The following is a 72,089-nucleotide window of genomic DNA, read 5'->3' on the forward strand; positions in this document are numbered from 1 at the left end:
GTCATTGAGCGAAGAAAAGAAAATATGTTTCATTTCCACGGCTTTAAGATATTTTTCAATTAGTTAAAAAAATTCTTTAATTTTTATAATTGGATATTTTTTGGGTGAAAAAAGAGCCATATATCTAAATGACTCTTGATAACATCGATATCAGGGAAAGATTCTCTGTTGAAGCGAGTCAAAGAAAAATTTGATAGTCCAATGACTGGTCAGTATGGTGGAAGTGATAAATCACGAGTGGCCAACATCAGGCCCTTGAAGTGATTTCGTGCGTCCCTCGACAAGGTAACAGCACAGCGTATTAAATTATATTTGTGATCATTATTTGAGCTATCGGTCCCAACAGCGGGTTTTATGATAAACAAACTGCTTACAAACTACTTATTTCCAGTAACGAAAGCAATTTAATAATTAATTAAAATAATTGTGAGGCTTATACGCCGAAGTGGTACCAATGGTGTGGCCCGTGACGTTGCATGTATTGGATATTTCTTTTTGAAAAAAAAGAGCCATATATCTAAATGACTCTTGATAACATCGATATCAGGGAAAGATTCTCTGTTGAAGCGAGTCAAAGAAAAATTTGATAGTCCAATGACTGGTCAGTATGGTGGAAGTGATAAATCACGAGTGGCCAACATCAGGCCCTTGAAGTGATTTCGTGCGTCCCTCGACAAGGTAACAGCACAGCGTATTAAATTATATTTGTGATCATTATTTGAGCTATCGGTCCCAACAGCGGGTTTTATGATAAACAAACTGCTTACAAACTACTTATTTCCAGTAACGAAAGCAATTTAATAATTAATTAAAATAATTGTGAGGCTTATACGCCGAAGTGGTACCAATGGTGTGGCCCGTGACGTTGCAGCCGACCATTACGCTGGCACACGAACGAAAAGTTGTCCACCCCTGTGATAAACCATCCATGTCTACCTTATGGAGAATTTTCTGTTTTTTTTCCTCCACTACAGCATAATAGAGCTTTAAAAATGGATTCCAAAAAAATCACATGCCACACACTGTATACCGATCAATACATAGTTTTTCTCTAAATGAATTCACGAAATGTTCGTAAACGGTGCTTTTAGAAATTTTTAAAAATCTCTACTATGTTCCTAAAGAAGTACCTCCTATAAACTGACCACCATACCACTTATAAGCAGCTACATTGAACACACTAAAAATATCCAAAGTACCCCGATTATGATGAAAGTAAGTAGATTTTTATCTGCTAGAAAATAGTCATTTTAATTATGATAGAATACATCAGCAGCTAAAAATACAGGCGCTTACTAAAAAAACAAAAATTTCGGAATAACATAATAATATACGTGAAGCCTTGATCATAGTTTTATTTTTATTTTTCATCTATGGTTCGCGCAAAATAAAAATCAATAATTTTTTCTGGCAATTAGAGAGAAATTATGTGAGAAATTGCCTTTGATCATTGGAGGACTATTTGTTACCGAATGATGAACACGTATTTTCCCTTTGTGCGTGAAAAAGTTGAAAGAATATTATCTGCGGATAGAATAAATTAGTATTTGTCAGCTGCAATAACCACTGGTGAGCCAAGAGTCCACGGCAAATTTCAAAAATTTATATGAAATCAACCATTGCCATATATGAGACTGCAATTTGAATAAAACTCTTGTCATGGTAGATGATTTTTAATCGTTTTTGCTGAAATTGAAGTAATAATTGAGCTCCTTTGTATGTTAGCATATATGTGGAAAAAAATTGAATAGCGTATATATCAGAGTTTTCCAAACAGCCTTTGTAAAACCTCACCGCACCATTCTTAAGCCAATCAATATCATAGGATCCCGTAATGTATTTGTTGCTTCTGCAACCTTCCACCCGGTTCGTTCCAGATCCTTCCAGGACCAATATAACTTGGAAAAAACACTAATTTAGATGCAGTTCCAGCAACAAAAATTCCGTGCGTTAAAATGTGGTAGTGGAATGTAAAAATGCTACTATATTTTATGATAGGGTAACCAACTGTTTTATTTTTACAGACAGCAATGCCTAAATGAGAAATTAAACCTAGCATTTTACTACCATCAAACCACACATAGAACAAGACCTAATTTCTGCATGGGCCCCCACTAATTTGTGGCTCCAAATTTAAAAAAATTATCCCTGTTGAAAAACCATTTTTTTTCCAAAGTTGAGGTCTTCTAATGTGTGTTTTTCCCTACCCCGGGCGTGTGTGTTTTTCCCTCAAAGTGGACCCTGTGTTCGAAATCACCTTGTAGTTAGTATGTGAAAGATTACCTTCATGAAATACTGATAAAGAATTAAAATTCTAAAACTAAATTCCATCTGTATGTAAAATTGATGGGCAGTAGTTCTGTTGTGAAGAAAAGCTAACTATTCTAATAGTTGCTCTGATAAGTCTAATTAAAAATTACTAGTATAAATAAAAGTGTACCAATACATTTTAACACAATAAGTTAAGTAATAAAAGCTCTAAAAAAGTAAAAAATTTCAATTTTTTTTTTCTTCTTCAATCTATAAATTTTCTTAATATTAAAATTTTAATTCATATGTTAATAAATGTTATATTACTTTAAATTTATACGATTTTCATAATACTAACATTAAAACTGATAGCACTTTTCTTAAGTCGTCACTCCGCTTAAGCCGTCATAATTTTTCGATAACGTGAGGCGACGGCTTATCGAGGTTTTACTGTACATAGAGCCCCAGGGAACTCCCGGCAGGAACAAGGTGCAATAGAGTCTCGATGATCCAAGGTGAACGTGACCGAGGTCACCTGGGATTACGGAGAACTTGGATTATACAAAATTTCAATGGAGGTTCAGAGGTTCTCAAATTTTTTCCACCCGTGGCTCCCATTGCATTATCATCATTTATCCGCGTCTTCCCAAAATAGTCTTGAAAAGAATCTCTTCAAAGCACCGAACAGTCACAAGTTACTACATCATTCGTCTTCAACGCATGGCCCCGAAAGATACTTGTGGCGCTCCGAGCTCTTTGATAACATATGTGTAGTATCGCTTAGTGACACCCGCAAGCCTAGCTAAAACGTCAAATGTAGCCCACGAAATGTCTCTGATTAATAACCCCTGCTCTACCCCAACTACTCGCGACCGACGCCCCTGACTGAGGTTAGAAACGCACGCTTTGAGAACCCTTGACTTACTTCATTAATCCTTTAAGCGGCCATTAGAAATCATTAAACAGCCCTTAAAAATTCCATATATTTTTTAATGAAGAAGCAGGCTTTCTTCCGATTTTTAGCAGGGGAAAACTAAAAGGGTGTAAGGAAATGTTAATGTTGAAATAAGAAGCTTTTATGGAGGCGAGATATCTCGTCATTGCCGCTTAAAGGGTTAAGATTAGATCTTTTAAGACCCATTTCTTCTTTATAAGTGAGGTTTACAGGGGATCTCATATACCTGGATCCATATGAATTTTTTTTTTATACTATTAATTTACTATAGAAGGGCCTGTAGAAGGTTTGAGGTTTCCACCGAAGACCCCAGTCAATGGAGGTCAAAGACTAAAACTGAAATTACTCGCATTCGTGGAAGAATCAAACAAAGGAAATTACGTAAAGTGCTTTGAGTAAAGCAATTTTTCAAAATTCCACCACTTTGGATCATAAAGAAACTCGCTTTCTAGACTCAAACTCTATCGAGACTTCACTGTATTTTATTCATTCTTATAGTGTACTAGTTTAATTTTTTTTCTCCATTTACGTAATTAATTTCTCCCCGTAAATTTTTATCTCTATCCTCGTCGTAAAAGTTTGAATATTATATTAGCGTCATATCTTGTAGGGCACGATCAGTGTCAAGAATTGATTGATAAAAATCCGGAAGAATTCGTCGAAATTCATTGAATATGCGCGGATATCTAAATTTTTTTTTTAAATATTTCATGGAATGAAGTTTTCTCACATTATCACTTTTTCAGTTTCCCTCGTTTTTTTTATCAGAATATATTCTCTCAGAGTTTTTCTTCATTAACTCTTAAAAAACTTCTTAATTTTTATTTCTTAACTTTTAAGAATCTTTCAATTTCTATTTTTGTGAGCCTTAATTTTTGTTTTATAATTAACAATTTACACTTTTGCAGCTCATTCCGCATTCAGTCTTTACTAATTTCAGTAAAAAAAAAGTATATTTATTTTTTAAAATTAAGTAAGAAATTTGAACGCTTAACTGAGAGAGAGAGAAAATTGTTCACCAACCCCTTTTTTTAATACGGCGTGGATATAGATTCTTAGAAAATTTCCCCCCCAAATTTTCTTGTTATAAAAGATTTTTTCACTATATTAACAAAATAACGAAGAATTTTGTGTCCTAAAAATTCTTCTCAGAATTTTCCACACAAACCAGCTTCAGGGAAAAATCACTGACACGTTCGCATAGCCGTATTACCTGCTAGTACATACATTACTATTTTACTCATTCAATGCATTCAATATATACAGGGTGATTATAGAAAAACTATCCCGACATATGGGCCCCTAACTATCATACCATTCACAGAAACTGAATGAAATTTTGGCATAAGGTATTTTGATGTATGCGCTCAAGAATGATATGGAAAACAACAGTGTCGCTCTAACAGTTACGGTTACATGAGAAAATTTCGAAAATATCAAATGGCAACACCAAGTTTTTTGTATTGGAATGTGATCTCCATTGTGAAAAACCCTAAATAGCGTTCGAACGGCAACTGCAGCATGAAAATCACCGGCGGTAGATAGGCTAAAAGTGAGGACAACCAATAAGGACAGAGAAGCAGCATAAAATAAAGCATTTTATTGTGCTTCACAAATTTTCCACATGACCTTGTGGAGGACTAATCAGGATGGGATCTCAGCCGAAGAAACGGTGTGACGAATGAAACGAACATTAATGCTCTGGTGCACGGCAAAGTCCTTTTTACTTTTTCCTTGCCTAGCTCCGGGGATTTTCATGCTACGGGTGCCATTCCAACGCTATTTAGTGTTTTTCAGTATGGAGATCGCATTCCAATACAAAAAAACTTGGTGTTGCCATTTGATATTTTCGAAATTTTCTCACTGTAACCGTAACTGTTAGAGTGACACTGTTGTTTTCCATATCATTCTTGAGCGCATACCTCAAAATACCTTATGCCAAAATTTCATTCAGTTTCTGTGAATGGTATGATAGTTAGGGACCCATGTGTCGGGATAGTTTTTTTATAATCACCCCGTATTTTACAATGCACCGCGTAAAGTTTTATAATTTCACGATGAGCGTCAGTTTTCATCCTCATCCCTCAATATCTTTATGGAAAAAAAAAAAATCACATCTACAGCAGCATAAAATTTTAGAATCATTATTTTTTTGTTACTTTATTATATTCTTTCATATAAATTCGGAAGAGATATCAGCACTAAAATGCCATCTATAATTGAAAGAAGACAATATAATTTCATTTCAAACAATATATATGTACATAATTGTATTATAATATGTATAATCATGAATTTTTTTTCTTGTTTGGAAAATCCATCCGTGAGATAGTGATGATACTACTTATAATACATACATAATAATTGTTCGTAAAATGACCATTTAAAAAAAAAAATTGTCCATTAGCGATATCCAGATAGGAATCACAGTCGCTAACTGTCTCTCCGTGGTGGCACACGCGCACACAATATAGGCGAAAATGGGAAATTAAAGTGTCATTGATCATGTAATTTTGTTTACATAGAAACTCCATGGCATTATTGATGTCTTTGAGAAGAAGAGGAGTATATCCATAATATTTTGTGAGAATTCTTATGAAATCCTTGCGATTCAAATTCGAACGAAGCAAACAAACTCTCGCTTATCTCTCGATAAGACGTCACTGATATATTTATGTGGAGTAAGAAGTATCCCAAAAGCGCTGCAGGAGCCATTTTTGTATATTATTATCAACGATATTACCAAGTTCTTCCTTGCAGTTGTAAATAGGATGGACACATCGCCGCGTTGGTGACTGCGCTGAGGTCCAGGTTGCCGGCGGCCACGGCCTGGCCGTATCCTCCCATGCCGTTGAGGGCCCCCTGAAGGGCAGCGGCCGCGGCCATGGATCCTCCGCCGCCCGCGGCCGCCACCGAGCAGGGCGATTGTTGCGAGGCCAGGGCGTGGACCCGGATCGCCGAGCTCTGGGCGCACGAATCCGCCAGGCAGCTACTCCGGTGGCCCGGGTTGTGCGGCTGCTGCGGGTGGTGCGAGAGCGGCCCGCCGGATCCACCCGGCATCAGGTCGTTGGATCCGCTGCTGCCGCCCGACGCGCCGTCGTCGTCGGCGGATCCCGTCGAGCACGGTTTGCCATCCTTGACGATGATCGGGACGGCCACTTTGCGTGGACTGTGGGACTGCTGCTGTTGTTCTGCCATGGCTTTCTCTTTGGCCTGTCTCTTACATTTGTACCGATGGTTCTGGAACCAGATTTTCACCTGCGAAAGAAAAACAAACAACAGAGTTATGTATAGCGAAAAATAATAAATTTTAAAATATTACACATACGAAATTTTCACTTTTTTTTTGAAAATTCAATTAACTCTAAATTTTGTAACTTTACGACGAGTTGTACTTCTTTAAGCAATGCGTGTACTATCCTTCGAATAAAACTAATAAAGCAATATACAGTAGGCCTATATGCGTATAGTAACAGATAACCTAATTAAAACCATTATTTGTAATGTAATTATTAATTCCTAAACACACGCACACACACGCACGCACGCAGAATTCACTTGAAAATTCACTTATATCAGTGTTTCCCAACCTATGGTCTGGTCCTCGAAGATGACAAAGGTGGTCCGCAGGCAGACATGATATTTTACTTCCAAATATCAGTTGCAAAATTGGTCAATCGGTATAATTGATACTACAGTCGAATCCTGTTTTAAAGAATACCGTTATAGCGAAAATCTATAACGAACACTTTTCTAACCCCCCTAGATACGTTTACATAGAAATAATGCTAAAATTCATGATTCCTTTATAACGATTTCGCTATAACGAAGTGATTTCTCCGGTCTATTGGAGTTCGTTACAACGGAGTCCGTTATATGAATATGAACTCAAATTAAAATAAAACTTCAAACTAACCATATCTCTAAGAGGAAAATTCAAGAAATTTCGACGGGTTTTATATTTTAGCCAAAAAAAAATGCAATTTACGACAAATTTGCTAATTTTTTTTAACACAAACTATTTTTCGGGTGCCGAATCCAGCCGTAGTAAACAACGATGTATTTAAAAAAAAAAAACATTTGTTATGACTTGATGACCATACTTCATTAAATAAAATGCGGGTCTTAAACACGGCAAAATACGGGACATCGTCAGTTGTAACCAAAAACATTGCCATAAGTCAGCCACATCAAGAACTGGTTAAAAATCACCGAAAAATTTCGAATCCTTAGAAAATAAAGGACTGAAGAAAATCGCCATGAATTGAAATGTAGCCATAATTAACACAAGAAGCTATAAAAATGTAAGCAATAAAAATCATCATCATTCACGAGCTTAATTCAAATAATCTACATTGCAAAAAAAGAAAAGAAAAGGGTCTTTAAAAGTCTATAAAATAGTCGGAACAGCTTGAAATCTGGCTGTTCCGACGGTCCCGTAAAATACGGGGCACCATCATGCTGTAAGTTTGTGGTCCGTCGAATTGTTTCACACATTTTAGTGGTCCCTACATTCAGAAAGTGTTGGCAAACGCTGACTTAGATAACCACAGAGCGAAATAGGGAGCTGGACAAGTTAGTTCTAAAGCCTTAAGGTTAATTGTACAGCACGGAGAAATGAAACGAAGAAAGAAAAGTGTTATCTTGATTCATTGCAATAACAATGCTCGTATAAAATATCAATGGGACGTCATACAGTATGTGCAGGCAGTAATGTTTCGATTACAAGAAATTGATTACAGTGTAGTCAGTCGCGTGAATTAATGACAGTAACCGTCGGTTTGATGAAAGCGAGCAAGAAGCTTCTGTGAGCCTATTGACCATTTTTAAGCTCGTCTTTTGCTCGCTTGTTGAAGCATTTTTCGGCCAATATTTTCGCTGGTAATTCAAGGATTCAAGGAAACACTGTTTTTTTGAAATATCAGAATCGATTTTGATGTATTTTCATTCGTAAGACCGATCATTGAGAAAATTATTTCCAAATCAAATATTTTTTGTAGGAGTGAAAGAAATCAGATATAACATGTAAATTAAACTGCATCGCGAGTGAAAACTGTGACGCTCATACTACAGCTAAGCCTACTAATTTTTCTCACTGTGCAGTGCATGCTTATGCATAGCAGTTTATTTAGAGAGATATATACGGTAAATAGGTAGGCCTACTGAAAAAAATTACAAATACAATGAGAAAATATTAGCAGAAATTTCATGGAATAGAATTTAGGAAGTTTCAGTTTCATTCACTTGAATTTAGATAGAAACGTATGTGGATTTTTTAGGAATGCACCTCATTATAAATGTGATACAAATTTAATGTTGTGTAATATTAAAACATTTTAAAAAATGAGATAAATATCTTGGAAAAAAACCGTGTTTTTTAAAAAATACCAAAATACTTTACATTGTTGTTTCCTATAAAGTACGGTAGTACCTCGACTGTGTGTGTGGCAGGCCTACATATTCACTGTACTAGAGAGCAGCCTACAGTGCATTTCTTGAGAGTAAATTAAAGTAACGAAAAAATTATTTCTACAATAAACTTCCGAGCAGTTATCTATCTAACGAGCATGAAATGTACGAAAATGACAGCTAATTCAACCTACAAAAGAGCAGGGGTTTGATGATTGTGTGGATTTTATTTATCTTATAAGCTTTTTTGCGCATCCATAAAATACACTATAGGCCTACTGAAGGGTATATACTGAACAATTTCAAACGAGTACTGACATTTGTGCATTATAAAGAATCAACAGCTTATATATTATACGTGATTGAACATGGATGTAAAATTATCAGGAAAAACACATAGACCAGGATTATATGCATATTCATATTTTGGCTTTTTTTTTCAGCATTAATGCATATAAATTCATGAAATCAAAGAATTTTCAGAATAAGTGCATATTTTTGAAGGTTTATTAAAGTTCAATCATTTTTTTAAATATAATTTTCGAATGAATATTGCTCATAACATAGGCTTTTTTTCCGCAGGTGGGATTTAGTGAGTTATTATGGAGGCCTCTCTATCCATCATATAATATATATTGTGGATAGAGAGATCTTTTGTAATATTTTCCAGACATCAATTGTTTTATTATAAAGCTATTTTTAGAGATAGCGTTAAAAATTTTCAATTTTATTTTTAGAAATAGCGTAGAAATAACTATTTTGACGCTATTTCTAGAGAATAGCTTTTGTTACTGGTATGGCGTTACTGAGCACTCACAGCTACGACTAACTAGAAATAAAAAATGGCTGAACGAAAAATATGTACAAGTTATTTGCATATGCTTATATGCATATATATGTGCGGGGATATTTTTCCAAATAAATACGTACTAAGAAATAGAAAAATATGTAATTAAAAAATATTAATTATTTATTTATATATAATAGGTAATTATTTTTGAATTTTCAACTTCTCAAAACTTTTTAGCGCATACTTTGTGTTTTTAATGCGTATTTTGGAATTTTTAAGTACATATTTTTAAGAGCATATATCACTACATTTTTAGTGCATATATAATCCGGGCTCCACACATAACCAAGAACGCACCTGAGTCGGTGTTAAGTGTATCAATCCAGCAAGGTGCTCCCTTTCGGGTGCCGATAAGTACTTCTGCTGTTTGAATCTCCTCTCGAGCTCGTATACCTGGGCCTGAGTGAACAGTACGCGACGTTTCCGCCTCTGAGTCAATGGGAACTGTACTCCTCCCGTGCCGACTTTTTGGTCAGCCGCTGCTGCAGCTGCTACACTGCATGCGCTGAGGGTCGGCATGTTCATGTTGGACATGGACATGCCAGTCGAAGAACCCATAAGACGAGATACTGGAAAAAATAAAAAAAATCATTAATAATTTAATTAATTCATTAAAATTCCTTAATTACTCCAATCAATCATCAGTTTTATACCTACAAATCAGAACCAAATTTTCCGATTTGTTATAAATTGCAATTAGAGCCCTCCGCATACCATAAAAGAGGCGCTTAGGCCTAAAAAAGGTAGAATATTTCCTGGTAAATGTCTACGCATTCGTGACATTTCCGAATCGACGGCACCTTTATAAAAAGGAATATGATCTGTAATAACAAAATCATACTAGATATTACATGATACTGTGTGAAGGAAAAGTATAAGAAGTATAAACAGTATCTTTCTTTTGTGGTACTTACTGTAAGAGAAAAATAGGAAAAAGTTTTCATCGTAAGTTTGTGTGAGAAGCACATCTATATATTCCTTTGTATATATGTGGTAGAGCAATCGATTTGACCCTGTAGTCAAATATCGATTTCCAATTTCTCCATAAAAACTACAAAAATAAATATTTTTCTTTCTTGGAATTAAATCCTCTGATATTTATCTAGGGAAAGAAATTTATTTATTACCGTATCATTCTCTTTAGAACATTGTGGATTTGTGGGAGGATTTCCGCCATAGCTAATAATTATTTCAAGGCATTTATTATGGAAAAATATATCTATATAATGAATTATATCACGGAATTGTCTAAAATATATGCAAGTTTGAACTTTTTTTCCCTTGACGTTTCGCAACTTTCCAAAAACATACATCGTCCGTCTTGAGATAATGTCAGAATTCAAGACGCGATAGTATCAATCGTAGGATTCGGAGAAATTTCGAGAATTGTTTCAAATAGTCATATCACACGAATGTTATATTTCAGAAAGAATGGTTAAACACTGTTACCCGTTGGAAAGCATCATTTAGCAATGTCCCAATATTGATTACACTGAATAAACACTACCCATAGAAAGGCTTTCAAACAAAAATTGCTGCCCGTTGGAATGTGATCTCGGACAATGATTCACGTTGCAAAATGTTTTTGAACAATAATTTGAATAGAAAAGTGTGTTTGGACAATAATGTGAATAGAAAAGTGTGTTTGGACAATAATGTGAATAGAAAAGTGTGTTTGGACAATAATGTGAATAGAAAAGTGTGTTTGGACAATAACTATTGTTCAAATACACTTTTACACTTAAATTATTGTTCAAAAGCAATAATTTAGGTATTCATTTGCCATTCATTCTTCCATTAGTAGCAAAATTGATAAAATAAAGATTGGCTGATTGATTATCCAAGCATTAGGCATTTTATACTTTAATTGTGATTAAGTAGAAAATGATCAGATAATGCTTCACGTTGCAGAGGGTTTGTTAATAACAATTGAAGTAGAAAAGTGTTTTCACACAAAAATTTGAGTAGAAAAGTGTTTCGGAACAATAATTAAAGTATAAAAGTGTTTCCGTACACTAATAAAAGTAGAAATGTTTTCGAACAATAATTCTATACCATAGAGTAGTGGTTCTCAACCTTCGTCTAATTCATGCTTCATCTGTGGCTCCCCAGAATAACTTGGCATATTTTCCGGATAAAAGAACTATTTCAAAGCATGAATAGACACACAATATCAATATCTCCAGCTTGTCGTGACTCCCCTGACAAGGTTGGTGACGCCCCTAGAAGTCGCGATTCACACTTTGAGAAACACTGCCTTGGAGCCAAAGGTACGTGAGTTCAAAAAAACCTATGCACAAATAGCCACAAAAAATACTTAGGCATGGAGCTCAATCGGAGTTACTATAGCTTACTCTTTTCTGTAGCAAGAAAATACAGTCGAACCCGCTCATAACAAAGTCGGAAAAAGTAGCGAAGCTGTGCGTTACACGCGAACATCGTTATATCCGTACCGGTTCCAGAAATTATGCGTTTCTGCATATTTTACATGCGCGAGACACACATTTTTTCAATAATCTGCGCATTCTTAAAATGAATAGACATTAAATTAATCAAAAGAGGCCGAAGATTTTATCAAAGTCTTACGTAATAAAATACATGAATGAAAATGTTAGTGGTTTTTTTTTTTCCATGATACGATTGTGGACGTTAAACGTTTTGGGTTAAAATCATTTTTGCTTAATAAACATGCAACACATATAACGTTTTTCCTTCTACCAAGAGCCTAGTTACTGGAACTTTTTTCGTTCCGTATTTTCAAAACATTAAAAAAGAGCTCCTTCTTAGAATCTCTCCTCGTAGATTTTCAGTTCACGAACCGAAAACTTTTCGATTCAATTCCTCTTTGATCTTCAAAATCGTGGATAGCAAATTTCGAGGAATCCCGAATCGCTTTGATACCTCTTTTTTTTTTCATTTTTGACTTTCAAACAACATTTTAGAGCTTCAATGTTTGAAACAACGAACAGCGTTTTTTTTTTGCTTGAAATAAGCAAAAATCAACTTGTCACAAGCAACGACCGAATCTAGCAAAAGAGATTGGTAAATGCGCACTAAAGGTGTTTTAGGGGTTAGCTTTCTGGGGGGAATACAACCCCGATCTTTACTTTCTGATAACGTTTTCCGACGAACAAAACCGGATTCACGAAGATTTTCAACAGCTGGCTGATGCGAGGATGAATTTTAGGAAAGAGAGAAGATTCACAACTGCCCTTGCGGAGAATCGATTCGAACCCACTTCCTCTCACTGGCCGGCTGAGCGCACTAGACTACAAAGGCAACGATTCTCAATCTTTTCTTATGCGTAGCTCGTGTGCGCTATGTTGAAAAGTTTTCAGAATACTTTCACAAACAGTCCTTCAAGTTAAAGAAATATCCCAATATTTTGCAAGTTCAGACGGTTTTAAGAAAACAATTCAAGTCGCATATTAATTTTTAAACAATGATTCAAAAGTCACAAATAGTTTGTAAAAAATACTTCAACCCACAAAGTGTTTCATATACGACACTTGACGTTTCAAAGCATGTTTTCACGATGTTCCAAGTTATAATGTGTGTTCAAACAATGTTCCAAGTTATAACGTGTGTTCAAACAATGCGCTAAGTTATAAAGAGTGTTCAAACAATGCGCTAAGTTATAAAGAGTGTTCAAACAATGCGCCAAGTTATAAAGTGTGTTCAATGTGCCAAGTTATAACGTGTGTTCAAACAATGTTCCAAGTTATAGCGTGGGTTCGAACAATGTGCCAAGTTATAAAGTGTGTTCAAACAATGTGTCAAGTCATAAAGTGTGTTCAAACAATGTGTCAAGTTATAAAGTGTGTTCAAACAATGTTTCAAGTTGTGTGTGTGTGTGAGATAAGTGGTTTCAAGAAATATTCAGAATTGAGGCATTTTTGAACAATGATTTCAGTCACAAATTACGTTTTGATAACGCTCCAAGTTGCAAACAGCTTCTAAACAACACTGCTTGCAGTACAGCAATTTGAGGTATAAAGCGTTCTCAACCAATATTACAGGTAGAAAAGTGTCGTTACTGACGTTTATAAAGAAAATGGGCATGCATATCATACTGAATGTGATGAAAGACAGTATAAACTTTATAAAAAATAATTTACAAACATTTCCATAGACTGGTGCCGTCATTTTATTTTTAATGGTAATGATATCAGATCTATATATTGTCACGAAGGGTAGAAATTTGAAAAGGATTAATAACGCATGTAAGGTACGTGTGGCATGCTATTGTTCGGAGAGAAGAGCGAGATTTTATGGAATCGGACAGAAGAATTCGAAGATAGAAGACATATATACGAATAATGACTGCTGTAGTTTAGCAGGACTTCTAGTTAAATCTGTAACTAAAACTGTAAATAAAACTGTTTCTTCGTTCTCAAATCCTCCTTCTTGTGGTGGTGGTCTTCACTCATCTGAAGTCCCGGCGAAGAACCCGAGAGATCCGCTCGACGAAAAAATATATAAAATTGATTTTCAGTCTGTCTGTTCGTGTATGCTGTATATAAATTGATCTAGAATTATACCTATAATTCTAGATCAATCGTTGCGAAAATTTGTATGCACCAAACAGGATTTAACTTGAACGATAAAAAGTTCGTCAGCTCTGGGCAAATGCCAGAAATGGGATAAAAAACTGTCGGACAGCAATGGCCCTTGGGCCTCAACGATGACTTTCGAAATGTTCACTAGGTTACCGTTGTTGCCAAACAATGCTTTTCAGACATGTTTATTACTTTACAATGGTTTGTCACTTCTCTTGTGGTCCCAGTATATGGGCAAAACCCGGACAGAGCCAGGTAGTATAGCTAGTACTGTTATCAACAAAGAAACTGATAAATTTCTATGCAATTTTTGATATCAATAGCATTTTATACTTGTAGATGTGCCACATTCCCATTCTTTCAGAGAGCTTTGTCTGAAGTTAGAACCAAAAAGACAACTAAAATTTATTTTTGAACTAAAACCTAAAATCAGGAATTATATATAGAACTGCATTCTCATAAAGGACGAGATTGTAAGGATGAAGTACGGCACTGATATGATCGGAAAATTGAATAAAAATCTTCACGCTATGGATCAATACCCAAAATTATCAATATCTATAACCTGGATCTAGAATAATGTCGCATGACAGCCATTGACATCTTGCTAGTAAGTTTGAAAGAGAAGAGAGAAACAGAAATAAAGAAGAAGGACAAGAAATTAAGGAGGAAGATGTAATATAAGAGAGGGGGGAAAAATACAAAAGGGGGGCTACTGGGCACCCCCTCGCCTTCCTCACCGCATTAAGACACAAGAGTAGCTGAGGCGAGCAACCAATCGTATTAGCCGTTTCATTAGAGAGGCTAGGCCCCCTATAGTTAATTTGGTTATAGAGTCTCCTGGAGACATTTCCCATCCTCTCTACCCATCATTGCCGAACATTTGTCTGACGGAAGTATGGTGGGGGGGGGGGGGAGGGATGAGAGCGAATACCGCAATGATGGTCGGGAAGGATGGAACAATAACGCCCTCAATCAAGCAATGTACCACAGGAGCAATGTACCATCATCACCGAGGGCTTAGTTTTTGGAGGGGGGGGGGGTTCTCGGCTCCCCCTCTACCCACAACTCCTCAAATAGCACTTGAAAAATTTTCACGGGCTTTGCAGAACAATAGCCAGAGGAAACTCTCTCTCAGATGAAAAGCAAAGGGAGAGAGAGAAATATTTTTATTATTATCATCATCAATTTTTTCGCTTCCAAAGGAATTGTGTCTTAGAATTTTCTTGGAATTTTCAGTTGAAAAGCATGTGGTTTAGAAGTCCGTGGAAGTTTTATTAAAGTGATATTTTATTATGAGGAAAATTGTTATGTGTGTGTGTGTGTTGTTTAACTGTAAAGAAGGGTTCAGGTGTTGTATTTTGTGGAAGTTTGTGGATTTTTAAGGAAAACTTTTGAGAGAAAGAGTTTACGCGTGTGTTTACGTCGTGAAACAAACTTTTCTTTTGGAGGAGGTGAGAATCGAGTTACGCACCTGAGTAATTACTGTGAGCGTTTGTTTAAAATTGATGAATTTTCCGGTGTTTTGTGTGTTTTTCGTAGGGGGTTTCGGGGGAAACAACTTGCGCAAAGAATTTCGAGAGTTTCTTTCGAGGGAAAACTTGAAAACCGAAATTTATGTATTTGTTGAAGATGTCGACGTTGGTTTCTTCTCGAGGGAAATTTAATTTCTTCGATGAATAGGCTTCGTTGAACGTGTTTCGCATATTTTCGGGATTTATATAGATAAGCGAATAATTCTGCAAGGTAAAAACATAATTGGAAGTACGGTGAAGAAAATAATGTATTGATTAAAAAATATTTATGACATTCATTAACATTGTACAACATTGTTCTACCTAAGTTCGAACCCTCTCCAGTTGAAAAATTAAATGTCAAAAAATTAGTTCAACTTTTTCTTAGATGACCAACAATATGTTTCGCACAATATATTGCTAGTTATAATTTGAGAAAGATTCTCGCTAGCAATCGTTCTTTCAACAAGATTTTGACAACAATCGTTCTTTTAACGAGCTCTTGACAACGATCGTTCTTTCAACAACTCTTGGCAACAACTGTTTCTCCATTAAGCTCAGGGTAACATTCGTTCTTTCAATACGCTCCTAATAATAATAATCATTCTTTCATCAAGCTTCTGCTGACAATTGTTCTTTAAGAAAGCTCCAGGTAGCAATCGTGTTTTCAACAAGCTACCAAGAACACCCATTTAACTAGCTCCCGCTAACAATCGTTCTTCCAGCAATGCAACAAAGTCAAGTTAACAGTTGTTTTTTCACTAAGATTCTAATAGCAATAGTTTTTCTTACTAGCTCTTTCATCAAACTCTTGCAAACATTCATTCTTCAAAAAAAACCCTGCTAACAATCATTCTTTCAACAAGCTCCTGCTAATTGCTAACAATCGTTCTTTCAACAAGCTCCTGCTAATTGCTAACAATCGTTCTTTCAACAAGCTCCTGCTAATTGCTAACAATCGTTCTTTCAATAAGCTCCTAGTAACAATGGTTCGTTCAACAAGCTTTCAAAACGAATCAATCATGCTTTTACAACGATTTTCTAACAATCTTTCCTTCCAACAATGAATAATTTTGTAAACTTGCATTAAAACACAACTGCACTGGAAAACAATGAATAACCTTTGTTACCCAAAATTTGGCTCTTCGATGCATCTATGAGTCATCGAATAGACTGGGCCAGATTAATCAAGTGAATCACCAATACAAATATAGTATATTAAAACGTGCTCACAACAGGCGAATTACTCAACGATTAGCGATTGTAATAATAATAAATATTTACATATAAATATATCGAAACAATTTGCATAAATGCACGCATTATCTAATTCCAACATTGTCTAATTTTGCAGCATAATCAAAACCGGCATATATTGCTTGAAATAGAAAAGTTTTGCGCCAAGACTTTTGCTGCCATCTATCAAATAAAAGCAAGACTATCTGCTATAATTCTTAAAATAAAATGGTTGTTGGTTTCAAACCTGTACAACATAAAAATGAACAACAAGTAGTATAAAACGTTTAACTTTTTATATTCATGCTGCATACCGGTGTGAATTTTATGCGCCAAAATCCCCACATCCTGGTATCTTTGGCGGTCCCATCTACAGTGAATTTATTGCTTGAAAAAACAAAAAAATGATGAAAAAATCGTCCCGAGCCACAGGACTGGAGCCCTATCAGCTCCACATAACATGCCCCCCCCCCACCATGGCCATGTTTAGTGCCAATAGGGTAATTTTATCCATTGCCTTGTAATTCGACACCATAATGCGCTCTGAAACTTTTTTTTTCAAGATGTCCCGGTTTTTATCAGGATTTGTCAAGGTTTCTCAGTTGCATGATCTAGCCACCCTGGCCCGCCCAAGTCCGATCCCGTACCGCAAATCGGCAAAGATTCTACAAACGAAGTAAATTTTAACTTGGTGACCTGGTTTTCCGACACAAACAGCACGAAAATTGCCATTAGCGGTTTGACTAATTTTAGATTTTTGTAATTGGTGACCATATTCCTCTTGCATTTCGTATTTCTTTCAAAAAATTTCGATTCAATAAAAAAAAAATTATATCACTTTGGATATTTTTTATGTTTTTGGATATTTTTTAATAAATTAATATACTCAATAATCAATTAGTTTTCGGGCATGGAAAAATATTGATTCGGGTATCTCTGTGTTATTTCAAGTTACATGCCCAACTGGGCATGTGAATTTTTGGTGATATGTCCAGCCCTGCCAGAGCCCTACATCACACCATGGCGTTCAACCTTTAGGAGAGTAAAGGCACTTCATTGGTTCGGAAACGTGCCGCGGACCAGTCCAGTGATCTCAAACAGCGTCGCAGGTAACTTACATGCTCTGGAACTGTGCTGCACGTCGCTTGAGCGATCTGTAAAATGTGTCACCGGCCCCTTAAGTGATCTATTAATGTGCCACGGGTCACTTAAGTGATCTGTAAATTTGCCTCTTTGTGCATCTTTACAAAATTAGATTGGAGGTCGCGTGGGCTACATTAGATGACTCCGAGGGCAACATTTGTCCCGCGCGGCATGGGTTGAGTACATGAACGCATTATAATCATTGATATCGTTGGCTGCTTCAAATATACATATATATATATATATATATATATTTTTTTTTTTGCATGGTGGTAAGCAGCACTTGCATCTTGTACGGATCCTCATTCACAGTTTTGAACGATAAGTACAGGAACTTAGTAACGCCCATTCTGATGGAGGTGTTTTGATGAAACTTGGTATATAGGATATATGGACCATGGGGGTAAAAGAAAGATTCAGTAAAATAAAAAGTACGATTGTTGACCACCAGGTGAAAAAGTGACGCTTTTTTATCACGTCTCTCGATGGTCCGAATAACGTACACCAAGTATCAATGAAATGCGTCCACCACAACTGGCGCTGCATTGGTCGGAGTAGTGTCGGTATAATTAAACTGTGGCGATCAAAAAAATTGAACTATATTTTTTTATTGAATCTTTCTTTTCCCCATAGTCCATACATCCTATATAGCAGTGCTTTAGCTCTCCATTATACTCTTTTTTTAGCCCATGGTCCCCCTTTGGACCATGTTTTTTTGTCCTATCCAGGGTCCTACCCTCAGCCAGGAGAGGAAATTCTTACTATAAAATGAACTAACTTAATAGAATGAGCTTAGTTTAAACTAAATTCGTAATGAACAATTTTTTATGAATTGCAATCATTTATGAATTGCAATCATTTATGAATTATTGTCATTATTTATAAACTAAACTTACAATGAATAATTTTAAAATCAAGATCAATCTCTGTAACCCCGAGCCAGGAAAGGATCCAGAAGAGAGAGGGGGGGAGGGGGTGATCATTCTTCCCATGAGACGAATTGTAAGGATAAAATAGGTCTGTGTTAAATACAGGATGATTCAACAAACCTATACAATGAATTGCCCCTCCCGACATATCGTTATGGGTTCACGCTTACCCTGGGCTAGAGTGAGCTTTCTTATTGCCGGGGTTCTATGCATAACCGTCATAAACCATGATTGCTCGGGAAAAGTGATGTTCTGGGGGTCTCATACTTAGCTGGAAGTTAAGTAACAGCTTACATATTTACATACTCACACTTAAAAGCATAGTACCAGATCATGAGCAAGGACCGCAACTACGGGAGGGCTGGGAGTTTCGTGCACAGGGCGTTGTACCAGGAAGGGCACTCGGTTCACTTGGGCGCCAAAATGAATACGGGCGCCGAGGTTTTAGTTTCTGGTTGAAGCTCTGAATATGAGCCCACGGGGGAACATGAGTAAAGATTCCACGGCTGGATTCTGAAAGTATGCACATTTATGTATACAGATTACGCATACATTTCACTTGAAAGTTTAATTTCTTCCCCGCTCTCTCTCTTAGTGAACACTCCCCCCCCCCCCCCATCAGATTTTCACTCATGGCCCCTTAATATATCCCAGTACCCCCAAGGGGGTCCCGGTTGAGAACCCCTGCTATATACCAAAAAAGTTTCATCAAAACATTTCCATCAGAATGGGCGCTACATACGTCTTAGTAGAGTGTCAGTTTATTTACAACCACCCTGTATCATTACATATACACACATTATAAAAAATTAAACATAATTGATATTTCATATGGGAAATAATCAAGATGAAAAAGATCACAAATTAGAAGAAAGAACGGAAAAGGTTAAAATCCAAATATATAAGAGAAGAAATAGTTATGTATGATGATGGCGATCATCATCATAAGAAATAGCCTTTGGCAAATGATGTAAAAAAAACATTATGAATATTAATGAGACAGCTCTAACATTACTCTCTCTACAACTATTAACGATCTCATATTCGCTAGTTAAATCAAATAATTCAAATTAAAAAAAAAGAAATTATAATTATAATTTTTTTTTAAAAGAAAAAAAATTCCCACGGCCATGGGTTTTTCTTTACATTTCTCAGAAATAATTGGGATATGTCTTAGTAAATAATAAAAATAATAATTTTTTTTGAATAATTTTTTTTTTTCACTCTCAATGTAAAGATAATGACAGTGGAAAAAGATTAAATAAATAAAAATAATGATAAGTATTTGTTTCGAATAAAGCACGCGTTGAAAAACTAATTAGTCAGGGTTTTTCTTCCCCCCCCCCTCCTTCTTCATAATGATTTTTTTTTTTTTGTAATTAATGTCTTAATAATTTTGTTTTCATGAGAAAAAGACAAAAAAAAAATCATTAAGGGGAATATAATGAAAAAAAAAAAATGTCTCATGTTTTTTTCTTTGATTTCTCTCCAATTAAAGCAGAATAATGAATGGTTTTTTATGTATACAAAAAAAAAGATAATTATTTTTATTTTCGTTTTCGAATTCATTAAAAAAATTAATATATATTTTTTTTAATGAGAAGAAAAAGTGACAAATAACATTAATGAAGGGCGTTTTTCTACTGTTTTTTTTGTATATATTCCTAGATTAAGACGAAAAAATGATAATTATTCAAAAAAAAAATATATATATATTTTTTTTACAGTAAATGATGATTTCTAGGGCTAGTACTTTGATACCGAGTGACAAGTAAGGATTATTTCAAGTTTTTTTTTTTTGTTGAAATTTAAAATATTATAGTACCAGTACCTTGTCAAGAAAGCTAAGAGTCAACAAAAATGATAATATACACGTTTGCTGACTAAGTAAATATGTTTTTTTTTTTACGCGGATAAGAAATATATTTCACTTTTAAGTGTTCTCTTGTTTTTAGTAATTTAAAAAAAATATATTTTTTAATTATCAGTTACTGATATTTTTTGTAATAAGATGTACGTACTTAAGTATATAAGATTAGATCGGGGAAAAAAAATTATATTAAGCTGATATTGCGATTAGTATTTGCGTAAAAAATGGATTTATGGAGTGTTGTCTCGGTCTGTACAGTATTTACAGTAGGTAATACTGTACGTGTAAAAAATATTTTGTTTGATCGTAATGCGCATATCATCATAAAGTTTTTATTTATCGTCATTCCAAATTCAGATTAGAAAAAAAAATTGAAGCACACACACACACAAAAAAAGACAAAACAAGTAAAAATATAATGAAAAAGGAATATAAAATAAACGAATAAAAATGGACAATACTTGGACAATGGACAACTAATTAATACTGGTCTAATTTTTCTCAGTGTTGATTCAACGCCGATAATATTTTGAGAGTGTTTGCGATATATCACTGGTCAAACTCGGTTTTTACGACAATAAGAATTTATTCTAGCAGATTCCGACAGAAAATAATGCCAGCCGACCTGTCGCTTTTAACGTCAAATGGAAATTGAGCTCAGTGTGTGCAAATACGGACAGTATCAGTTGTGGATATTCTTAATTGCAGATCTATTTAGATACGTTTTTCCTTCATACAGAATTAAAAACTAGAAGTTTGGGCCCCGAACGCTATAGAAACAAAAGCAAAAGTGGCAAAAGACTATCGTTATATCTGAGTTATAGGTCAAAGTTGTTATAGGCCAAAGCTGATTAACATTATTCTCTAAGTAATCGCCGGTTGTTGACGTTATAACCGAGTTTGCATTTTCCAAGTACATAAGTGTGCTTAAATCATTTAACTTTTTTTTTTTCAAACTCTTTTCTTTCATTTCCTAAAAAATTATCGATATTAAATCTATTTGTTGTGCTGTACTTTTTCAATTTTATATGAATACAAGTCTATTATGTTATAAATATTTTTAGGAAAGAAAAATGTATCACAGAAGACGTGAGAGAGTAATTTTGTTCGTAAGTGCAACCAAATTTGATGTGTTCGCATCTGCTTCAATCTCTTTGAGCTCAGCGCATTGGCGAAATGTTAGCCTGCTTTTTCTACCGGTAACTGACAGAAACACGATTAGTACCACAATTGCCGATCATTATTCGGTTATAATTCATTCTACAAAGGAATAAAATATTGTCAGATTTCTGGAAGCCTCGGATCTCTATTGATATACGTATTTTTAGCATCCATAGCAATCTTTCAGGAGCTCTCCAGGGGATCGGGAATATTGGAAAGTGTTCAAATAGAAAACGCATGTCCTGCAAATTAGGTAATTATATAGAACAGAAATGTCAAATATATATTTCATCGATAAGCAGAAGCATTTTAACGGGCGATTCATGGTCTTCTTGTAAACCAGGCAAGGTGACTACCATAATACACCCCACTGGAAACACGACTCTGCCTTCCTTATTTCACGCACTGTGTGGCATTCCAGTTGTGTAGGCTATATGATAGCGCACGTACCCGATTTGCAAGAGGACCTGAGTTCAAAAATTCCCGGCGGAGACTAGATAACTTTACTTCCCGAGTTCACTTCGGCATAAAATCCAGAAAAGGTCAATTTTCGTGAATGTATTGGGCTAAGAAAAATCCCCCCATCTCACTCTTTTATTAAAGTCATTAAATGCATTACTTATATATGGTCGATCTTATTTGGTTATATTTCATTCTACATAGGAATAAAATATTGTCAGATTTCTAGAAACCTCAGATCCCTATTGATATACGTATTTTTAGCATCCATAGCAAGCTATCAAGAACTCACTTATGCACTATATATCTGCATTTGTTATTAATTTTTTTCCTTCTCTTCTACATTTAACTTAGTTTAAGTATTGGAAATTCGAATTATATAGTGTCAAAATAGTTAGAACACCTTTTACAGAAGCTGGAAACGACCCCAAAAGTGTTAATGCTCCGCTACTACAACCTCGTTTAGACGACCCTGTGGATAAATGGAACTAGTCTTAATGGAAAAATATAAATCTTATTAGATTTATCCTTCCATGACTTGTTCAGCAGTTATCTTCAGTAAAGAGTGGCCTTAAAGAGAGCAGCCATACCAGCAAAGATATGGCCCAAAATTGCTTTCTCCCACACTATTCTCACTCCATAATCAGCGATCTAGGCTTCTGTCCGAAAACTCAACAACACATCTCTCTTAATAATACACCATCAGGCAAATTACCACCAAGCCGATATTTACCCAAAAATAGCGCTTTCCCCCCCCCCCCCAGAGAATATCATATTAAACTAATGTAACCTAATTAAAATTGCAAGAGCAAACCTACAGACGTGTTTATCAACTCCTTTTACTGTTTGCCTTCCATATTCTCTCACACACACAAACGCGCGCTCAACCTAGATAATGAAGATGATATCTAAGACAGCAAAGATTGCATTGAGATGCATCAACGCCTCCAGGCGGTCAGACCTCATATGTGCCGGCGCGTTAACGCGTTCCAACGGCAAAAGGGAGCCAGACATTCAAAAATCAAAGCGAGAGGTAAAAGTAAAAAAAAATAAAAATAAAATAAATATCCATATAATAAAATAAATAAACTATGTACATTAATGATGAGAGAAGAGTCGTAATCGGAAGAAATAAGGAGAAGAAAAATCTCTCATAAGAGAGAGAGAGAAAGAGAGGAGTTCGGAGAAACGCGACAAAACCTTTATGTACGAAAATCCTTGTTTCCATTGAAAAGCGATTGAAAATCTGAAGAGGGTTTCTTCGGAAGGCACCGAAAACGCGATTTTACTCGCCCTGGCTCCATCTCTTTCTCTCTCATTCCTCTCCATCCACCATCTCTCCTCAATCTCCAGAAGTTGCCCTCCACCATCCAACCATCCATCGGATCCAAGCTACCATACCTAACGTATATACCAAGCAAGCAAGCAAGCACTTGCCCACTCGAAAACCGGGGAGGTATTTTGAACGACCACTTCATCACGTATACCTTACGATCCAATGTGAGCTATGATAGAACTATAGAAGAGAGAGAGAGAGAGAGAGAACATCGAAAGGGCGCTAGGGCGCTAGAGAGAGAGAGATAGAGAGTTGGTGAATGGGGGGAGGGGGAGTGAGCGACGTGCGTCGGGCATCCAACCAGAGCAAATAAAAGCCCCGGGCAATGCAGTAATTAATACCATATTACATTGCTTTAGATTAACCGTGTTACTCCCTTCAGACTCATCTTACGCCGGACGACCCTCTCTCCCCCCAACCCGAGCCAGAACCTTTTCCTACAGACCCCTTCCCCCCGTACGCCATTTCTCCCCCCCCCCTAGGCCCCTAAGACCTACACACGGTCACGAACACGCACGCGTCACTCAAAATCAAAGCAGTGTGTTGTTACACATATACACCCCCACCCCCCCACACACACAATTCTACTTCACTGTTGGGATACCGTCAGTACTGACAACACTACTAGCTAGCCCTTAGGGGGGGAAGATATCAATCAACAATCCAAAAAAAAAAAAAAAAAATAACAATCATAATAAAAGACAATAATTGAAAAATGATAATAATAATAAATTTTAAACAATGTTTCTCTCGGTAATTTTTTTTTGCTTTTAAAGGGAAATTTTTTTTTTCATTGAAATTTTCAAGAATGTAAATTAATTTTCTTTTCCCATTTTTTTTTTTTTCACTCCAGGAAACAATGAATCCTGTTCCAGGAAATGAGGAAACATCAGCGATGTTTGCACAGTAATTAAAAATCCACCAGACGGAATTTTAAATGTAATTTTTTCTCTCTCTCTCTCTCTCTCTCTTCAGTTTTGTTATTTATTTAATTATTATTTTTTTCTGGATCTTATGTCTTCAGGGGAAATGGGTCTTTCTTCAAAGTATTATTATTATTACAATCATTGCCTTCAAGGTACAATATGAAGGGGGGTCGCGGGAGGTAAGACGAACGGGGAAAAGAAATAAGATTGAAGATCGTCTCTCCTCTGTATTTTCTTAAGCTATGTAATACATTGAAATTTCCACTCGAAGGGACTAATTCTTTGTTAAAATTCGCAATTAGAAATATTATTATTATTTTAATTTTGTTTCGTGGTGGCACGACTGGTTCTTCATTAGTTTTCTACTTTTTTTAGGTAAATATAAGAAGAAGAATAATTATTAAAAATGATATTTTTATGATGAGTTTCCTAAATGAGATACTGCCCATGTGTAATTAACTCCGTCCTCGTCCTTTTCGGTAAATGTCAAGGCAATTGGGAGAGTTAAATATTGTTATTTGATTCTTTTATTCGAGCGCGGAGGAAAAAAAAAATGGTAATGATCATCACTGATAATTGTTACAGAATTTATAGTGGTATTATGGGATTATATGGGGGGGGGGGGGATTGGGCTGAATATAAGGTGTGTTCAATATTTATTTTAAGCTTAGATGAGATAGATGATTTGAACACCAAGAGATAGATGATCACATTTTTTTTGTTAATTAAAGAGTACAGTTTAAATCGGTTATAACGATCTTGTTTGTAACGATACCCCGATTATAACGTCAATAATTGGGGGAGGGGGTTCCGGCTGATTCCCATAGAGAATAATGCTGATGAATCTTGCTAATATAGGTAAATATATGAAAAATAATAATTATTATAAAAAGTAATATTTTTATGATGGTAAACTTTAAGGGCAAACTCTGTATTAAAACATATTGGTGACACGTTAATGATACTAACTTTGGTGATGAGGTAAGTCCCCTAAGGTTTCAATGGGGAATCACGTACAATGCCCAGGAGATGGGCCAACAATAAATGATGAGTTACTAAATGAGATATTGGCCATGTGTAACTAACTCAGTCCTCGTCTTTTTCGGTAACGTCGAGGCAATTGGAAGCGTTAAATATTATTCTTTTATTCGATCGGCATTGACAACGCAAAGACCTCTGATATAACGACACATTTTTGCCGTTATTCCGTATTATTTATCATAATTAGGGGACTATGACACGCGGGTAATATCACACGTATACGGAACCTTTCATAATTTTGTCCTTCTATAATTTTTCATGTGAAAAATGTCCCGTCTTTTCAACGAAACTTGTTTTAATTTACGAATTGGGATAAATATAATTTGTGTGCATAATCTAAACAAGGTGATTCTGAATTCGTGGGACAAACTTTAAGGGCTGATAAACAAGCATTTTTCGTCATAGGATATGAGGTCGAATATGAAAGGTTGAAGGGCAAACTCTGTAAAAAAACTTTGGTGATGAGGTAGGTCCCCAAAGATTTCAATGTGTAATCGCGTATACAATGCCCAAGAGATGGGCCAACAATAAAAAATCGAAAGAGAAAAGAGTGAGATCGTGAGAGACGAGTGACGTGGTTGTGGGCTGGCCGTATCTAATCCGTTATAGCAGAAATGTAGTGTTTGAGCAATTTTAGGGTTTGCCTGCGATTATGTTGGAACCACATCCTCCTTCCGATATGATTGGATTTTGGTTTTTATTGGCATAAGGACCTTCAAGGTTACGCTGCGCCAAACAGTGACAAGCGGTACAATGACTTATGGTAGATTTCGCTTTACCCAAGTTGAACTACGAGGAGGCTCAGAGAAGCCCCGCGAGAGGTGCGGTCGCACAGGGCCCCCGCATTTACGGTAAAAATAATTTCTTTCATAAATTCTGAATTTTTATCAATTCTGGAAAGTTGTCTCTGTGTGTGTGTTCTCTATACAAATCCGCAATTTTTTACAAATCACCACCAAATGTTGCATATATGTACTAAACAGGGGCCCCGACCTGAACGATAGGCTACTTTAAAAGTTCGTCAAAGCTGGGCAAATAAACGAAATGGGCAAAAAGAACTGTCGGACGACACTGGTTCGTTAGGCCTCAAGAATGACTTTTTGAATATTCACTTTAATTGCCGTGGTTCTCAAACAATGTGTTTCAGACATGTTTACTTCTTTACAATGGTTCGTCACTTCTTCAATGCTTCCAATATATTGAGAAAACCCGTTGCGCACCAGGTATTAGCTAGTATGTCAATAATATTACCGTAATTATGGTTAAAAATATAAAAATTAATCTGATATGTTTGCCGTGTTCAATTTTCGTCCCGCGAAATGCATTTAAAATCCCCGCAGACTTACTGCATTTCTCGCCAAGAGTTATTTATAAGGGACTAGCAAAAATACCCGGAGCTGCCCGGGTTTTCTTCGATTGCTGGGAGGATTGAAAAAACGACAAACCATTATAAAGGCATATACTGTTGGTAGATAATACTGGCTGCATTAGAGAAGTGTCAAACCATTGTAAAGGCATATGCATGTCTGAAACGCATTGTTAGGGAACCACGACGACCAAAGTAAACATTCCTAAAGTGACTGTTGGGCTGCCGGAACAATTGTTGTGGGACGGTTTTTCTCCCATTTTGGGCATTTGCTCAGCTCTTGGGAACTTTTAAAGTGGCCTATGGTTCAATCCCGGTACTGTTTTGTATATACTGTATATGCAAAATTTGGCGACGATCGGTCTAAAATTGTAGATTTGTATTGTATAGGGAACAAACATAAATACTTTCACATTTATATAAGATAATTGGCAAGATAATTGGCAATTGCCCAATAAATGGGCAAAATTTTTTAGCTAGAATCGGCGACGTTCAGCATTTATCATCTCAATTTCTCGTTTCTTTCCTAAACTAAATACGGCCACCCTAATCGTAATGAAACAACATCTTCAATACGCACTATTTGATGGCATCGCATTATATTTTCCGCACATAAAAGGTCTTGAAATCATCAACCTCGGTCGTAACGACAAAATTTCGCGGATGTCGTTATACCCGAGTTTGACTGTATATGACTTTTTTTGTTCTTATGTTTTAGTGATAATACGGTTGAAATACGCCGAGGAATATATTAGTATTATCGAATATAGATTGGGTTAGTTTGGTTATGATTATAACTTTTTGATGAAAGAATGCAACGGGTATCTGCTAATACAATCAAACCCGGTTGTAATAACTTCACTAGTTGTTGGTCTCAGCTGATTCCCATACAGAATGATGTCGACGAACCTTGCTTACAACATCGATGAAAACAACCTAGGATATAGTGACACTTTTTTCGTCTCCTTCTTCTGTTTTTATGGCGTTTTCGCGAGAAATTCCAAGAATTACAGCTCAATAAATTTTGGTAACGTTCATTTTGGTAACGTGTTCTTTTTGATACCAACGATAAAAGAGATTTAACGCATGTTTAATGCTCCGACTTGCTTATTGGTATGACGCGTATTAGGGACATTACCGTATTTTTGTCCGGTTTTTTCCTTCATAAAAATGTTCTGTTTTTCTCAAAGAATCATTTTAATTATTATTACTTCATTATTTTAATTTCAAATTTTTTCTGAAATCGGGGATGAAGATAATTTGCGTAATTTATAAAGGAGTAAGAAATCAATATATAGCTGTAATATTCATCTCACATATTTGTCATGTTCAATTTTTCTTTTTTGTGAAATACATTTTGATTCACTGTAAACTTCCCATACATTTTATTTTCCGTCAAGGGTTACTTATACATAATAATTGTAAATTCCGCCAAAAATTTGTAAAATTTTTTGAGCGCATTGGCAGCGTGTAAGAATTTATGATCCTAATTTCCCGAAAAAGGTCTTAAAAACGTGTCTCGGTTATAATGACGAAATTTACTGAAATCTTGGATGTTCTAAACCCGAGTTTGAAGGTATACATATTTTTTTTTGCATTATTGTAAATGGGCTTCAAGTAATATCAGAAAACCGAAGCGTCACATAATCTTCCACGTTCTCCGGAAATGCCGGATGTAATTTCCGAATTTCCTGCGCATAAACTAGCGGCGTGTGATCCGCAAATACAAATTTCACTACTTTGAGAACAAAATATCATCACATGGTCTTCAGTTGCATATAATTCACATGTGTAAATTTCATCAATAACGAAATCTCAACAGATGTAAGGGGTTGTTGGTCACATTGTTCTTTTGTAGAAAAACACATCATGCTCTTGACAATTGGTTTCAGGCAGTGATACGAATACGTACGTTTCATGTGGTGATATTTAGATGTGTATCACGGCCGGAGATACAGAGAAACGGGGAACTTCGATTCAATAAACCGAATGTGTGTTTTGATCGCATATCTGCATGATATATAATAAATAATCGCCGATCAAATAGATACAAGACATCATTATGATTTGTGTTCTGCGTTAGAGTCAATTAATATAAGTCCATTGTCACCGCACTTAGGTTATTAGCATTTTTGGAGCGGACTGCGGAAGTACAGACACATTAGTATTGCATGCCGTAGCAGTTTTTGATACATTGTAAAGTTTTTTTTGTTTTTTTTCCCCTGCGTGAATCTATTTTATTGTATTTTCTCAGAATTCCGACCAGTGTGTGCAGATGTTCAGCAAGTTTTTTTCGTAAATCTAGATCTAGTCTACTAAAATCCAACTTCATGCGAGTAGAAAAGAATCTAGTGTAGTTATATATTCCTGGATCAGTCGATATAACCAATATATTGATTTTTAAATTAGCTTTGTGGTATTCTCATGTAGAGCAGTGTTTTCTGAGAAGCAATCGACAGAGGACCCCTTTGATCTATGATAAAGGGCACCAAAGCCTTTCTGAGCTTAGTTATTGAATTTCGCGATAGGGGTTGTATAGAATTTCTATTATTTCCTTTTAATTCCTGCTTTACTCTGATCCACATCCTGTGGACCCCTCCAGAACCTTTTACGGAGATCATGGATTACTTTTGAAATAATGGACACGGCAAGTGAAACGACAACACAGACTAGAATAGCTCTGCTCTTCTGTGTCCGGAAAATTCACAGCTAACCCGAAAATTCATCACCACAAAATTCTCCGACAACAATTTGCTACCGGAAGATCGAGTCATTGAGTAAGTGAGAGCATAGCCTGCGTATCCCTCTGCCACATTCTGCTGCGGGGTCCCTAGACTGATATCTTTTGTTGGGCCCCCCCACCCCAAAAGGGATTTATGTATGAAAAAACAAAAAATGATGAGCCGTCCCGGGTCACCGGGCTGGAGCTGTGTCAGCCCCACCCTCGTGGAAGCCGTGAGTGAGTGGTTAAGTGAGCAAACGATCGTGTTAGGGTGGATTCACATCTTCAGACATTCACCGTGTGGTGTCAGACCAACACCACATATAGCACAAGGCCTCCGCATGAAGCTTGTGAAGTTAGTGCAGTCAATGAAGAAGGCCATTTCTCCTATTGCCATTGGATATATTGCAAAAAAAAAGTAAAGATATCGCATGCATCGGCCTGCTATATCCAATGGCAATAGGTGAAATGGCCTTCTTCAGTGACGTCACGAGCTTCGTGCGGAGGCTTTGTTCTATAGGTGATGTTGGTCAGACACGGCAAACGTTCTTCAAGATAAAAATATGTATCTGCGCCTGCACAGCCACTATACGATAGATATGAATACGTTCATTGGTTTATGTTAAAGAATGTTTGACGTGTCTGATGCGACGCGACATGGTGAATGTCTGTAGATCTGAATCCCCTCCCACCCTTAGTGAGCAAGCAAAAATGGAAATCATTCAATTTCACGACCAAGAATGCTGTACAACTGATACAAAACCATTTATTTTCACATGCACTTGAATTGCTCGCACACTTGTTCACATTTATTAGCTCAGCCACTTGCTCGTTAATTGCTTATTCAGTGCTCACTGACTAGCTCAATTTCGCATTAGTTGTTTACTGACTTCCCACTTACTTGCTTCCCGCTTCCTTTCGGCAAGCATGATCCAACACTAACCATAAACAAGTTTATTTTGTGATTGAGGTACAACATTATAAGGTGGATTTCAAATAAAATAATAATAATAATAATTAACGATCTCGACGGAATTCCATAAATACCACAGCTACGCTACTGAACTCAGACAAAATAGCTAATCTTTTGTGATCCTAAAGATACTTAGGTATTTTATGTATGATCTCAGATGCTCACCCGAGAAGATTATAGTGAATAAACATAATAGCTGTGATAACATATTTTTGCTGAGCCAGTGATCACTGCATGACGGCTTTTGTATGGAGGCCAATCGGCCTCTTTTTTTTTAAAAAGAAAAGAAAAATGGGGCTTGAGGCTAATCTACCGAAAGCCACTGGTGAGAATAGGAAAGAAAAAAGAAACACATTAAAGAAAAGAAAGATATTGAAGTGTAGAAATGGACCTACCACAATGATTTCAGTTCAATGCACTAGATTCTAGGATGAAGCGAGAGGAAAAGTGGGCTGTTTGGCTCCCTGTGAAAATATCTCTCCCCCTTGGCCATATAGAATGTCTTCTACCTGTTAGCAGGTTGAAAGCCAAGCTGATAGGGAGGGAGAGAGAGAGAGAGCTGTTTCAGCCTGGTTTTCTCTGGGTCAATATTTACTAGACGTACGTACTGGGCTTTCCTCTCACCGCTCCACCACTACTCTGCAGGTTTCACCCAGATATGTTACGAATACAGCTGAAAAGGAGAGAGAAGACATATACTCACACATTCGGGTATAGAAAAGAATGGGAGGGAAGCAAAACCAACCACTTTGTTTTCACCCACATCGTGGAGGGTAGATCAAACCCAGAAGTAAGTATGGAGAGGTCAGCCACGGACGGGCACCACCTAGACATACAATTCTCTGAAGGCCAGTGAGTAGCGAAACTTGGTATATATATACATACTTGCAATGTTCATGAACGAGAGGAAAATTCTGTATCGAGCCAAATATGATGTAGCTGCGTGATAGCTACCAAACTTCGAACACAGCCCTGCTTCAAAGCATAAATAGGCAAGCACGTCAATATCTTCAGCTCGCAACGACTCACACTTTGAGAAACACTGCCTTAGGTGTTTGAGAAATTCGTGAGCACCAAAATTAGAGATCTCACTGAAGTGTTGCGAGGTGACCTTTCGCTTTACGGAGTACAGTGACAACTCGGCTAACGAATGCCTCAGCTTACGACTTTTTTGGCTAACAAAGATTTTTTGCGGCGTTTTTCTGCCTCAGCTAACGAACATTTTAATTGATATATATGCATGAGCTATCATAAAACATCCGCGTTGGAAGATAAATTTTGGCAATCAAAATGAATCTAATCAGTAACTGTTACTTGAACCAGATAAATTCATTTTCCAGCTCCCGCTTTCCAGAGATACACATCGCCCTCTATCGCTGAGAAAGATTTTAAGCCATTCTATGCAAAATGAATGATTAAGCTCAGAAATATTCATTACAAAAAAGCCTTAGATTTAAATGGTTTCAGGGGCACGGCAGGAATCACGGAATCTCCTTGAAAATTCCATATACCAGGAGTGCAAAACCTCCGGCCAGCGAAAGGCAATCGGTACAAAAGTATCAATATACACACAACAATAAATGCTTAAGCTGACCACATTTCCATCATAAAAATACGGTAAATCGCGATCCATACGGATTATTGCCATTTATTGCAAAAAAAAAAAAAAAAAAAAAAATCAAAAGCAAGTAAAGTTGCCAATTACATATTAATAAAATCACTGAAATTGCTTAAAATTACTTAATTTTGCTGAAATTACTGAAAAATCGCAAAGGGGGCTACTGCAAGTCGCGATGGATAAAGATGCAATTCACCAAAAAAGCGCAGACAGTCGAATCCCGTTATAACGAAGTCCAAGAGACCGGAGAAATCACTTCGATGTAACGAAATTTAATTATAGAGAAATTCCAGATTTTTACACTGTTTCTATGTAAACTTATCTGCGTTTTAGAAAAGCTTTTGTTATAAAACGAGATTTTTTTCGGTATAACGGTATTCGTTAAAACGGGAATCGACTGTATATTCGTGAAATATGTGAGATAACTATACTGGTTGAATATGATATTATATTAGATTATATTATACCATAATTATCAAAAATAATCTCAAGTTTTAAATTCAAAAATTAGATTAAGCCTCTTTAAAGATAAAAGAAAAATGAGACATTTTATATATATATGAAAAGGCTGGGATGACCAAAATTACGGGATTGTCTCATAAAATACAAGCCATACGGGTCACCTATATGTACAAATTTCTGGCCTGCGAGCTTGAAAGGTTGTGCACACTTGCCATAGTCTATACAGTACAGTCGAATCCCGTTTTAACGAATACCGTTACAGCGAAAATCTCGTTTTAACGAACACTTTTCTGATTCCCCAGATAAGTTTACATAGGAACAATGCAAAAACCTGGAATTTCTTTACAACGAAATTTCTTTATAACGGGATTCGACTTATTTTCAGTAAGAGCAAACTACGGGAAAAGATGTTCCATTGATAAATTCAAATTTATAAAATATCTGGGATTATCAACGCTAGGATAAGAGTCATTTTAAAAGGCGAGATAACTCGTCAATGCCACTTAAAGGGTTAATATCAAACTGAATAGTCTGGGCATTCTAGTTACTCATCTTTTCCATCCGTCATGCGTGGGAGAGAGAGAGAGAAAAAAAATGAGCACTCTTGGGACTGTTTGTTTTTGGACATTATAAAATCAGTGACGCAATAAGTGCATATCATAACAGGACTGTAAGTAGATATGCCTAAGACACATCGAAGAACCCAATCAAGTTTGGGTCGTGCCCAAGAATCCCTGGCTGTAAGCGGATTTGTACCTCCTATCTCGGAAGACCCTACAAATGAAGTTTGGGGCGTAACCCCACAGCTGAAGAGCCCCTGGCTTTAAATGGGTTTGTACGACCCATCTCATAAACCCCTGCGAATCAAGTCAGGATCGGTTCCCGTAGCTCGTCCCTGTCTGCTTGTGGATTTGAACGATTCGTCTCGGAATCCCCCTGCAACCCAAGTTTAGGTTGTGACCCATAGGTTGAAAACCCCAGGCATACATTATGTAAAAATTGAAAAATGTTTGATTTTTAACCCATTTAATTATAAAGTTGTTCAACTCATATTAAGTTGAATATATACAAGGCTGGGAATCGACTTAAATTTTTAACTGCTTGATCGAAAAAATTTAATCGATTAATCGAATATTTTCAAATGCTATTCATTCATAGCAAACGTAGTGTTGGTAACTATGTAATATTAATTGATGGTATAAAAACATATTCTCTGTTCGCGCAAAGTATAAAAAAGGGAAATTTTTGTAAAGAAAATAATGTATGCATGTCATTCAAATGTGAATGCCCAGCACTGTCAACGGAGGCTCTGCTTGATTGTTCCCGTCGCAATGCGGGCTCTGTGTGTATTCTGTGTGTGTGTATATTGCATGTTCTGTAAGGGGGAAGGGCGAGCAGAACTGCTCAGCGCTGTGGACGGAGGCTTTGTTTCTTCGCTTCCCGTCACAGTCGAGGCGCTGTATATATGTAATTTGTATGCATTGTGTATTTAGACCATTCTCAAATCTCTCCCACTTCAACATGCCAGCTTCTTTTTCTTCTTTCTTGCCCACAAGTCTTTTCCACATTTCTTTCGAAATCCCAGGCTGTGGTCTCCGGTCCTTATGTGCCACAGGGCGCGCGTGTAATTTTTTTCCCTAGACATTGGATTCAGTCACCCATTTTTGTCAAATGGTTTATATGTTGCATTGAGTTGATGGCTGTCTTCATGGGGGAGAACGACGCGAGTAATTCGAAACTTGCGAGCACGGGGCAAGGGGAGCCACCACTTTAAATCTTTGCTAACTGTTCCGACACAACTCTGCCTCTTTTGAGGTAACGGAAGTAAGGTGCTTTGCATCAGTTCGTGGCTGTGAGCGGTTCTATCTATCTATCTATCTGTTCGCGCATCTATCCACTGAATGGATGTGGAAATATAGAAATAGATTAAGAAATTATATAAAGGCCGCCATCTTGCAGCTATTTTAATATCGTCCCTCTTTACTAGAAATATGAATGTGCAAATTTCTAGAAGTTGGAAAATGACTTTTGAATGTTTACTCTACCCATGTTATTCTATGCACAGGTACCGAACCCTAGTGGCTGAGGTCCTTTGAGCCCCCCAATAATTTCAGGAAAATCAATGCAATGCCCTTTCTCTCTCCCCAGTGTACGGATTTGAGTCCCGTATATACGGTACGACCAGCAACTTTCAGCCCGCCTCCCCAATATTTTCTTCATGTCGGCGCCTCTGACTTTGGAAGTTGTTCTCCTAAAATGTTTCGTAAAATGTGTTACGAATGTTAATAGGGGATACACATTCGTGCGTTTCTGACAAAATTTAACGAACTAAGTGATCCAACCAGCAGATAAACCCAAAAGTGATTTGCATATTCATGTCTATGGCACAAAGGGGAACGATATGCTAAATATGCTTTCATATCCTGGAATTTCTGAACTAGGATCTCTTGTCTTTTTTTTTTTTAATTAGTGATTTTAGAAATCATCACTGTTTTCGTTGAATCGATTTTTGTTTATTCATGTCGAAAAATTTGATCAAAATATTGACCATTTTTGTCGCACCACGGTCATTTTCTGCACACGAGGGCTAATTAGAACGGGACCTGCAATTTATTGCCGATTCCGAACGGCAGGCCTTTTTTTCATACTCATCCTGAGGTTGGTGCGCTAACCCCTCGATGGGGACTCCCTGCGGTAGCAATTTTTTTTCTGCGGTCATGTCGCCGTTTTTTGTTGTACCCGTGGCAGGAAAGTTTTCCGACAAGGACGAACCGGGTATCGAACTCACGACACCTCTAAACATCCGTTGGTACTTAAGGTGAGTATCTTATCGACCTGGGCTACCACACCCATCAAAATATTGACTCAAATATTTTTAAATACGGTCACTCAACTGAAATGTTATGTATATAGGAACGTATAATTCAAGACATTCAATCGGTTTAGTCAAATAAATCAAGTAAAATTATAAACTGCTAGAAGGCAGGATTTGACAAACTCGAACATCTCATACGTAAAACTAAGTTATTATTCAAAGATATATACAAAATTCAATAATTTTTAAATGCATTAACCATTAATTAACAGCATTTTTTTAATACAAAATTATGAATTTTGAAGAAAAATGCCAATTTTTTTACAAAATACTACTACAATTATTAAAATTTAGCATTTATTATTTTTGTTTTCGACATAAAAAACAGATGGCAGTACTTCTTGTACACGAAATAACACATGAATATGTTGGGGGGGGGGGCATGTACATATGAGTAACTTACCCCAGCAAGGCGAATATGATTCGCCATACGGAGGTTCCCCGGAGAGAGCATTTATTTTCTCAATGAAAAAAAAATACATACATATATACATATGCATCCTACCCCCAAAGAGCACCATCACATCTCGCGAGCAGCAATTTGGTGCCCCGGGACTTACAAAAAGTAAGTAAGTAAAAAAAGTAAGAGTAAATATTTTTTCCAAGCACATGTACTCAATGTATGTATGTGTATATATATATATATATACCAGTTTTAGTGTATTTTCGAAAGCCGCCCCCCCCCCCTAAATGACGGGCCTGCACTTAAAGCAATGCATCGCAATTTTTTTGGCAAAATTCAGTGATATCCCGTATTTAGGATAGCAATTTCCTGCATTCTCCTAGATGAGGTATGGTGAACCTAAGTATGAAGGTATAATTTTTATTTGAATCCATATGGACATTGCCAATATCAATTACAACGGGTGAATAATTTTATCAAGTCTGCCTGTGGACCACCTATGCCATCGTGACAGACCATAGGTCGAGAAACACTGGTTTACGCCGTACGTTTTCGCCCTATATCCACATCGGCATTATTAATCATAACATTATTTACTATGGGAATTAGCCGGAATCACCAATTATTGACGTTATAGCCGAGGTAACGTTGCAATCGAGTTGACTTCATACTGTATTATTGATTCCCGTTCCAGAATAATCATATGAATTGATTCCTCTCCGGCGTGCAATGAATGTTAAGGAAGTTTGATGCATAGAAATGAAAACAACCAACGATATCGCACTCATTCGATCCAAATGCATTGGTTTTAACATGAATATCATTTCGTAAAAAGATATTTAGTCATATATCATTTAGGAACATGATTGATCATGAGATGTTATAAAACATTTGATTAGACGCGTAGACACACGCCAGCAATATAAACGAATTGGAATTTATTGCAGGGGTTCTTAACGTTCTATGTTCCAAAGATGCTTCGTGCCGATAAGATGAAGTCCAAGAACCCTCTATGCGTTCATGAAATGACGTCATGAATCCTTTAGAAAATTATATTCAGCGTATAGCAATGCAAAAACAATGTTGATTCTTTCTCCATCCAAGCTCAAGGACCTCTGAAATCTATGCACCAGCTATTGACGGGTCCCTGGGTTAACCCGTGATTTAGACTCCTGGTTAATCCCTAGAACCCATGATTTAGTGGTAGTTATATCATAAAAATTTCAGGCAGTCCTATACGTTTAGGCGTTCCTTGAAAAAAGCTGTACAATATTTGTACCGTTGTATGTGTGTTGCTCTCTGTGGTAATATTAAATGGGGAAAATCGGCTCGCATTCGCGCCTCGACGTTGGGAGTCATAGAAAACCCAACTTCAGCCGACCACCGCTGGAGTGCCGGTGGAGTTCGAACCCAGGTCTTCGCGATGCGAGTCCATCACTATGACCACTCGACATCCACAGTGGCCACATCTTGAAGCTGCGCACGATTTGGAAATGGTTTTTTTCCAAAATTTTGGATGGGTATAATGTTTGGTCTGTATTATGACATTCATATTTGTCATGGGTATTTTTTTTTTCTCAGCCATCTCGTTGGGCATTTTGCCTGTTGTGGCGTTGTATTTGTATTTGCATTACCTCCGATCCCACGGTTGGCAAAAGCGAAGAACCACTGGTTCAGTTGAGATGACGTGTAACAAAGAGCAACATTTGTTGCTCGTTATGCGAATCGCTCGTTAACGGAAGTTCCATTGCAACTATAAAACCCATTTACCCCAATATGAGTAACGCATCTGAAGTCTACACGTCATCTGGATACGTTTTCTAACTGAAAGTATGCCTCTAGGACATAGTTTCCCAAAAATAATTTGTTCCATCGCCCCCACTTCTACAGAAATTTTTTCCCCCGTCGCCCCCGACTCAAGCGAACCCATAGGATCCTATGTTATGTTCGTAGCTTCTATTGCTCCCCTGGGCCAGTCCATCGACTACCAGGGGTCGATATTGCCCACTTTGGGAAACAGTGCTCTAAGATCAACGATTTACCAGCAATTTGCAGCAAGAGAGACTTTCCTATGTACGCTGTAGTCTCAGTCCATATCAAATTTAAAGTGTGAGATGAAAAATTTCGAGACAGTGCTCATTACAATGCCCAATTGGGACGAACAAGAAAAAAAAGTAATGAAAACCTCGTGATCCCGTTATTGCACCTGATGTACTTTTCTAGCACATATTTTTAAAAACCCGTTATACCCAGAGTTCAAAGCCCTCTTATGTACTCGAAAAAGTTGAGAAAATAAGTTCATTTCCCGCACAAGTGCTTAAGTAAAGTTCATTTACAGCGGAACTCGTGTACAGTACACTCTCTCTATATATAAGACATCTTCCGTAATTGGATACCAAAAAGCCAACACAGTTTATTACTAGGAGCTAAGGGAGAGAAACACTTTACACACACACACTGGGAGGTACACGAGTACCAGTATATTATGGGTTTCTGCGGAAAGCCAACATCACATTTCCTTGAGCAAACTCTACTATTCTATTTCTCTCTCGAGTTTCAATCCTTTCTGTACCATGTCAGGAATGAGGGTTACGGCTTTCCCAAGGGCTTTAATAACATTACGGAAGTCACCAAAAGGGTTGGTGGCCGGAACCAATGTGCTTTCCGTTCATGTGTTTACTTTGAAGAACTTCCAACGAGGTGGTTTTTTCACGGAAAGCTTCCGAATAATGATCGATTCAACACACACACAACGACATTTATAAACTTCATTTGGAAAGCTAGAAGACCCGAAATTAATTTAGTTTAAACACATTAGATCGGAACGAAGCTAGTGGGTTATAATTTTTTTTTAAGTTTTCGCCACACCCTTGAAAATGTTCAAATATCTTGCAGAACTCTTGTCCAACCTCGTGGAACTCTGAATTGCAATATTTAGGGCTATATTTTATATACATATATGTGGTGCGGTAAATGTGTGTGATAAATCTGGTTATTATGCACTAGCTGATACCCGGCGACGTTGCCCGCCCCGTAAAAAAATTATATATGTATACCTTAATAATTATTTAACGACTGGCAGCTGGAGTTGAACATTTTTATTCTCAGTTTTGTCACCGTAGTTGTTGTTCTCTGCTATTAGTGACGTCCCATGTCCAGCGAATATTATTCAAACGCCTTTAAGCATTTTCTAAATTGAAACTATACCTATACTATGGGCGGTTGATGAGATAAAGGGCACATTATACTTACAGAATACCCTGTATATAGGCTAGCAGAAATACCCGGCGCTCTTCCCGGGTTTTCTTCAATTACTGGGAGGATTGGAAAAGTGACAAACCATTATAAAGGAATAAACTGTTATGATGGCAGTGTTAAAGATGTGACAAACTATTGTAAAGGCATATACATGTCTGAAATGCATTGTTGGGAACCACGGTAACCAAAGTAAACGTTCCGAAAGTGATTGTTGAGGCCCCAAAACCATTGTTGCCAGACAGTTTTTTGCCCATTTCGGGCATTTGCCCAGCTCTGACGAACTTTTAAAGTAGCCTACGGTTCAATCCCGGACCTGTTTGGTATATGTGCAAAATCTGGCGACGATCGGTCTAAAACTGTAGATTTGTATAAAGAGCATACATACATACATACATACATACATACATACATACATACATACATACATACATACATACATACTTTCACATTTATATATAAGATACTTACCAAGCACTTTGATAAAGTTGATTGATAATTATGCATAATAACCGATTTATTATATTTATCGTAACATATGTTATATACAGGGTGCTTAGCTAACAGCACGAACCGCAAATTACTGGCGAACCGTTGATCCTAGAGGCATACTTCCAATTAGAGAAAGTATTTAAATAACGTGTAAACCTGAAAATATATACAGTGGATCCTGTTTATAACGTTTTCCAAGAAATGGTCATGAAAAAACGCTGTATGCGGGAAAGCGCTTTAAAAGGGAAATCTTAATGAGAATTAGTTAGAGGTGAGATCACGAAAATAAGTCGAACTAAGCAGGAAAACGTTATAAGTGGGAACGACTGCATATACTGTATATCTGAGTAGAAATATGTTATGTGTACACTAGATTTAAAATTTATAGTGCATATAACACACACATAATAAAGTACCAATATTAGCACCAAAAGCAGCTAGAATACATAGTATGCTATAAAAATACAAATACGTCTCTGGGTTCTTCATCTGGGTTCTCACCACAGAGACTGGCCGAAAAATCGAAACGTTTCTGATCGTAATTTGGCATAAGCCTAAACGAGTCCAAGTACCCCCCTAAGTTTCGCTGATGTAGCGCACATCAGATGCCCAACAAACAAAAAAAAATCAATTGAGACAAACAATCCCGTCACAACTACAACTGTGGTTGGATCTACAATTTTAAACCGATTGTCGCATATTTTGCCTATATACCAAACAGGACCGGGATTGAACCATATTCTACATTGAAAGTTCGTCAGAGCAGGGCAAAGCAAATACGCGAAATGGGCGAAAAACCGTCGGGCAACAATGGTTCCTAGGCCCCAACAGTCTCTTTCGGAATGTTTACCTTGGTTACCGTGGTTCCCTAACAATGCGTTTCAGACATGCCAATGCCTTTACAATTGTTTGTCACTTCTTTGATGCTGTCAGTATTATGTATAATAGATTATTCCTTTATAATGGTTTGTCACTTTTTCAATCCTCCCAGTAATTGAAGAATACCCGGGCAGCGCCGGGTATTATGGCTAGTGAATAATAAACAAGAGACGTAGAAAATAGGAGAAACAACTATATGCAATGAAGAAGGAAAGCCGTTGCCAACTATGGTTTTCTATAAGTTGTTTATCGCATCAAAATAATCCTCAGTGTTGTGGTAACTTTTAAATTTTTTCACAGAATGAATTTTCACATACGTCATCCATGTTGCAAGGGGTTGTATAGTTATTGAAATAAAATAAAAATTAACTTTTTATGTGGACACCCTGTGCTCAAAAACCCAATTAGAAAGTTGCTGCCCATCTCTCGCGGAGCAAAAGAAACTCCACGTTTCTACGTGCAATACTTGCTGAGATATTTGAATTCGGAAATCAGAAGAAAGTTGGGAAAAAACAGGATAAATGCGTGTAAAACTTGTTTAACCCCCCCCCCTCCCCATTTAACCTGTTAATATTAATAGGAGTACGATTGTAGGTGTACCAATGAGCTTATGGGTAACATTCGAGCAAATGTTACCAATAAATGCTCATTGGTTGCATATGCTCGAAATTGGTATGCGCTTTCGTGCTACTTAGTAGCATGTTTATTTTAAGCCTGAGGATTTCTTAAATAAAAAGAATAAAAACAAAAGAAAGCGACGAAATATATGTCGTTATAAATAAGGTTGTTTCGTTTTCATCTATGTTTTAAGCAAGGTTCATTATCATTTTTCTATATGGGAATCAGTCCGGATCACCATTTAAAGACGTTATAGCCGAGGTCGATATACGGTATCTTCAAATTGAGCAGTCCAATAATAGCTGCTACGATTATCGAAATTTCGATTTGATATTTAATACATTCCAAGCAAGAGAAGACAATCACGTTGAAGAGGCTTAAGAATCACACGTTGGAAGATCGAATTTAAAAAAAAAAAAAAAAATCATTGGTGGTTTGAGAGAAAGGTTGCCTTAAGGTGTTCTTATAGGGTCCTCCTCTCATTTCCACTCTTTCTCCTCAAGACCAAGGCGATTACGAACCACGATATTCCGAAACGGTCTTCAGTTTCGAGTCCCCAAGAACTAACGAGAGAAAGAGAGAGAGAGAGAGAGAGAGAGAGAGAGAGAGAGAAAGAGTCCTCCAGCCATGCTTCAAAGGAATTAACTAGACACTGGACTCTGAAGAGAGGTTTCCAAAAGCATCCTCAGAGACCTCCTCGACCGAGGTCTGGAGTACGATTCTTCTCTGCTGATGTTGCTGCTTCTGCGCACTGTGCCATCTACTTCTTCTTCATCCCAACACTCACTTCAGAATTGCTCTTCTGCATCCCACTTCTTCTTCTTCTTCACGTAATTTTCCTATAGTATGGTCCTTAAAACGTTGATTGATTCAGACCACGTTTAACTTCCGTGAGACTTTTACCAGATTAAGCTGATTGCGACGTGTTTTTCCCCAGAAGCTCGCACTTTCACTGTACAATATTCCAACTTGATCTTCGAGAGTCCGTATGTACATACTCTCTGCACACAAAAGGAGAAACATAACAGCCACTAGCCTTTATTTTGATACCTTTCAATACGTATGTTTTGTCCATGATTGTGGCTTCTGTTACTGATTTTGTGCCGTTCTACTTCATTTTTTTTTCGGGGTTAAGAAAGTTTTCTGAGATATTCGGATGCATCACGTGATTCGATGAATATATCCACTATATCACTGAAAACCATAAATTCTTACGTATAATCCGTGGATGCACCTAAATCAGTGTGTTACTTAGCACCAATAATGTAAAAAAGAAGATTCAATGTCTAATGAACAATTTCCAAACGGTTTTGATTTCTCCCAGCAGAACATAGGAACCTAAGGACTGAGGCTATTTAAGCCCAATAAATTCTGTAAGGGGGCTGAGACCTCCCAATAATTTCTGAAAAAAAAAAACAATGCACCTTCCTCCTCCTGCGTATGTGCTTGAGTCCCGTATATACGGAACGACCAGCAATTTTCAGTTGTTGAGCAAATCGTGCTAAAATATCCGATTGGAGGCAAAATGTTAACGACTCCCATGCAGCCATTGAAGTGAGTAGTGACATGATAATTGAGAATTGTTCTGTTGGTCAGTCGGATCGTTTTGTGGTTCTTCAAATCCCTCTTTTCAGAAATGCAAAAACACATTAACTCTTTAAGCAACATCGACGAGGTATCTCGCCTCCTTAAAAACATCTTATTTAAGCATTGGCAAGCCTAGATATTTTGTAAAGTTGACCTTTTTCTCAACGGAACACTTTTCACTATAGAGCTACCCCCTTAGTATGCACCAGCTTAAAATCGTACGAACGCCTACTTCATTAAAGACATATATTCAATTTTGAAGGGTGGTTTAGTGATTTCTGCTGTGTCGCTTAAAGGGTTAACAGTTCTCAAATTTTTGTCACTCGTGGCTCCCTTGCCCAATTCATGGTTCAACCTGCGGGTCATGAGAATGGTTTGATGTATATTTTCCCATATACCCCTTTTTGAAGATATGAAATATTCTAAGCTGCTGACAGTGGGGGGGGGGGGGGCAGTGTTTTGCTGACTTTTGCTGACAAGGAGGGGGGAGGGGGCCAAAAAGGGCTGAAAATCTGCTTACGTAATACTTGAATGGCCCCTATGTAGCCGCTACATAATTTTCGATTAGAATAAATAGAAATCAAGCAGGCCTGTGAGTAAGTCTACTGTTTACGCATTTTAGCCTGCCGGTCCTCAAGTTGTTTCTCCAATATTTTCATTTTTTTACCGGTTCACAAATTATCTCCTCTACTTCCGTGCTTTTTTTGCCTGTCTCAAAATCACTTTTCGTTTTTAAGTATTTACAATTTTTAACCTGACAGCAAAATATTGGAAATTCACTTACAACGAGGAATGCGTTATAACAGTGTTCGTCGTGATTTGTTTAGCTCTCGTTATAACGGACTTATAATGTAAATAAAAAATTTTCATTTAAAAAAAAAAAAAAAAAGTTTTTTTAAACATCGTGCATAGGTGCCAGAAAGTGGGGAAATCTGTTGCCCGGGTGACGTGGTGGTAAGATGATCGTCTACCACCACGAATGTTTCCGTTACGGTCCCAGGTATATACATAAGATATTTTTCCTTAACAAGCTTGAGGTGAGACTATCGATATAGATACACCTGCATTTCTCCAGTACAGCTTATTAATGACAGTAAATTGCGTATTTACGATATGGCCAGAGTTTTTTTTTTTTTTTGAACGAGCAGTTAATTCTCAAATGGCACAGTGATATGATTGGATGGTGAAGGAGTGATGTAAGCATTAACTAACTTATCAGTTTATCATATTTGGCAAGAAATCATACTTTTTCATCATTCACGTTTCCGACTACTAGTTTTATTAGTAAATTCACCTGTAGGGGCCTGCAAACGGCTCCGGCCGTTAAAGGGGGGAGGGCCCTGACCCCGGACTGAAACTACAAACAGAATGTTCCAAAATCCTGCCACGGGCAATACTATACCGCAGCCGGAAATGTTCCGAAGTTACAATTTTACTAGAAAGATCAGAACCAGAACAATTAAAATTAATTTAAGAGATGAAGAAATGAAGATGGAAGGGAGGGAAAAAAGCAATAGCTGATCCGAATCGAACCCACAACTTTCGTTCCTTGGCCTCTTACGTTAACCACAACACCAATTGCGTTGCGAGCCGTGCGTAAAATTAAGTAAATATATCGTTAAACGTAGCCAAGTAATATGTTGTCGCCAAACCGGCAACCCATTCATTTCCGTTGCATCATCACCAGCCAATCGTATCACTGTGGATTTTGAGAATTAACGGCTGGTACTGTGAAGTAGTAGTGAAAAAATATAATACGTAAAAAACTACTTAGGGGTCATTCAAGTATTTCGTCAGCATCGATGGGATGTTTCGGGTTTGCTGACTTTTGATGACGGGGGAGGGGGGGGGGGTTTGGATGATGCTTACGTCATCAACCACCCTTTATAGAAATATTCTTAATGGCAACTTATTTGGTATGCAAAAACGAAGAAAACCTTTCCCTAGTTTGTAGGAGCCTGAACTAACATTTTCCCTATAGATAAGTCCTCTATAGAGCCACTTTAGTGACCTCTAAATGTTCCGCGGGTTCTTCAAGTGATCTGGAAATGTGGCTGGGCCGCTCAAGTGCTCTAGAAATGTGTCGCGGGCAGCTCAAATGCGCTGGAACTGTGCCACACACCACTCAAGTGATCCTTAATTTTGCCGCGGATCACTTAACTTATCGCAAAATGTGTCGCGGGTAACTTGGGAGATGTTGAACTGCACTGGGGTGCCGCTAATGTGCTCCAGAACTGTGCCACATGTCCCTTAAGAGAGATATTTGTGCCACGAACCGCTTAATTATTCTGGAACTGTGTCGCGGGTCACTAAGGTGATCTTCGAATGTGCCACGGGCCACTCAAATGCTCTGGAATTGTGCTACTGGTCACTTAAACGATCTGCAAATGTGCCGCTTTGTTCATCTTCACAAAATTAGGTTTGAGGTGGTGGGTCACATCGGATAACCCCGAGGGGCCACATTTGATCCACGGGCCATGGGTATTGCATATATGGCTTAGAGCTATAGGTCACAATGAAGTTCTTATAGAGGAATTTCGAGTTAGTCTTCACCATAGCCTTCAAATAGCATTGAGATTGACAGAAATTGATTATAATAACGTATAAACGTATTTTCTTCAGAAATTTTAATTTTTTAAAATATTCTTTTTAAATTTCAAAAAAAAATAAATTTTTGATCTTCTACGGGTTGAGGGTGCACGGACGGGCCCCCTATGCCCCCCCCCCCCACACCACGTACATCTCTGATCCCAATATGCGTTAGGAGGTAGGGGGGCAGTGATGACGAAATTTCGATGACAAGGGGCAGGAGGGGGATCAGCATTTTGCTGAATTTTGCTGAAGGCGGGGGGGGGGTCAAAATGTCTAAAAATCTGATGACGTAATACTTTGACGACACCCCTTCCCTTCCCCCCCCCCTTAACTAACAAACACTTCAATTTTTAATAAGATTTCATTATTGGTTTTTTATTTTTCCCACAATTTGGAATTATAAAGGATTCTTCTCGATGAATTTTTACGACATGAATCAATGGACATTGAAAAATGACGCGTCATTAAAATTCTATACGGAACCTTGTAAATATTCAGTTCGTACATTCAAGTCAAGATAAGCTGGAGGATTGAAACCTTGAAGAGAAATGTGTGTGGAAAATAATACAGTAAATATCTTCTTTTAGTCTTGACATACCTGATGAATTATTCAAAGAATTTCTCTCTCTCGACATTTTCTCCTACTCCTCCAATATTTAAGAAGTTCGTGCCTGATAATATAAACTGTCTGGAATATTTACACTCATATACATACTGTATTTAATTTTATTTTCCTCCCCTCCCAGTATTATTTTCCTAGCGTTTTGGATGGAGGGGAGTGTTTCATGTTTTTTATATTATTATTATTATTATTATTATTTTCCCCTATAGATTTGCACAAGTGTTTACTGCTCCCGGAACTTGTTAAGCAATGAGAGGTATTTTTAATAGATGAAGTATGTTTTCTATTCTCTTAGAGGAATATGATCATTTCGATGCAACATGGTCATTTAGAGTGGTCTGGAATTCTTAACCTATCGGTCGCAACCGAGAGTTGGGTGGCAGGGCTTCCAAGATGGATCGTCCGAGACATTGCTCTTGAGCTATGGGTCATGAAAGAATCTTGATTCGACTGGGCCTTCCAAATGGGTCATGCAAATCCACACTCGCGCGCAGGGATTCCTAAGCTACTTCACCAAACACCAACTCTGGCCATATCGCAATTTACTGCCGTTATTGAGATGGGTTGGAAATGAAGGCGCTGTCTACTGGTAGTCGCCTCAAGTTCGTTAGGGAAAATATCTTAACTATATCCTCGGGGTTTTTGAACCTGGGACCGCGACAGCAACCCTTCACGGTAGTAGACGAGCATCTTACCATCACGCCACTCGGACGATGGATTCCTGAGCTATGAGTCAAGACCCAAACTTGATTCTCAGGAGTTTCTGAGATGGGTCGTACAAATCCACTTACAGCCACGAATAATTGGGCTATGGGTCAAGACCCAAACTTCAATTCGTAGGGGCTGCCTAGACGAGCCTTACAAAAATCCACTTACAGTCCTGTTATAAATGAATTTATAAATTGCGTCACTGGTTTCACTAATTTCGAAAAACGAACAGGTCCTTGGGTCGCGAAGCTGATGTTACTGCTGATTTTGGATCGCAGCTAAAAATATTAAGAGCTCCTGTTTTAGGTAAATCAAGGCTAACCGATTAGGTTAACAGTAATAACCGATTCTGAACTATGGTTACCTGACGTCCGAAGCTCAATTTTGATTAGACCTGGCCATCAGGTAACACTTATGACTGAAATTTGTGGCCCAATCTGATTTATGGGACCTTGGCATATTACCAACTTGTACATGCAAAAATCAGGCCTCCGGGGATTCGAATTTCAAGTTTCCTCGACTGAGATTTTCGAGTAAAATGCAAACGTATTTTAGTCATTTTACAATATTTAGCGGCTATTCTGGCTTTAATAGGCTTACTTTTATCAGTTTCGCTATAGCCTATACCATGAGTGTTTATGGATATTTTCACGATCATGGGGATGTTTACAAGAGTGAGGAGAGCTAAGTGGGTAGGCCTATAGCCCAGGGTGGCAAGTAGACGAATAGGCAGCAAATTTTGGGAGCGTTTAAGAAAATTGGAGTAGAACGGGGCAGAGCAGAAAAATATCAAAATAATAACAATTGTCCAGCCCAGTTTTCTTCAACCGATGGTCCGCAAAACATTTTTCTCAATCCATTTAGTGATTGCATAATTTTAGAGATTTAATAAATGAAATAAAGTGTGTATGTGTGTGTGTGTCTACATACACAGTGGAAAATAATATAACAGACACCAGGACCGTAACTGGGGGAAGGGGGCAACTACCCCGGGGGCGGCAATTTTACGTGGGAACAAAGAACACTGTTATAAAGTTGTCGAATTTGTGGGGCGGTGGCAAAAATCCTAGACCACCCATTAATGGACACCTCTCGTTAACGGACACTTTTGAAGCCCTTGGGACAGTGCTTCAAAGCTCACTCCACCTCCGGTCCGTAAATTCTCTTATTTTATGTATTTTTTCCGGTCTACAAATTACTTCTGTAATTTTTTTATTCTTTGCTGGTCCACGAACTATTTATACGGAGTGATCCAGAAAAGATCACACCAGATCCCAGGTGCGTGTACGGTTAAGTGATAGTAGCACGCATGCATGTAATTCATGCGGAATTTCTAACGAATCGGTACGTGCTGGAACGCGTGTTCTGGATGTATGTGTGGCCTCTAACGTATTCATGTTGTCAGAATTGTGACTTCGTGCTTGATAAATTCGGGATTGCTTTAAAAGTGTGTGACGTAACAACTCCCCCGATAGAGTTTGCTCACTCTATTTTTCCCCTCCCCCATGTGATATTGGATTGTTATCATATGCCTGAATAGAATTATAGAGACATCATCCAAGAAATTGGCCGTCCGGCTGTCTTGGTCGTCAAGTGATAGTCTCGGAGAGAAAGACATGTCAATGTTCCCTTTTGTAACTAAATACGAACTAAAAATGAACTGTGGATAGTTAAGTTAAGTCTAAGAACGGTGTGTGGCTCGGCACGTGCATGTGAATATATCAAAGCATGTCATTTCAATATATACAGTAAAACCTCGTTAAGTCGTCACTCCGGTTAAGTCGTCATTTTTCTTCAGGCCCTTCCAGCTCTCATAGACAGCAATGTTATTAAACCCTCGTTTACTCGTCGCTAATTTCGGTTAAGTCGTCACTATGAAAAAGTATGAGAAAGAGGAACAGACTATTTTTATGGCTCCCATTAAAAAAAGAGCTTGTTAACAGCATTGCCATATTATGCCAATCAAGTCACCATAAAATCCTATATACCCAAACGGAACAGTTTGAGTAACGAAATTTACGCTGGGGAAGTTCATTTGCCGAATAAGGTTTTTACAACGTTAGGGACTGTTCGAGCTAGATCTCATTTCTGCATGGGATCTAGTGGATAAACCGCGAGACACCCAAGCTCTGCCGCAAGAAGCAACGTAAGCACTTCGCCCCCGGGGGAGCAGGGCATCTCCGACAAAACCAAAATTTATTGATTACATATAGTGCAAGGAAATCAAAATTTATGTAAATCAAAGAATCAAATTAATCAAGTTAAAGTCAAAGTGCAACGCGGGCAAGGATAATAAATAATCATATAAAGCGTGGACTCTACTAATTTAGGACTTGAATTTAAACAAAATATCTTTGTTGAAAAAAATTAGACATTCTTTCCCAAGTTGAGGTCTTGTTTACTTTTCCCTGCCCAGGGCCCCTCCACCAAGTCATTCATACATTAATAAATGTCATATTACTTTAAATTTATACGATTTTCATAACATCGCACATTAAAACTGACGGAACTCCGCCTAAGTCGTCACTCTGCTTAAGCCATCATAATTTTTCGGAAACTTGAGGTGACGACTTATCGAGGTTTTACTGCATATACACACACATATACTAGCTATAATACCCGGCGCTGCTCCTTGCGAAATTGCCCTTTAAGGTTGGCGATTTTTTTTCTTAATCACTCTGTACATATGCTATTTATTTATTCTTCCGGTCCATAAATTATTTCTTCTATTCGTCTACTTTTTGCCGGCCCGCAGTTGTGAGAAGGTTGAAGAACATTCGTTCGGCCCACAAGTGGCCCATAAATCCACCTCAGTCCAAGATACAAAATATACAGGTTACCAAAATTAAAAATTACGTATGCAGAATTTTGTGGTAAAAATTATTTTCTGAAGACTGGTAAACGTTATTTCTGTAAAGATTTTTGGATTTCTCACGTCTACTTTGCTACTTAGCCCCAGGGCAATAGCGAAAATAAAAAATGAGCCGTGCCGCGCTGGGCAAGTATTTATTCAATTTGCTACCCTTCGTCGTAATTTTGAACGAAGAAAGACTGCATTGGCTCCCGTCTTGAAACCAGAACCTCGTGTCCTTCACCCGTTGCTGCTGCTACCTTGCCCCGCCAAAACACTCTGAGACGCCGCGGCGCATATTTTGGGAAACAATCTTTTAGGCTAGATTTATTTCAAATGTGAATCATCAACGTTATAAGGCATTTAATTTGAAAATTGAACCGTAATTCCGATTGAATAGAATTTATAAATTTGATTTCCGACCACGCTGTCTAATTAAAAGCAAATTCGAGAGAGTAGGCTATTCTACTGGTTTTTAAAAGGTGGTCACCGGTTCCCCGGACATCTCTGCGGGATATGTTTCAGCATAAAGCAGAAATTAGAATGAAAATATAGAGAACATCTATGACATAAAGCGTGGGGGGTTTTCAGTCGGTGTTTCACTAAGGGGTCCTTGGGTAAGCGCTAATTGAAAAACATTTGAGCATAGGTTTCCAAGTGGTGTTGCACGAAATCCTGGGGTCCCATAAGAGCTTTTTTAGGGATTCCGCGGCATTAAAAGTTGTAAAATTGTCCATTAATGTTACGATGAAAATACTGTATCTAATATTCATGAAACACTCATTTTTGTTTGGGTTCCGTGGCATTGTCTCGTTACCGTCAATAGTTCCGTGCAGCATTTTTGTTGCCATCCCCATTCAGGGTTCCGCGTGAGCTGAACCGTTGGAAATCTCTACACTGCAGTATATGTTCTAACCCAAGAAAGCGGTAATTGATAAGAAATTGTGATAATAAAAAGAATTGATAATAAATACTGATGATAAAAACAGAAAAACTGTACGGGCTGGGCTCCTAATTCTTACACGTGAGTCTGTTATGTGATGTGAATTTTCAGAAGCCCAATTTAATTAGCGTTTTTACCTAAAAAAAACAGCTATTATATTAATTCTGTGAATATGTATAGGAATTTTAAAATGTAAGAATCATGTATTACAATAGCGTACAGTAGACTCTCTGGTTAATTCGGCACATATCAGACCAGGGTGTGCAGGATTGAAGGAAGTTAGTTGAAAAAGGCCATTTGAGATGAGAGAGAATAATACAGTTGACACCGCTTATTAGAATCATGGGATTATGTTGTCACTCTATATTGTTATGACTTTTGCAAAGTACGGAACGGACCAATGACATGGGAAAAATTTGTTTATGGTTATCAGGATTTCTCTCGGTATGTTATCAATTTTTTTTTTTCGTTATAAGTTTTGTTTGTGTATTTGGACACCGAGGTTGAACTAGGCTTTTTTCCCCGATGAATTATTGTTATCAATCTGCAAGACTATGTAGGAAGTCAGAAGGTGTATCCTTTCCTTACCGTCAATCGTTTCCATACTCCAGCGTTTCTCAAACTATGGTCCGAGGACCAGAGGTGGTCCGTGGCGATGTTACAGGTGGTCGGCGAGCGGACTTCAACTCTCACTGAATGACAATTTATTCAATTGTGAAACTGATATTAGTAATATCCCCCTTAGGTTCGATTAAAAACTAGACAAGGCTGTTCAACATTTAGGAAAATGCAGTCATTGATTCAAAAACGTGTCACGGTCTACGTAATTATGATCTGGAACAGTGCCACCGGTTACTTTGATAAAAACGCCGCGGGTCACATCAGATGACTCCGAGGGCCATATTTGGCCATAGTATGTACTAATGCCTTAATACGAACATGTATGGCCCTAATTATTCGAGTGACGTTTCATCAAGAAACGTACTGAAAATTGTCCTTCTATAAACGGAATATCACTAACCGTCGCCGAACATGCAATTCTCATTCAAATTGCCAGTTATTGCTGAAATTAATGATATTAAGGGCTGCTGCGAGTCTCGAAGTAAAAATCTCACGAAAAACTTCAACAAACCTGGAGATTACATTTCACTGAGGGGGGAAAATACGGAAATACGGACAACGCCAATTGTCGTCAAAAAGCATTACTATAATCACCAATTATTGCTGGAAAATCACCATTGCTGGGGGGGGGGGGGAGTGAGGGGGACTACTGGCAATCGCAATCAGTTGAAATGTAGTTCCCCGGTAGATGAAACGTTCAATATGACAAATTAATTATATGAAATGAGAATATTTGTAGTCATAATTATCAGAACATTGTTTATAAATTATAGAAAATTATATCTGCATTAAAACAGTTTTGGTAAAGATGAACGATTAAAATGGACTTCGTTGAAAAACCGAGATAATTCTATGAAAAAAAAAGTTTCGGTCCAACCAAAAATACAGGAACGTCGTGCAAAATACGGATATTGTAGTTATACTTCTCGAGGTGGGGTCGGCGGACAAGTTTCAGACATTGCACTGGTCCTTCGGTATAAAAAGATTGAGAAACGCTGCCATACTCGGTTCACAATGCCCCTTATTTAGGTAATACAAGCACCTATAATCTACGTACGCATGAAGTTTCTTCTTCAATGGCCCACGTATAGTGGAAAAACTTAATGTAAAAACAAAAGGCCCTTCCATATCAGTTCTTGGTCGGTTTATATCAATTTCAGTTACTCGGACGAAAGACTTTCTCAAGGGATGTATGAAACGTACTGTACATTAAAAAATATATATATATCATTGTTTGTAAACATTAGACAGTTCAAATTCGAACTCCTCATAATGGCTGAATAATAATAATAAACGCAGAGTTTTTAGTTTAAAGTAAAAATATATTCTGTTTTAAAACAAATGTGGAGGAAGAAAACGCAGATTGGACATTTTACAACCAGTTGCGTGAAAAATAAAAATCGAGTTGTCCTGTTCCATTAAACTAGAGGTATGGTCATCGTATTTGCTTTTGGATTGGTGTCGGATGTAGTTATCAATCGGTTATTGTTATCAGAAACCCCTGGTCCCGATGTGAATACATTAAGCGGGGTGCACTGTTTAAACTTCTGCGCACAGACGTGTTTTCCTCTTGTATGCTTGAAGAGAAAACGCCGGTTTTACTAGACTGGTCGGATTATCACACGGTCCGATTATCCAGAGTGTACTATATTAAAAAGAAAAAAAACATCGAAAAAGATGTATATATAAGATCACGAAAGCTCGTTTTCTACTGCGTGAAGTTATCGTAAATTACAGCAATAGAAGAATCCCCTAAAATTCTGCGCGTTTGCGGTACCCTTGGTAATGAAGAAAATAAAGTATATACTATACTATATTGAATGTTTCATGGACCCCTGTCTGATCTCGAGGCTCTGTCGCAAGAAATTGCCGTAACACTTATGTCTTATTACCAGTTTTAACATACTTTTACAGTAAAAATACGTCTCGGCTCGACACACATTTCCAGAATCACTAGTCCATAAAAGTTCCGTAAACAATTCCAAGATGTTTTTCATATTGAACGATAATGATCTGAATATTGGCTTCTATGCCAATTCAGATAACTAATTCCTATGTATTATGATTGTTTTGAAGTAGAATATGATATACGCACCTATTTCACAACACTGATATTCCATACACATTTCCCCCCCCCCCCATGTAAATAATATTCCTATGCCGATTTTAAAAACATTTATTTAATCATGAATATGGATATTCATTGGTGTGAATTATTACTATAGGATTATTTCTGAAGGTGTATTTAAAATTTTATTATTGATTATCTATCGATGATAGATGGCTTAATTATATTGTAGAAGCAGGGCCGTCTTAAGAGCATCATGGGCCCCCGGGCCAAATGATTTTTCTGAGGCCTTACCAGGCAAATTTTTGCAAATCTCAACCACATCCTATTTTTGTGAGGCCCCCCGGGGCCGTACCCGGGTGGGCCCATGCCTTAAGACAGCACTGTGTAGAAGTACATAATGTCATCACATATGCTAACGATTGAATCAAGGTTTCAATCTTTTTTCACATTTTTAACTTTTTGTGTCCAACTGAACCTTTGTGCCAATAAGAGGAAGAACTAAGAACTAAGACTAAAGAACCCCTTTGCAAGTAAGATGAAGGCCAAGAAAACACCTTCAAATAAGATTCAGGACGCGATAATGTAAAAACAATAAGTTAATTGTTATTTCATCCAACCTCACAGGCGTTTTAAAAAATCTCTTCAATAAACGTCCGTGGATCCCTGGCGAATTACTGCGAATTATTAATTATTATATCATTTCTGGAATTATTTCTTTCATTTACTTAGAATTTCATCAGTTTTAGAAATATTTCTTTCATTATTTCATTTATTCTGAATTTTCATCAATTCTGGAACTATTTCGTTCATTTATTCTGAATTTTCATCAATTCTGGAATTATTTCGTTCATTTATTCTGAATTTTCATCAATTCTGGAATTATTTCGTTCATTTATTCTGAATTTTCATCAATTCTGGAATTATTTCGTTCATTTATTCTGAATTTTCATGGGTGCTGAAATTATCTCAGTCAATTATTTTCAATATTTTCGATTCGTTGATTCTGAATTTTCATTAGTTCTCGGACAATTTCATTCATTAGATCCTAATTTTGATTGGTTTTGGATTCAATTCAAAATTTTTATTAATTTTTTTTGGCTAATTTACATTTAATCATTTATTTGTGTCTATATTTTTTGTATAGATATTTTTCAGTATACTTGTATTTTTTGTGATAATGTATGAATATTTGGATGCCGATTCTTCTCTCCCACAGAATGTAAGGAGGCCCCAAAATTATTAAGACGCCTCCGGCATCACTATTATTTTCGCACCGGGCCCCGCGTCTGGCAAGGGCGGCCCTGCGGGATGTACCATACATATATATATATATTTTTTTTTATCCTATCAATTTAAGGGATGCCAAAGATCCTAACATAGGAACTCCATTCCTGTATGTGATCCATTTCCCAGTGATCTCTATATATCTTTGAATAAATTTTAATGATTATATAAATGATTACAATATCGCATTCAGATCATTAGGGATTTTGCAAAAATTTGGAAATTATTATTTTTTCCTCTTTGATGTCTATGACCTTTTGTTTGGTGGTGAAACATTATTTGATCTATGATATTGATTTCGGATATTGCTCCGAATGTTTTAAGCCACAGGTTCTTAAACTTTTGTGTCCCGTGGACCCTTTGGGTTAGTAACATGAAGTCCGCGGACCTTTATAGTATAAAATAATATTCAGTAAATGTAAAAAAGTGCTTTAATAGTTTTCTCACCCAAGCTACACCCTAAAATTTCTCCAAGGACCCCTGATTAGAAACCCTGGTTTCAAGCAGAGCCGCTCTTGAGGGGTGTGTCGCAGGTGCGGCCGGACGGTGCCCGCTTTCGGTGGAGATCCAGGGCCTGTTTCTGACATTTACAAACGGGACACCTGCCAGGGGCTCATAAATTTTTAGGACCCCCGAAACTGGCGGCTTTTTGTATATTAAATACGGGTTCACCTCCTTCCGCCTATTCTTCTGAACAGAACATATATATAAGGGGGCCCAAAAACTTATATTTCCCCAGGGCCCGAACTCCCGAGGAACTGGCCCTGTGGTAACCCTACTCTTGTAGTACCAGAATGAACAAAAAAAAGATCAAAATAATCAATAATAAAACATCGCGCTATCTTTTAAAATGATTAAAAAAAATGAAAATCTAAATGTTATAAGGCAAGCGTTACTCCACCGCCGGGCCGCGGCCCAGTACCGAGTCGTGAGGGATTTGAAGAGTTTCATTTTTCCCATTAATCTCTCGTTATTGTGTGTATCACCGGGCTTTTCTCTTACAATCTCTTTCTCAAAAGAGATTTACCGGGCCGCGGGCTTCTGAAAGTTGTGAACCACTGTTGTAAGGAGTTGGCAAAAATTATTCGTCTCACCAGAGGGCCTTCAATTATTTCTTCAACAGGCCCCGTGTCAGATAAAGAGTCGTTTTTGAGAGGGTACATTTCTAATTTTTATGGCGTAAGGAGAATTTTCTGACGTCTGTTGCATGTGTTATAGGCATGGCTTTCATAAGGGTGGGGGGGGGGGGCTAACAAAGCTGCAGCCCAGGGGCCGGGACAATCCCCAATATTTTTTTATTTCTCACGTTGTAAATTCACAATAGATGGGCCCGTGAAAATTCTGTCCGGGGGCCCACCAAAGATCCAATCCTAGGGGTCCTGCTCCGGGGGCAGGGTGATAGGTTTTACCTACATCGTGGAGCCAGCACCTTAGGCCGGGATCTACGGTAAAGAAGGGTCTAGGAATTTTAAATGGTCATTCTGTGAGAAATGTGTAGCGTAGAAAACGAAAAAAAATCATATGATATTCATCCCGGGGTCCCAGCGTCCTCATTGTGGAGTGGGCGCATGTGTGCAATGGTAATTACCCAAGGGTGTCACTTGATGAAGAGACATCAAGTCCCCACATGGGGAGATTTTCGCGACACGGATTAGTCACATAATGTATTTATCAAATAGCAATACACATGAGAAATAAGATGTTAGAAAGAGATGAAGTTTTAGTACTTACTTGCAAACCTCGGATCTGGTGCCGTGCCATACCAACCAGGTGCACTCTGACGGACGTCTCCATAGTGTGCCGATATGTCTGTGCCGTTGCAGTACTGGGAAGTGAAAGTGTTCGGGTGTGAGAGCTGCGACATGTGCATGTACGGGTTGGTCACGGGAACGTTCATGGCGGCTACTTGGCTCTGGGCGTTCCGATATCCTGTGGAGGTGGGCGAGAGTCCGCTACTTTCGGCGACCACTGCGGCCGCTAGTACTTTCTTGTGTACTATCTCTTCCAGAGGACTCAAGATGTCGGTCACTGAGAACGGTGTAGAATGCTTGGGACTCAGTGACATCTCTCAGTGGCGTTCGATGTGTCAGTGCCCAGCCCTGTGCTACGGCACTGTGTCAGGTTCGCCACTTTTGTTGTTGTTGTTGTCGTCGTTACCGCTGCTGCATACCATCGGGAATAACTGGAGTGATTTATCTTATCTTGACGTCTCAATTCACACGATGACTGTCCTAACAATACCACCAGTTGCTCTGGTAGGGACTTTTCCACAAGTCATCAGAGATATTCTCAGGTTTCAGAAAATTTTTTTTTCTCTTTCTAGAGTATGTGTGTGTGTGCGTCTCCTTGTCCCCTCTTTTCCGGCTCTCGAAGATCTCAGGAATAGCCCCTGTTCGATAGCCCTTGAACATCCAAGAAGTGATTTGTAAGTGTCGTTGTGATGGTCGAGTTCACCAGTAGATGAACATCAAAAGAGGCAGTTCTCAGGAATCGACCAATGAGCACTTAGCATGTCATTGACGTTCACGAGCGCATGCGTGACGCTTCATTTTTATGTAATCTTTGCTGTACAGCCTCCACTTTTCCGTGTGATAAGTGAGGAAAAACAATCTCGCTCTTCCCCCTCTTTCAATTTTTTTCTCTCCCCCCCCTCTCTTAAATGTGAGACCTCTTTTGTCTCGTAAAAAGGTATCAGCGGGACTCGAACCCACTTCGGATTAGTAGAATGTTTTTGGAGTGTTTTACGATGAATGTGTGTGGTTTTTTTTTGGATTAATTCCCTCGTGTTTTAAGCTTTCGGTGGGGGTTTATCCGTGGATTTGTATTTTCTTGCTGTTATTTTGTTCCCCTCCTCCTCCTTCTCCGTCCTTATCTATGGTCTGTAAGGTTTTCGAGTACCCAATGAGAAGGGTGTCAAGGAAGAGAGGGAGGAGACCGTTTCACACAAATGAACCAATGAGGAAGCGGCTGGATGATGTTGGCGGGGCTTACGTGGGTACTTGTGGACAATGAGAGGCATTCGGCTTCTCGTCTAGAACCTCCCAGACTCACTGAATTGTCGAATGAGAAGAGTGTTTTGGAAGGGGCTGTTGACAAAATATCATCTATCATCTCCTTAGATGCGTCAATTGCTCTTAACGTTTGTGTATCATTAAATCGTGGGATGAAGGGGAAAAAAAATATAATTTGCGTTGGGAGTACAGTAAAACCCTCCTCTTAACGGTCACCTCTCAGCTGCGGTCACCCCCCTCTTTTTACGGATAAACAATATAAATTCCCCTTGTATAATAAAACTATGCATTTCAAACTTTTGATTAACGATCACCCCTCTTTTACGGATAAACAACAAAAATTCCCATTGTATAATAAAACCCTCTTCTACGGATAAACAACATAAATTCCCCTTGTATAATAAAACTATGCATTTCCAACCCTTGATTAACGATCACCCCCCTCTTTTTCGGATAAACAACATAAATTCCCCTTGTATAATAAAACTATGCATTTCAAACCCTTGATTAACGAGCACCCCTCTTTTACGGATAAACAACAAAAATTCCCATTGTATAATAAAACCCTCTTTTACCGATAAACAACATAAATTCCCCTTGTATAATAAAACTATGCATTTCAAACCCTTGATTAACGATGACCCCTCTTCTACGGATAAACAACATAAATTCCTTTTGTATAATAAAACTGTACATTTCAAACCCTTGATTTTTTTTTTGCTCCGTATTTAATGAAAATACCGAGATCCCAAAATTTTACGCTATCAAGCCAATCCGATTGTTTAAATCAAAGGTCTTGACCCTTTTTCCAGTCGCGAGCACTGCCTATATCCATCCTCAACAGAAGAGCACCCCTTTTCGGCGAGTTCGACATACAAATGCATGAAATCAGGATGATTTCAATCCTAAAACGCAGTTGGTACGAGGAAATTTAATTCGAACGTTGAGCAAGTGACCGCGAGCACGAAATCAGTCATATGTAGGTCTACTGCAGACAGAGGCATATGTAGGGTTGGGGAGTGCTCATTTAGTTCAACCGCTCCCCCAAGAAGACCAAAAATTAGAAAAAGAAATGTAATGTTTAGGTAAATTTTGAAGGAAAAAAAAAAATTGAATATCAAAAGAAAATATCCTTTATATATGCTATGTTAACCAATTTTTGTATAGTTAAATGCTTTTTGAAGGGTGGTAAATCCACATCTCACGGAAAAAAAAACTTTTTCGCCCCTCCACCCACCCCCAAAGCCTTCGGCACCTTACAAAGGTCGATCCTGCGTACGCCCCTGACTGTAGTCTAATCTTCGTTTCAGAGGAATGTTATTGAAAATATTGAGGGAAAATTATCGAAAAGGAAAAAAAAATGTATTTTTTGAGAATAATTTTGACTTCATAAATTTGTTAACAAGAGGATTCCGCACAAACTTTAAAAAATGAATTTTTTCAAAATACGGCAAATCATTATATAATTTTGATCCGCATTTTTTTCTTTCGCTCACGAGAAGGGTTAAAATTTAACTCCCGTTAGGACAGCGTTTCTCAAAGAGTGCGTCACGGCTTCTAGGGGCATCGCGGAGAGCTTGAGATATTCATTTGAGTGCCTATTTATGTTTTGAAGTAGCTATTTTATATGGGGAAAGTGTCAAATGAAGAAAGCTAAATTCTTCTTGGGAGCCGCAGATGTATCACGAATAGGGCAAGGGAGCCTGGGTGACAGAAGTTTGAGAACCACTGCGTTAGGACGTGAGGTTAAAATAAACTTATATTTACTGATCCATTTTTTACCTTAATAACATTGATTGTGAAATTAATTTTGATTGTCAGGATCTCTTAGATTTTGGGAAGTTAGGATACATCCGACTGTCGGAATTCCGACACATTCCCGAAAATTCGACATCTATTTTAAACACTTTTATGCGCGAAGTTCAGAGTCGAATCTACGGTTTTACCACCTCTACAACAACCTTTTTTTGTATTACGTATCGGCTCCCTCCTTCTCAGAAGAAGCAAATGCTCCTTGCTGAACTAGACCATTGCTGATTTAGACCATTCTTGTACGAAATACGAGCACTGGCAAGACACAAGATGCAATTTCTGAGGATAATAGGCCTACTTCAATATGAGAGATGGGGGGAGCGGGAAACATAATATGTTAATACAGAGCTAACCATGAACTTGCAATATAACTAAACATGGGCTATAGCTGAATAAATTTGACACATTCTTCGAAGTTAATTAATAAGATGACAAACATCAAAAGTGAAAAAAAAAATGTCGTTGAAGTAGCTATATAACATGCGAACACAAGCAAAACATAGGCTACTATAGTTTGCGGTCTTTAACGGGCCCCACATTCCAGGATTTTTCATCACGGGGCATCTCTTTAGTAAATTGATAATATGAAAAAAAAAAAATCATCCTGGGCCCACTGGGAGGCCGTGATTGCTTCAGTGCAATACAGAAGTTTCCCTGTAATACTTTCCTTTCGTTTCATCCGAAATCACGCTTTTTTAAAAAATTCGTTGAAATCAGTTCTTTAGGGACTCAATTAATAAGAGAACTGATCAAATAAAGAAATATACAATTGATCTTTATACAGTCGAATCCCGTTATAACGAACTCCAAGAGACCGGAGAAATCACTTCGTTATAACGAAATTTCGTTACAAAGGAATTCAAAGTTTTAGCATTATTTCTATATGAACTTATCTGAGGGATTAAAAGATTGTTTCGCTAAAACGAGATTTTCACTATAACGGTATTCGTTAAAACGGGATTCGACTGTATTAAGTATCATGATATGTGTAAAGATCGATCAGCATATTTTAGTTGGTCATGAAAATCTGTCGCGGAGGCATGGCGTTGTTGAGAACAGAGATGGAAGGCTTCATGAATATGTCAAATATTTATTAGGAATTAAGAAGTCAGGAAAAAAACTATACATTAAGAAATCAGAGCGGAACCATACGCTACCTCAGCGTCGTGTCTAAGAAAAACTAACTCGTCCAATTATACTTTGCGTGAAAGCTCGACGGGCTACAACGTGCTCTTCCACAATAATCACACGAAGAATCTTCACAAATCTATCAGAGGAGAAGAAAACAAATCCTTACACTGTTGAGTAGGCTAGAGCAGTGGTTCTCAACCTTTAGAAGTCCGCGACCCGGTTGAATCCTTTATTTTGGGGGGAATGCCCGGTCACAAACATACTAATAGTAAATAAATTGGGAAAAATGAAACGACGAATTACTCACGGCCCGGTTTGACTGATGCGAGAGCCCGGCGGTTGAGAAACACTGGGCTAGAGCAGTGATAGGCCAGCGTACTGAGCTCTCTGGATACCGTGGCTTCAGTTAGGAGTACTACGAGATATTTCGGATGATAAAATTATATTCAACGTAAACAATACACTACTGTGTGATTCGCAATCAAAGAATAAAATAGTTCTCGGGAGGCTCCTGAAATTTCTCCAAGAGTACAAAGCAACTAGAAACACTGCCTTTGGACGTGTTTATGCTTTCTCATAAAGAGATTTGTTTGAATCCGATAATCAATAAAATATATAAACAGATAGATAGATCTACCTTTGTATTAAATAACTAATGGTAATTTATAGATCCCCCCCCTTCACTCTTCTTTTTATGGGTAGCCCCCCTCCCCTCACACACACACGAATGCAAAATAAAAGAGGTAGAGAGAGAGGGGCTCTCTCTTTCTCTTGGAATAAGGTAGGAAGACATGAAAGGTGGAGAATAGTAGAGTATAGAGTAAGTGATTGAGAGTGAGGTTGTGCGGAGGTGTGTGTGTTTCGATTCGATCTTCGCTCTGGATATACGAATTGATCCGAATGGGGAGGACACACACACACACACGCGCGCACATTGCCACAAAAGAGGGCAATACCGCGTTAAAAGTTCCAATCACCCCCATTCCCTATTGCAAAATCAACAAGCCGCTGGCGCTGCTTCATCCAGGCCAGGCGAACGAAGAGCACCCTCCACCACCACCACCAACCACCAACCACATACACACACACACACCATATCGGTACAACCATTGAGATAAGGCGTGATTACAGTTAAGCAAAGCCACTAAAAAGGAGTGAAAAGAGTGCGAGACACATTTAATACACACTCACAGAGATGATGGTGATCGTGACGAGCAGGGTTTTAACAGCGTCTGATAGGTCGTCGGTGGTTGGTGGTGGTGATGGTAAAAAGGAGAACATTGCTGAGGACACTTTTCTATGGAAAGTTAAAGGAATAGGAGTGCTCTAGAGGTGCTCAGTGGAAACGCTTCTGGTTTGCCGACAAGCAAACATGATACCGGATAAATTACCTGATGATGAAAAGCGGTCCTTTATAACAAGATCTCTCTTATTCTCTCTCTCTCTCTCTCTCTGTATCTCTTCTCCAAAACCCTCCATTGGAAAATTCAAGTATCCGTACGCGTTAAGTTTGGCTTCGGGAAATTAAATACGAATGTGTAACACACTCCAGAAATTTTTTTTCGTACCTAAATTGCTTCACCTCTTCTCTCTCTCTCTCTCTTTGCACGCATTTCTCTTCTCATAATATGATTCGAATCAAATGTATCTCCTTTGTGTCGATCCACACTTTGATAACAACGTTAGTTTTAGAAAAAGAAAAAAAGAAAAACCCATAATTTTTCAACATGGATGATAATTTTATTTCTTAGGTAAATTTCTAAATTGGTCGCAATTTCAGGATTTCAGAGATTTCACGCTGGTGTTAATGAGAGGTGTGTGTAAGTTAGGGGTAGTGATCTTCAACATCTCTTTCTACTTGCGGACCGGTGACATTAAGTGAATAATTATTCCCCTGACACCAGCATGAAGAGGAAAAAATAATTTTGAAACAGGTGGAAAAAAAAAAAAAACTATTGGAGGAAATATTTCCCAACACTTTCTGATTTGTTGTGTGTGTGTGTGTATTTCATATCCATTCTCCAATATATTGTGCACAAGAGAAACGACGTTGAGCACTGGGATCTCTGCTGCCGCCTATCAAATAAAATTATTTATTATAAATTCTTCAAGTGATATATACAGGGTGATTATAAAAAACTATCCCGACATATGGGCCCCTAACTATCATACCATTCACAGAAACTGAATGAAATTTTGGCATAAGGTATTTTGATGTATGCGCTCAAGAATGATATGGAAAACAACAGTGTCACTCTAACAGTTACGGTTACAGTGAGAAAATTTCGAAAATATCAAATGGCAACACCAAGTTGGAATGTGATCTCCATTGTGAAAAACCCTAAATAGCGTTCGAACGGCAACTGTAGCATGAAAATCACCGGCGGTAGATAGGCTAAAAGTGAGGACAACCAATAAGGACAGAGAAGCAGCATAAAATAAAGCATTTTATTGTGTTTCACAAATTTTCCACATGACCTTGTGGAGGACTAATCAGGCTGGGATCTCAGCCGAAGAAACGGTGTGACGAATGAAACGAACATTAATGCTCTGGTGCACGGCAAAGGCCTTTTTACTTTTTCCTTGCCTAGCTCCGGGGATTTTCGTGCTACACGTGCCATTCCAACGCTATTTAGTGTTTTTCAGTATGGAGATCGCATTCCAATACAAAAAACTTGGTGTTGCCATTTGATATTTTCGAAATTTTCTCAATGTAACCGTAACTGTTAGAGTGACACTGCTGTTTTCCATATCATTCTTGAGCGCATACCTCAAAATACCTTATGCCAAAATTTCATTCAGTTTCTGTGAATGTATGATAGTTAGGGGCCCATGTGTCGGGATAGTTTTTTTATAATCACCCCGTATATATATATATATATGGGAAGAAAATTAATCTCAGCCGGGAGTGGTCTCATGAGAGACCCGAAACCGACCATGGCCCCCGCTCTGTCCCCATAGCTCATGAGAGACCGGAGTTCGAGTCCCCGTGGTGGGCAGAGATGAATTTTCTTCCTTGTAATCACAATCTTCAAGTGATGCTGACTGTTGATTTTTTAACCGGTTTGCAGCATTAAAATGATGCGAGCCGGACTTCCATGTGCAAAAGTCTCCCCTCAGAGAGCAGGCAGACATACATGAACATTGAAGCATTTGCCATCTTTACTTCAAAATATAGAAAACAGATGGAAGCGGAACACGAAGCAAGCATAATTCTGACAACATAAAAATTTCAGGGCCGCACATACACTCAGAACACACACACACACACTCCGGCACGTACCGATTCGCTAGAAATTCCGCAGTGGAATGTGTACGAGGCGTGTGTACGGTTAAGTAAAAGTAGTAGCATTAAAATGAACATATATAGTACCATATAGAGGACTCAGAAGTCAATCGGTGTAATAACAATTTGTATCAAAAGTATATCTTCATTGTTAAAGCTTTCAGCTGTCAAAGTATTCAAGTCGATATTTTTGTATTGCAATAGCAGATAGCGCCACTTTTTCTGACTACGGAAAAAATACTTTTATTTCATTTTTAATGTTCATTGACTTACACTGATTGGCTTCTGAGCCCTCAATGTATAGTATGGTAATAAGAGCCTATATTATTTATTCTCACGTTGCATACTCGTGTAAATTTTGATGCTCCTTCATATCGATTAGATTTTCATGTTTGCTACAAAACCACTTTTCAATAAGCACCACTTTTCGTAAAAACATAGCAACCGGTATTATGGCGCATAAAATTTACACCGATATGCAGTATACAAATGATTTTAATGTAGGCCTACAGCCACATATTGTTCATTTTCATTCAATTTTACTTTAAGAACTTCCACAAATAGTTTTGTGTTCATCTGATAGGTGGCAGCAGGAGTCATATATTATATACAGTATATATATATATATAATATTACTTACTATAGGCCTATACGTATATATAAATTATATATATAATATTACAACTTTTTTTTCTCTTTTATTTCAAACAATATTTATGCGAGCATTCCTCTCTTCTATATCAAACTGTCGGAACGGGAAGGCGAATAGAATTCGAATTCAATCATCTACATTCAAGGAAACAAAATTTATAAATTTATTTAAAAACCAGTTTTGTCCATGGTCTTCATGTTTTCCATCAGCCCCAGGCACGTATGCAGGATCGACTTAAGAGGTCACCATTTTTTTTGGTGGGGGAGGGGGGGGGGGTTCCACAAGGAATTTCCTTTTTTCCAGATAAATTTTTAGTTATTAAGCATCAAAAACATTCAAGTCAACAAAAATTCATTTAAATAGCTGATAAAGGTATATTATTATTATTATTATATGGTTAGTCTATATATATATATATATTAGTATTGTATTTAGTCTTTTGTATTTAGTCCTTCGATATTTTATTTTTTACAAAATGCTGAAAAATATTTTCAATATCTTGAAAGGGGCATAAGCCCCCATGCCCCACCCCCTGCGTTCACCTCTGATCAGCCCCAATTTTTATGTGAAGTGTTGGCAGCAATACTTCGGAACATTAAATGCAATCTGCAACATTGACTTACCTCCATTTTTTGACTAATAAACATAAAGCCTGTATTGCTCTTTCAATTAAAAAAAAAAACGGAGAATCCAGTTGCAATTAGAGATAATATCAATGTTGCCATTCCCCGAGTTTAGATGGCAAAAAATAGAAATATGATTTCAAATATCATTTCACACTTATAGCCTAGATATGCAAATTTTAAAAGATATTCGAAATTAAACACCAAATAACAAAAAGCTAGACGCGATGGCCATTTTTTAAGGCCAGATCTGAAATCAGCACCCAAAAATTAAATTAAGTAAAAACAGAATTTTCCCGGGTAAGAAAAACCTCGAAGACTAGTGTTATTGAGGAGATTTTAGAAAACAACGAACAAAAAACTAGATGTTTTCGAGAAATTGGTTAAAAAAACGAATTTTTCTAGTTTTGATGTCTTCAATACTTTGGGGGCCCTTGTTTGACTCGTGATCCATTGACAAATATGTCAAGATCAACTGTACGTCATATTAAATGCTTGTGGATCTGGATACCATCTTACAATTCTAAATAACTCCTACTATAGTATAACTTGGTGACCAGCGGGCGTCATAAGAAGTTTCGATTTGGCCCGCAACGCCTGAAAGATTGAAGATCCTCACCTCAAGGCAAAGGTGTACGCAGAAGAGTTTGTTTTATTTATATTTAATTCTAAAAAAAACAACAACCATGTCCTAAAATTTTCCCCCATCGCTTAGGAAGACACGTATAGAAAGCATTCAGCAGCAAGTTCTAAAGGAGATATCCAGTTCCGTAGATGCTTGAAACACAAGCTAAAAATAAAAACATTCGTGAGAGGTTCTATCCATGAAAAAGAAAGAGAAATTTAAAAAAGTAAGAAATATATATTTATATATTAAAATACACCCCAATACAAAGATCGAAATATTTTCATTAAATAATTTCACACGACATTCACAAATAAATTTCTTTATTACAATTTATGAGAATCCCCCTTTAATATATAAATTAATTCCACTAACATTTCACCCCCAGAGACTTAAAATTATAGCATGTTTGTAAAGGTGTGTATAAACAGATCCGCACGGTGCATTTCCGCACATGGGGAATTTAGTGACATTTAGGACGCCAAATTCACCCTTTCACCACTCCTTCTAGCCGCACCCTACACGGGGGCGCCAAAAGTGCGCTTGCAGCAGCTTAAAAATTATCTAGCTGCGGCACTGAACATACCTTAAAGCCTTACAACACACATACAATGAGTAACATAATAATTGAAGTAGTAAATTTGGTATATATAAAAGAAAATTATCACCTCGGTTCTTTTCATTTAATCAGTTTATTAGTTAGCGATACGTCCATGACACGTATTTTGACAGAAATTTAATTAAAACAAGTGTTGAAATTTTTTTTTCACACACATAATTATGTTCAAATAAAATTAAAATTACGATCGGTTGTTTTAATGGAGAGAATTAATTCCATGTAGTACATTGCCTGGAAAAAATTTAAGAAATTTTTACTGCACCTACTGTGCAAGCCTCACAAGGAAAGTGTTGGGATCTAGGGTTTTTTCCTACTTGGGTAAGAAATGAAGTGAATATTGTTAGGTGCATACATGAGGATGAAAATTCACCTATGAAATGATGTTTTCTTCCTTGAAGATTAAAATGCGATTCCAGAATGACAGTGTCAAAATATATTTCTTTAAAAACTATGAAAAATTAGTTGATAAACCATGAGTCCTCTCATTTGGACACTTGGATTGTCATTCACAGAGTAAATGCGATCCAGATGAAATCCAAATCGACTAAATACAATCGAGAACCTTCGAACTTATTACAGAGTTCTACTAAACATTATTTCTGGATTCCCAAGGGTGCTGATGAAATATTGCATATAAAACATTGCGGGTTGATTTTAAGTTTCAAAGCACGCGACTTTCTTTTCAGGGAGTTACAAACAAAACAAAAAGAACCGACTGATAATAATAAAATTTCATAAATTTTATCACTTTAATATAATTTCAATCACGAAAAGAAAAAAAAATCATGAAAGATGATTTCAGTAGCACAATTTCATGTGCAGGGCTGTAACTAAGTCTTTTGCCACCTGGGCAAATATTGTTTTACCACCCCTACAACTTTAAAATTCGATAATTTTATAATGGTGTTTTTTGTTCGTGCATAAAATTGCCGGCCCATAAGTTTCACCGCTAGGGACAGTTGTTTCCCCTGTAGTGATTCCCCTCTATTCATGTGGATACAGCCCCCTTATAACTTCAGGCCATTTATAGCAGAGAAGAAAAGAAGGAAGGGCAAGGGAAGAAAAACAGAAAAAAAAGCAAGAAGGGCACATGTTTTGCGGAAGTGTCGCCAAATTCCCCTTGTGAGGAAATGTACCGTGCGGATCTGTCACCAAACCAAACGCGTGGAAAAATAATTTGAGTATTTAATATAAGATATTTTTGAAAAAGGTTTGATGATCTAAAATATCTTACTAAATATTCAAATTATGTTACCACACGTTTTTGACGCGTTATTTCCCTTTACGTGTGACAATAATAACATATATGGAATTTTCTTCATTTATAGAAAAATAACTAACATTCCTCGCCAGAAAATATGGTTGTTATACTTCCCCCATGAACGTCATTATATTGTGGGAGGGTGACATTGGTTTCTTTTCCCTACTAGGAAATATCTAGGGTTCCACAGCACGGATTTTTTTTATAATTAATTCAAAAAAAAGAAGAAAAATAAATAAAAATAAAAACATGAAATATAACAGCATTTTTCCCCCCATCGCTGAAGAGGACACGTATAGAAAGCATTCAGCAGCAAGTTTTAAAGGAGATATCCAGTCCCGTACATGCTTGAAACACAAGCTAAAAAACATAAAAATACCAGTGAGAGGTTCTATCTATGAAAAAAGGAGAGAATTTTCCCGGACACAAAGAAAATAAGAAATGAAAATACCAAGAAAAGGTAAGAAACAAGAAGAAGCTGTGCCAGGTCACCAAGAAATTTCTCCTGGAAGAAACAACATCGGAAGAAAGCAATTACGACTCCCTTAACTGCCAGGGAAAATAAACAAGAAAGGTCCCTTATTTTTTCTTTTTCCTTATATTATTATGTTTCTATCTTACATATATATATTTTCTTATCATATATATATATGTAAGGCCCGGTATTTTCCACTAAACATATACTAGAAAGGAATTTCTAGCTTTTTCCTCTCTCTCCCACGTACTCATTATTTTTGTGTATTTTTCCAGGTAATGAGTTACCTTCCTAACGTTCTCGAGTTTGTTTCCGTAATTCCCGTTTTTTTACGTGAAATTTTTTTTTTTTTAATGTATTTATTTTCTCTCTCTCTCTCTTAAAAAAAACCTTTCTCCTGATCTTCTAAAGGATAAGTGAGTGCGTTTCAACGCTCTTTTACGAGAGAAATCTCATTTTTTTTAGATTTTTCCACGTTTTCTTAATTTATTTCTATCATTTTTTTCCCCTCCCGCCAAGATTTTTTTCTTAAAGGTTGTTAAAAAAAATGATGTGAAAGCTCCGTCTTATAACACGCGTGTTTTTATTTGGAGTCTCTTATGCAAGTGAATCAAAACTTCAAGGATAAGTTTTTAGGGATATTCATCAATTTCAGTACGTTATTAAAATATAAGGAGGCGAAATTATTTGTGGGATGTTTTCGGAATTCATGCGGTTAATGAACCGCAGATAAATGTCACTTTACTAACTGATCAGATTCTTAGGATAATTAGAGTAATCCCTCCACCCCTTATATTTATATGTCTATACTTTTTTCTTGTCAAATTACCCGAATGTTCAATATCTACCGTTTTCAAATAAATATTTTAAAGTGATTTCTAGATTTCTAGTATATATAACGGCTTCGATTATCATTATTATGTATATGAGTTTCTCTTTACGTAAAAAATTTCTTGGAATATTTTAAATTGATCCTTCTCGAAAGGAATCTACTTAAAAACACTTATATTTTCTGTTTTTTTCCCGATTGTAAATGCATATTTACGTACGGCGTATCCAAATGAATACATATTTTAAAGTTTCGGAATTCACGTTTCTTAGATAGTTATGGACGATTTTATTTTTTAGGGGAATTATCAAAAAATATATATATATTCTTAGAATTTTATTTCACGAAAGGTTATTATCTTAAATTATTTTTCAAGAGAGATAGGTTTTTATAAGAGATATTTCTCTTATAGAAAATGTATAAGTATGACATTCGAGTCTAATTTCAGATTAAAGGAAGATTTGACAATTCTAATGTAAATTTTAAATTAAGAAAATTATTCAAATGTGATGTTTTTTTTATAGAGATTATAAATTCAGAAACTACGTAAATATTTGAAGTGGGGTCTTGTGTTGTAAATATTTATGTTACGGTAAATTTTCAGGTGTTTAAAAACTGCATAGAATGATGTTAACATCTCATTTCCACTGAATCTACTACTACAAGAGAATAGCGATGCCTCTTAGAGAAGTCCCGAGAAAACATCCACGTGCTCTCTAATGGTGAGGTTTGACCGGACTTATTGTGTCCGTGGAGCACTTGACAAGCGGGATCGGTCATTGTGAGCCTGTCCGCAGCCATCACGCATGAACTATAAGTGACTGGACATAATAGCGTTATGACCACACGCAGGTGCATGAATGTTTGCCGAAGAAGAAGAATATGAACTTCTCTAGTTCGTGGTATGAATACTCTTACATGAATATATATATTTTTTTTTCATGGAAGTTTTGGAACATTCACTCACATACACAGGTGCCTATGTTTGAAGTGTTGGCCATTGGGAAGAGCGGGAAACAACCGATGGCCTAAAACAGAGGTTCACACAACCCTTTTTCAGTCCAGATATGCGGAGGTAATTCTGCCGCTCGCGGGCCAGAAATCTGTACACATAAGGTGATCATGTGACCTGTGATTTTACGAGACATTCCAGTATTTTTCGTCATTCTAAATTTTTCATAAGATACCGCGTAGACGAGAACAAGAATTAAGATTATTTTCATGATTTATAATTCCTTTCACAATTTTTTTCAGCTGAAATTGGCAATGTTACTTGCCTCTGCTAATTTTTTGCGATATCCAGTATGGATCCAAATTTCCTGTATTTTTATGAAGAAAACATGGTCGGCCTAGGTGTTTATCGTGCAGTGTGTGTGTGTGTGTGTGTGTTGATAATTTTCTACCGAAATACTTTTCCCGGGACGCAGGTTGAGCACCCCTAAAATATGAAGCCTGACTTCAAAGGATATTTTATTCAATTTTTATGAATTTTCAAAAAGTTCACTGACTTTTGGTTCGCCGCGTATAATGTACGTAAATAACGAGCAAAAAAAGAAGTGATTATTTCGTTTAAATAAAAACGTTTACAAGCATATTTCGGGATTTTACCAACTCGTCTTGGTAAAACCTAGGTCTTACCGGTAAAAACTAGGGTTTACCAGTTTTCGGGCTTTTACCGTAACATATACATACAGGATATTTAACATCTGGTGCCTCAATCTTTTTTGCATACATTTGATGAATCCCAATTTTTTTTCGGCATTTGTGCGTATTGAAATTTTACTCAATTTTTTGTCTAAAAAAATAGCATTGTACTGGAATATCACTTTCCACTGATTTTCAATCTTTTAGGATCCATCCAATTATTATTTTTTTTTTATCTTTTCCGTCTGACAAGAATATTAAGGGTGGGTTCCTTTTGCCTCTTATTTCTGAGGATGCACAGACAGAACATTCCAGAGTCCCTTTTTTCATTGTCTTGGCAACCTGAAAATGCCTTATTTTTTTGCTGAATATGCTAAAAAATAAAAACGTGCATTTATGATGATTATTTTGTTTCAATTATTTCTTAATTAATGCTGACGTTTGAACCTTAGCAAACCATTTAGTATATATGTTCTTAGAATTTTGAATATCTTTTGAAGTATGTTTTCTGAAACAAAGAATGTGCCTCTTTAAAACCTCCACACTTGTTTCTGGATAAAGCCACACACAAAATCAACAGTTGTGGTTTATCAGACCAGTCATGTTGTCTGCGGACGAGTAGGTTCTCTCACTAGTCCCAAGGCCGTCTTAAGAGCATCATGATATCATGAGCCCCCGGGTAAAGTGGTTTTTTTGGATGCCCTACCTGGTAAATCCTAGAAAATTTCAACCGGATCTCATTTTTGTGAGGCCCCCGGGCCCATGCGTTAAGACGGCACTAACTGGTCCCACAGGCCAGTGACTTTAATACTTTATACTCTAACGCTGGGTTGAGCATGTAATGATCTAACTGGAAAAAGCATGTTTGAAATTTCGGTGCATTGTGGTGGCGGTGGCAGTTAGCATCTATGAAAATGTGCATATAATACATATATTTCAGCTGGACAAACCCAAGAAATTTGTTTTACATAATTAACAACACTTATAAAAAAAGGAGAAAAATAAGAGAGGAAAAAAATTAAGGAAAAGAAAATAGAAAAGAGAGATACAAAAAAAAAAGAGCCTTATAAGAAAATGGAAATATTCAGCAACAAGAAAGAAAGACAGACGAGGTTGAACAAACATAAAACACTGTGTCAACACCACAACGCAATGTCTCAACGGCACAATTTCCATCGGCTCGTTTTTCTTTATTTTAAGGTCACAGGGTGTACAGAATCAAATGTTGAGGTAAAAAACAAGAAATTTACAAATATGGAGGTTTCAACAGACAGATACTGACGGGCCAAAGTGGTCTTTTCATTTTTTTATTTTTTTATTTTTTAGAAAAAGCCACGAGGGCCACACACGAAGTAAAATATAGGCCCCACCTGACTCCTGATCGGCCTCTAGCCACCGGTTTAGGGCGACCTGCCGAGATACGCAAATAATTCCAAAATAAAAGTTAAAACGGCCTTCGATATATATATATTCCTGAGTTTTCTTATATATTCTATATTTCAAAGTGTTTCCACACATTTATTCTTCTATTTTTTTAGACA

The 72,089-nt window shown here is 37.3% G+C and overlaps 1 protein-coding gene across 1 annotated transcript; it reads right to left on the reverse strand.

Annotated features, from left to right (window-relative positions):
• Positions 1 to 5,335: 5,335 nt before the first annotated feature.
• scro (scarecrow) lies at positions 5,336 to 57,000 on the reverse strand. The gene is made up of 3 exons (XM_089253055.1): positions 56,312 to 57,000; positions 9,762 to 10,033; positions 5,336 to 6,463 (listed from the first exon to the last, which is right to left on the reverse strand). The coding sequence occupies exons 1-3, from the start codon at positions 56,643 to 56,645 to the stop codon at positions 5,945 to 5,947; spliced, it is 1,125 nt and encodes a 374-aa protein (XP_089109181.1). The 5' UTR covers positions 56,646 to 57,000; the 3' UTR covers positions 5,336 to 5,944.
• Between the last annotated feature and the right edge of the window lie 15,089 nt (positions 57,001 to 72,089).

The sequence above is a fragment of the Pholcus phalangioides genome, unplaced genomic scaffold, assembly GCF_987345545.1.
Source record: "Pholcus phalangioides strain wild (caught in Gottingen) unplaced genomic scaffold, Ppha-v1.0 ptg000003l_1, whole genome shotgun sequence".
Lineage (NCBI taxonomy): Eukaryota > Metazoa > Arthropoda > Arachnida > Araneae > Pholcidae > Pholcus > Pholcus phalangioides.

What these genes read in the sequence shown, in the direction of transcription:
- scro (XM_089253055.1), bottom strand. Translation starts at nt 56,645, where the DNA reads ATGTCACTGAGTCCCAAGCATTCTACACCGTTCTCAGTGACCGACATC. An exon ending in ACCAGATCCGAGGTTTGCAA is followed by an intron (nt 10,034 to 56,311) that starts GTAAGTACTAAA and finishes TATTTTTTCCAG; the next exon opens with TATCTCGTCTTATGGGTTCT. An exon ending in TACACTTAACACCGACTCAG is followed by an intron (nt 6,464 to 9,761) that starts GTGCGTTCTTGG and finishes TTTCTTTCGCAG; the next exon opens with GTGAAAATCTGGTTCCAGAA.